At 32.7% G+C, this 72089-nt stretch overlaps 2 protein-coding genes across 2 annotated transcripts; one reads left to right on the top strand and one right to left on the bottom strand.

The window, feature by feature from the left end:
• Nucleotides 1-38601: 38601 nt before the first annotated feature.
• On the bottom strand, nucleotides 38602-49414 carry LOC137398688 (uncharacterized). The gene is made up of 8 exons (XM_068084879.1): nucleotides 49336-49414; nucleotides 48816-48842; nucleotides 48169-48270; nucleotides 46322-46431; nucleotides 44442-44547; nucleotides 42706-42879; nucleotides 40935-41098; nucleotides 38602-38769 (listed from the first exon to the last, which is right to left on the bottom strand). Exons 1-8 carry the CDS (start codon nucleotides 49406-49408, stop codon nucleotides 38671-38673), a joined length of 855 nt encoding a protein of 284 aa, XP_067940980.1. The 5' UTR covers nucleotides 49409-49414; the 3' UTR covers nucleotides 38602-38670.
• Nucleotides 49415-55114: 5700 nt separating this feature from the next.
• LOC137398735 (uncharacterized) lies at nucleotides 55115-59501 on the top strand. Its single transcript, XM_068084926.1, has 4 exons — nucleotides 55115-55162; nucleotides 57535-57634; nucleotides 58401-58564; nucleotides 59403-59501. Exons 1-4 carry the CDS (start codon nucleotides 55115-55117, stop codon nucleotides 59499-59501), a joined length of 411 nt encoding a protein of 136 aa, XP_067941027.1.
• The last annotated feature ends 12588 nt before the right edge of the window (nucleotides 59502-72089 follow it).

Here is a 72089-nt window from a genome sequence, read left to right as displayed (position 1 = left end):
CGGCAGCATGAGATAGATTTGAAGATAGCACGCTACACTAGTATGACACTACACAGACTTTAAATTTAGCTTGAAGAACTTAACTTACTAAACATACACATAAAATATGTTTTAATCTTTTAATGTTTTAATAATGTTTTATGTTACACTAACCTTAATTCTAATTTTGCTTTCATTTTTAGTTCTTTTTGCTCTTTATGCGTTTTTTTGGCTCGCTTCACTTTTAGCCAGCTCTCTTGAAACTATTTAAAACTGAGAAGATGTGATAGATCCAACGATGCTGTTTTCAAAAGTAGCCTTTCACATACTCAAACACCTAATGACCACATTGACACCATCTCTTATGCTTGTATCTCGAATTTGTCTCATATTTCACGACAAAAAACTTGCTCGAAACCTTCCCCATACCTCAATACACCTCGTATCTTGACACTCATATATGACTGTACTTACAATATCTAAATAGTTTAAATATAAATAAATATTATATAAACAAGTAATAAACAAGATTAACTTAATACAAGTATTATTTGTCTAGGTGCAAGAAACAGACCAAGTGAAGCATTATCTCTCCCAGAGAACTGCACGGTGACTCTACCGCCCATCTTGCTTGAACATTCATTTACTCTAAGTCTACAGTTCAAAGTTGATACTGAAACCGAATTATCTCTCCTGAGCGACTTGGTGACTCTGTCTAACTCCGCTGTCACCATCAGGTACCTTGCTGATAGGCCTAATGACTAATATTATAGGTCAATTAACTGACCAATTGGACAATCTCTATTTTTAGAGCATATTATCTACCGCATATGTTGCAAAACATTATGATGCTTTCAAGTTGAAAATCATTATTTTAATTAAAGAAATTTATTATATAAAGTTGCTAAAATATAGTGTGCATCAAGAAGTAAATAGCTGAATCGTGTGGTCAACAAAGGTTATTCAATATCACCTCATATCTATGGTACTTACTGATAGAACTAAAGCTATAAACCAACCAAAGAAGTCGTTTTAAATTCATAAACTTATGTAGTTAGTCAATGTATAAATTTAATAAATGAATATAGGCAAAATGCTCTGTAAGTAAAAAGCACTCAACACCGGAAAAACAACAAACTTGAATGCTGCTAAAAGTTATTGTGGTACTTTGAAATAAAGCTGCCATACTATTAATTGGCAAAAAGCATTTTTTTAAAATTATGTTATTATTATTTTACAAATACACTTTAAGATTTGTGTATTATTGTTTGCAGACTGTTTCTAATTGCTAAATAAAAAACTTTACATTTGAAATTAAAATATGTAGAGGTTAAACCATAATTAAAGTAAATAATCTAACCAAACTGAAATAGAAAGTCTATTTTATTTTTGTGAAAAATAAAAAGTTGGTTTATGTTAAAATCACCTATTAGAAGATACTAGTAATACGGTAGTCTAGCATGCCATGCAAGATTGTTAATAAGCATCTGCACAGTCATTTCAGGCTGTTGCAAGATGATTGGGCAACACAGCTATTAAGGCCCATGCACACTATCGCTCAAATCGACGATTGGCTGTGCGATTGACCGCAACGATGTGCTGCTATGACGTCATTTTGCAATGAGCAGCCAACGTAATCGTTGCTAGCAATGATGTGATGAACTTTAAATACATGTATGATGAACTTTGACACCGATGATTGCAACTGTTACCATCTTGATTGGCTGTTTGTTGACACGCCGGATTCAATTTCAACATTTGCGAAAATTGATGTCAACTCATATTTGCAAGCATAGCAAAGAACTATGTGCGTTATGCATTACATAATCATGTAATTAAAAGATAATAAAATGATCCGCAATAACACCAATGCAATTTCATAATTTTTAAATGGTTGTTGGTTAGCGATCATCTACAGCTAATCGCTCATAGTGTGTACACCTTGTCGTTAGTGATGACGTAATAACAGCTAATCGTTGAGGTGCACCACACGGCTAATTGTTGATTTGAGTGATAGTGTGCATAGATGGGCCTTTAGAGTGCCCGGCTACTAAGCCCAATGTCAAGAGTTCAAATCTTGTACATTGAAATATTTTTTCCAACTTCAACCGTTTTTTCCGACAAACGGATGGACACTACACTTAGCATAAAGGAAATTAAGGTTAAGATATTTTTCCTAATCATTCTATCACATAAGATTAATTCCATTATGAGTAGCTTGTATACTGAGTATATCATAGCAATTTCCTATTTTGAGAAACCGCCCATACAGGAAGTTAGAATATAAGGCTAAGCAAGTAAAACTGTTACCATGCAATATTATGCTGGTGCAAAGAATTTCAATATGTAGGTTACGGTAATTTGGGCATATTTGAAACTGAAATTGTTATTCTGAACAGGTTTTTAACTTCTTTACATATTTTTGTCAATTCAAAAAGCATTATTAATTAAAAATTAAAAATTGATTAAAAATTACGCATTAAAAAATTAAAAATTAAAAAACGCATTAAAAATTGATAACAGAGAAGGTAAAATTCTCTAAAAATTTTGTTTAAACATTGGAGGACAAAATTGAAATTAGATAGAACTGCTGATAATAGCTTTTTGAGTTTAGAATACCTCTACTTGATTTACAAATTGATGAGGTCATGCTTATTGATTCATAAATTTGTTCCATTACAGGTTTACTGATGAAGTACTTGAATTTTTAAATTTAACTGCTGGTTTAGAGAATAGCTTCATCTGGCTTGGAGTTGTCTATGATGCAGAGCTCGGAATGCTTTTCATTTACATTGATGGAATGGTAAGTGCATGCTGTTTTTAGTACCAGATATTTTAAACATTAGCTAATATTTGCTTGAATGATCAAAACATTTAATTACTTTACACAGGTTCTTCGCTTTTCAAGCTGTTGAAAAAATTTCGCATGGCTACAAAACAAAAAAGAAACAATAGTTTCACCAAAAACTGGCAGATTTTAAGCATTGGCTAGTTACCCTTGATGCCAAATGAGTATGTAGTCTTCACTTTTTGTTGATACGCAAAATGTATCTAGCCTTTGTTCTTAGTTGATACCCAAAAAGTATGTAGCCTTGGGTTTTGGTGATACTTGATGATTATGAAGTCTTTACCTTTTTGTTGATACCTGATAAACATGTAGCCTTTGATCTTTGCTGAGTCTGAATGAGCATTATTCCTTGCCGATAACTCTATTAAAATATTCTAAAAGTGAGCATGTGACAGTCAAACTAAAGTTTTTAAAATGCACCCTGTTCAACTGAAGAAGTCAAACTTCATTTAGGTTGCGTATTATATTCGTTTAACTTTGCTGAATATTGCACCTTTCTATCTCTTCAACCAACACCATGTTTCTATTACGTGCATGATGATCATTTGGAGTTATCCGTACATTGAGTTACCGCGGAATTAAGTGTTTCAATGGACACTCCCACGACGGCATTTAACATCAGCGTTTGATAAGACCAGACTATGTCGCTAATTATTGACCCCACAGGCCAATAAATAGAAACGCCATCTTTTCAAGTTTTGCAGCATCCGTACATTAGCGCATTCGAAGCTGCTAATAACGCAATAAAAATTACTGGAGTGTGAACATTTTTAGAATGGATTAGCCTGCACCGATACTTTTATGGCTATCAACCTCAAGTGCCGTTTCCATAATTTGTAAGCATGAAAAAATTGATAAAGATTTCTGAGTAGCAAAACTCGCTTAACTTCCGCAATTTTGCTGTTTCCATGATGCGAATCGCTTGTGGATTGGCTAAAAAGAGAGCATCATTTACGTCATGGAAGCATAGTGTTAGTATGACTGTTTTGTAAGTAAAGTAACTATTTCATCTAATAAAAATATGGTATCTTATTAAGCCCAAGTCTCGTTTGCAGTTTTCTGAAACTATTTTGATTTTTGTCTAAACACTTTTCCCTGTATACTCTGCATATATATGTTTTTCAATGAAATATTGCGTGATCACAGTTTCTATCCTCCAGAGGGCAACCTTAAGGTAGTAATTCTATAGCTGGTTTTGATTGGTTTACCTAGGAAGAAGTTAAAATTTGATCGATAAAGTTGTAAAAGCGTCTACAGTTTATCCCGTTTTAAACATGTATACACCCTGGATTCCGCATTATAAAGCCTTTTTTTGAATTTTTTGCATAAGTTGATAGATAATCAGCTAATCTGCTACCATATTCTGTTTTGTTAGGCATCTGATTGCAGTTATGAAGCCATTTATTAATTTTTAAATTAACAGATGAAAGTTGTGAAGTATGTTGGATACCACCCGTTGCCTGTGCCTGCATATCTTTACATCAATAACTCAGGGACTGAAAGTGCTTTACAGTGTTATCAGCTCTACAGCCGTGCTCTGAATCTTCAAGAGTTTGTCCATACGAGAGACTCGTGTATTCAGTTAGGTATGTATATAGTATGTATGTACGTAAATCTTGCATCCCACCAGCTTGGTAATTGCGTGTTTGATTTTATCACAGCTCAGCAAAATGTATGGCAGTTCTATATACATACATATATATATATTTCTCAAAGTTGGTATGCGTGTTTGTTTGGCTGCAGCTGTTAAAATCTTGCAATAAATAATCTGTATCGCAGAAGATTTGATCTCAGACTCTCCTGTGTGCCAGATTAAGCCACAGAGTTTGACAGATGCATGGATGCATTAGGCGATATATGTTGTTATAATGGTGAAAACGTGGTATGACTCAACGGGGGGGGGGGGGGGGGGAGGGGGTGGGGGTGCTCCTATTAGTAGGCTTACTCAAATTAGCTATTAGCAATGTGCCAGGCTAATGGCAGATAGCAGGCAACTTCATTACCTCTCATTGTTTATAAGCTAAAATCTAAGGTTTCTTTTTAAATAAACCGATAATCTACCTTACTGCGTTTGATGATGGTTAGTTACTGCCTTCCTCTTTAGCAAGGCTAATGATATGAGCGCCATATTCAAGTTTCTTCATCATTCCCAACTTCAAACTGATTTTAATAGCCGTGCAACGCTGGGCATTCCGCTGTATAGTGATAGCTATATAGTGATAATAGTTTGGCCATATCTACAGAAACTATCAATAAGATCAAAATAAGTAAAAAAAGTAAAATCTCTACTAAATACAAATTGAAGATCACTATCAAGCTAATAAAATAGTAGAATTTCTGGACATAATTTTGGACCATATCAGTGGCAAATATAGGTCATTAAATGAACCCAAAAATCCCCACAATATGTTAACAAAAGATTAAATCATTCCCTATCTGTCATCTAAAACATACCTGGAAGCATAAATAAATGATTTTCAGAAAATGACTCTCAGACCAAAAGCCACTTAAAAATATAGTTTTATTAAAGAACTCTCTAAAGAGGAGTGGGTGTGAGTGTAACTTAATGCGCACGCTCATTAATACCACCAACAAGCCCAAAGGAGCCAAAAGTAGAACGTCACGTGGCATAACCCCCTTTTGACTTTACTGTGTCCACTAATATTGGACATGAGTATTTGAAACTAGGGCAACAGTGTTTTCCACCAAACATCCTTTGGGAAAATCTTCAATAAAAACTTAGGTCAAATTAGTTATAAGTTTATATCAATTATAAGATTCATAATAAATGGACAAAATGAAAAAGGCTGAAAGGGAACGACAACAGCCAGAATAAAAGTGCCTGTAGTTATTACGTAAGATAATCTCCCACAATGCATGAGACTGTCAGAGTAATAGTATAGACTAATTGAAAACTTGCATGATTTGGTTCAAGACAACTTGTACAGCATTTCTAATAACCAGATCAGCCTATTACAAGTACATGAGCTCTGTTGGTAGGAACATAAATTACAACCCTGAGTATGAACGGTTCAATGCTTGGCAAGTCCAACCCTTTTTATTGTGTTTTCAATATGTTCCTTTAAAGGTTGACTTGCAACAAAATTCATATTACAGTTATTTGGTATCAAAAGATTCACCATGTCTTACTTTGTTGTGTTGTAAGTGCAAATATGTGGAAATGTGATTACAAGCTCTTAAAAGCTCAAAAACGAACAGTTAATCGCAACCACACGAGACTGCCGTAGTTTGGATTCTTTTTCCAAAACGGCTCAAATGTGACGCAGTTGTAGGAGATGGCTTTTGTTTACACTTTCAAGCAGTCTCCTTCGTCAAAATATTTTGACAAATATACTTCACGCATTCAATAAAACCATGTCTATTGTTCTTACGCATCTATTATATCGTCATTGTAATGATGTCACTTTTAACACTGATATCTTATAACTTACCGTAAAAATTCGCTTAATTTTTTAACCTTAGCTCGAAGGAGTACATATCATTGGCTGATAAACATGACGAGCCTGTTGGGCACCTGTGATAATCAAAAATTGCTGCAAAAATTAATCTTGAAGTATGGGTCACATGATCAGATTACGACTAGACGATTAGACCAGTCAGAAACAAAACTGTAAAATAGCGAGTATCTATATTTGATCCCGGGTCTTCGGTAAAACCCAAAGTGTTTGTCATAAACTATTGCTACAAGAAGTTTTATATTGAGCCTTTTATTGGCCTTTCAATTCATGAGAGAACATCACATGACAAGACAATAACCAACTGTAATATGACTACGTCAGAGAAATAAACGGATTCCAATCTACGGCGGCTTTTCGTTTTTGAGCTTTTAAGAGCTTGTAATCACATTTCCACATATTTGGCACCTACAACACAACAGAGTAAGACATAGTGAATCTTTTGATACCAATAAACTGTAATGTAAATTTTGTTGCGTGTCAATCTTTAAGGTAAGGTAGAGGGCAGTGTAAAAGTATTTTTAGCAAAATTATTCAACAAAAGTATTTATTTTGTAGCCCACTAACTTTCTTTAATTACAGACAAGAACAGTTAAGGAGACTTTTGCATGTCAAAAAATTTTAATCATAAAGTCATATTTTGTCTTTTTAGGTTTGAGCCTAAAGCCTGGCTCCCATATACGTTGCAAAGCACCGGCTACAGCACCGAAGGCTATTATTAGCGGTGAAATGAGAACCTACACGCCGGGTACCGCCGAGGACAGCCGGTAGTTGCCGGCGGCAATGCAATAGTTTAGCGCTGTTCAAATTTCGCAAAAGGCCGCAGGCAAAACTTTCCCAAAATACACTGTACAGGTGAAGGTCACCATTATAGAAACGGCATGGCGAGTGAAGATTTTATTTGATTATGCTATTACGTTTAGCGATGTAGCTTTATATGCAAACAGATGTCGGTGAGCCTAGCGTTGCAAGCGTTTTGCCGCCAGAGTCTCCCAATCGATATAGAAACCAGGCTTAAGGGAAGGTGAATTAGAGGTGCTTGGAGATTTAGATAATCTGATATTCAACAAAACTCGAGCTGTGTTGTTGATAAGAACACCAAAAGTTGTTGTAAATATGTCAGCTCTGTGTAGCTAAGTTATCAACTGTTCAGTAATTTATACATGCTGCTGCAGATGTGTCACTAAGATCGATATGAATGTATGCAGCAAAACTGTCACCCAAAAATTTCTTTGACAGTCAAAACTACTTTTACAGCTCAGCTGCCTGTTTGTGCTAATGTGGTTTCAAAAGAATATTCTATGCTTAAAAGCACGATCTCAAAGATGGATAAAATGTTCTTATCTTGTCACTCACAGGAAGCCATTCATCTCTCCCTTATCCTTGTGCTTTCTGGCCCCTCAACAGCAGATACCATCTTGATGAGATAACAGGAAGATCACCATCTCTAGAAGAGGTCAACAGCAACAAAGTGATATTTAATGAAACTGGACCATTGACCACCCAACATTGTGAGTTACTTGCAAGTTTCTTATTCATCATATATTTTTCAGTAATCTAGATTTGATCTAGCTTCGGAAATTGAAATCGAGACTCTATTTTATACTTTGATCATTGACAAGTGATTATTGATAATTGGTACTCTGATTTTTGTTGATAGATTATCAAAAACTTGAAATAGTGTGTGAATAGTCGGTTATCTATTGATATCAATATTGAAATATTGATTATCGGTCATCATTATTTTGTTTATTTCTAGTTGATAATATACTATATTTGTTAGGTAGAAATATATGTAATATACGCGCTTGAAAATTGATTTTTATTTAACTTCTTCCTTTTATAACTGTTCAGAAGGTTTTTTTTGGAAGCTGTTGCATCGAAAAAGTATTTGAATTAAACTGCTTTTAGAATAGCTTGTTTAAAAAAATATTTTTTGTCGAATCAAGTTTTTGATATCATCTTTGACTTTTGTTATACTTTGACTTTTGTTATTCTTTGACTTTTGTTATATTTTGACTTTTGTTATACTTTGACTTTTGTTATACTTTGACTTTTGTTATACTTTGACTTTTGTTATACTTTGACTTTTGTTATTCTTTGACTTTTGTTATATTTTGACTTTTGTTATACTTTGACTTTTGTTATACTTTGACTTTTGTTATACTTTGACTTTTGTTATACTTTGACTTTTGTTATACTTTGAATTTTGTTATACTTTGACTTTTGTTATACTTTGACTTTTGTTATACTTTGACTTTTGTTATACTTTGACTTTTGTTATACTTTGACTTTTGTTATACTTGACTTTTGTTATATTTTGACTTTTGTTATACTTTGACTTTTGTTATACTTTGACTTTTGTTATACTTTGAGTTTTGTTATATGTTGAGTTTTGTTATACTTTGACTTTTGTTATACTTTGACTTTTGTTATACTTTGACTTTTGTTATACTTTGACTTTTGATGTACTTTGATTTTTGTTATACTTTGACTTTTATTATACTTTGACTTTATCATTTGGTCTTTGGATATATTTTTGGTCTAGATTGATACTTGTAAATGAGCCAAAATCATTTACCAAAGTCTATGAGTAATAGTGACAAACACGAGTGTTAGAAAAAGAAATAAAGTAAAACATGTGTAAAACAAAGTAGAACTTTCACAAAAATCTTTAGAATAGGTATTTTTTTATCATTCGCGATTATTTTTTAAGTTTGAAGTGATCTGATAATCAGGATGTTTTAAAATTAAAATCAATGAAACTTCATCACGATTAAAGCACTCAGATCTATATTATATCAAATCTATACTTGAAAAGCGGGTAACAGAATAGAGATGCATAACACTGCAACTTGAACAAAATAGTTGATATCAAATATCACGGCAATAGCAACTAGTGACACAATTTCGCACATATTTTTCTTCTGAGCATTTGAACCAAATCAAATTGTGTTGATTTCAATCTTAAAACATCCTGGCAGTTAGATTACCTCAAACATTAAAAACAATCGCAAATGATGAAAAAATATCGATACTTTTTGATAAAATCTACAAAACTTTGGTACAAGTTCATTTCTAATGTGTAATTAACATTTTAGATACAGCCTACATTGAAAGTCACAACACCAGTTCTGTGGTATGCACTCCGTCACACAAACAGTTGAATGTTATGTACTCATTCACCATAGCTGTGTGGGTTAAAGCTCTTAACGCATTTGACACAGAGCCAGTCAGCATTCTCAGCTGGGCATCACTTCTCTCAGGTGAGACATTCGATATAATGTATTTGAGTTATTTTTGTACATTATTTGCTATATTGCAATAGTTAGTTTAGTATTATGCTGCCCACGTACTACTAAACAGTTCAATTTAGATACACTGATTACTAATAAACAAACATCAAACTCGCAATGCGATTATAAAGTCTGTTTGCAATTAACTAGCCAGAATGCTAGGCATTTCGTCGGTATTAAAAGTGGCTTAAAACAGTGACAGGTAATGTAGTTGAGTTGTCTGCAATTTTTCATTAAGGTAAAAACACACTAGGCAATATTTAGAGCAAATTGCGCTGTGTGGTGCTAATCTGCACTAGAACTCACTCAGCGTGCTCAAGCAGAGCGATAACGCTAGACTTTCTGTACACAACTTTATTGCTAGCGAGATGCATTTCAATTGGTTGGTCTCAACCAGAATGCAATTTTTATGGCGGGTAATTATCTCTTATCGATGTTCACCAATGTACAGCAGTGACGATTTGCTATCTTGTTACAATTGAAACATCTTCAGAACAAAACACTGAACTGTTCATAAATTTAATAATAGCACTCGTAGTGCTGTACGCCATAACAAGCACAAATAACAAAATATCCAAATTGAAAACCAACATATGGAGTCAATCGTTGAGCGGGTTGACCATCTTGAGAACGGTAAATATTTAATACATTAAATATAAAAAACCACTACAAAATAAAATATGGATAAAAATCGTAAAAATATTATAGTTAAATATACAATAATCACTTTTTCTTATGTCTTGTTGTAGTGTAGGCAGTGTACAATTTGTGAAAGTGAAATAAGTTTAATAACAAATGCGGAAGTTGTTTACGTTGTTGCCAAGATGGCGCCATATTGACTTGCCTAAGTTTATTAACAACTCTGAAGAAACTAATGATACGGAATTTTATTGGCAGTTTGTGAGCGTGCCCATTATATCGTTTGCTAGTGAATTGCTCAAATGTGTTTATGCACACACCAGCGATAGCTCCGCCCTCCTCATGACGCTTGCCGTAAAATCGCCTAGTGTGTTTAGACTATTAGCCTGGCACACTGTCACTGACTGATTTAAGTAAGCTACAATGTAGTATCAGTATTGCTGAACTTACTAATAAGAGCAGTGAGAGCAAGTTTTACTGACACACTGTTTTACTTTGTCAAAGTTTTACTGTAACACAGAATGCTATGTGTATTTTAACCAAAGTAATGACCTCCTTAAGACTTCCTTCCATCTTCTGTAGCTAAATCGGTTAGATTTTTGCCTGGTGAATGAGAAGTTCAAAAATCAAATCCAGCACGAGGCAGATCTTTCATTTTTAGATTTTAACAACAATAGTTGGACATACTAAATGACAAACTTGATAAATATGTGAGAGCAAGTTTTATTGAAACTGTGCAAAACAAAATGATATGTGTATTTTAACCAAAATAATGACTCATATCTCTGTAAGACATCATTCCATCTTGTGTAGCTTAATTGGTTAGATTTCTGCCCGGTGGATGGGAAGTTCAAAGATCAACTCCAGCATGAGGCAGATCTTCCATTCTTAGATTTTAACAGCTGTAATTGGACATACTGAATGACAGACCTTGAGACTTATATATACAGACTAGCTGTGCTACCCGGTCTTGCTCGGATAATAAAAAATTCTTTGGGAAGAAAATTTATTTGTGTTTAACATATAACAACATTTGCCATTCTAACTTTCAAACTACAAATCATGAGGGAAGTGTTTTGTGTAGTTGAAATAAATTAAAAGAGAAAATAAAAACCACTGTAAATTTGAAATTTTATAACTTTCAGTGAAGTATATCTTTTTAATAACATAGAGTGGAACATTGGTTCCTGAACATAATTTGAGTTCCAGAAGGTTTTTTGAGATTTGAAACAGTTTTTTCCATTAGAATGAAAGTAATTAAATTTTAATCCATTCCAAAGCAAGAAAACAACTTCGGTAGAGTATTTTACATTTCACACCATAAACTGTACTGTATACTACAAATAAAAATGGGTGGAAATGAATATTGTTAAATTTTAATAAAATGTTTTCTTTTTATGATAATGGAAAAAGAAAACAAAAGTAAAAACTTTGTATGTTTTGCTCTTAAAAATCATAAACATTACAGGTGGAGATACAATGACCAAAATTGCAGAAATTGATAATGAAACAGCAAAACAAGTAAAATATCAGTTACATAAAAAAATCGTAGGAAAAAGAAAATATAAACAGCAGTGAAACGTTTACTTGACATCTCTGAAGGAGAATCTTCTTCCAAAACAATTTCGGGTAACTCGACTAGAGGGGTTATCACTTGAGCAAATCTCTTCATTAAAGGAGACGTCGTTTTAGATGATTTCTCCCTTTTTGTAAATAATTTATGAAGCGTAAATTGCTTCTTCATTTATTAACGATTGTTTCCATGCTGTTTCTGGAGCTGTTTCAATTTCAAAGCACATGCTCCGGTTTGCTCCGAATTTATGGCCGAGATCCGAGACGAACAAATTTCAAAATATTTGGTTGAAAACCGAGTTGGTCGAGAGCCAAAGTCTCTAAAAGCTGATGTTCCACTGTATGTAATAAGTACACAAATAGACAAATTTTAAGTTTGAGATAAACTATTGTCAATATCATAGGGCCGAATAAATTAGCCCTGAAGAAAAGAAAAACAACGAAGCATCGTGTTGCATATATTTAGGTCTCAAAAATATTTCTGCATTGTAACTCGTGGATGCAAAGCTAACATAATTAGCACGCCCATGGTGCATGCGGTATATAAAAACATCTTTGGTCACTATGCCGTAACAGCTCAGTGGTCGAGCATTCGGATAGGCGACGTGTTAATGGGTCTGTGGTAATTTTTGTGAGTTCAAGTCCATCAGAATGCAAAATTTCATTATCATGGTTTTAAAAACTATAGCTGGAGAGACATATGCACACATACTTTGAGAAATATATATATATATAGATTAGTGCTGTTTAAGATTGCCTAATTCAATTTAAGACCGTTTCAAACTTACTCCTTTGGCCCTTCGAAAAATAAAAACCTGAACTTAATTTTCAATTAAATAACTGTACAGTAACAATAACTGTACAGTAACAATAACTGTACAGTAACAATAACTGTACAGTAACAATGGTATTAATATTTGTATCGACAAGTTTTTTAATTTTGTTTTTATCAATTGCACTCAGTTTATGGTTTGCGCTTACATTCATTTTACAAAATAGAGACTGTACACTTTCATTGCCAAATTTACTTTGATTCTTTTCACTTTTTTTTAGACAGTGAGGTCTATTCTGCAAAGAAAAATTATTGACACCTATATTTTGCCTGAAGTGAAGTAAAATGAAAATAAATTACTACTATACACGGTAAAATCGATATTTGCTCAACCGCGAGTCTATCCGTCTACTGGGTTTGAAATTAGAATAAAAGATACGAGACTAAAACTTGCGACATTCACATTGGTAAACCGACACTTCAACGCCTGCACTAGTAATCATCTCTATTCTGTGTGCTTGGTTGACACACCTGATAATCTCTAATGATGAACTAGTTTTACAAGGTCCTAGTATATATAATAGCAATTCCAATACGTTGTTTTCTCTCTCAAGTGTTGCAAAAGAGAAAGCTACATTTTAATGTTAAAAATTGAACTCTGATTATTGTAATCAAATTGCAAGCTTTGCATGAGCTTGACACTTTGCATTATAAAAAATTGTTTATGCTTTGCATACTAAAAACTTCACAAAAATAATTTAGATTATTTCAAATTTGCGTTAGAAGTAACCAGTAAAAGAGCATTTACTGTACATTGAAAGTTTTGCTTAAAAATTAAAGCTGAAAAAAATGTATTATGCAAACACTAATTTTTTTCTTAGTCTGTTTTATTTACACTTGCCTTTTTCATATTTAGCAACCATTTTTTATAATCTACATATAGATTTTTTCTCTAATACAATTCTTTTAGATGTCAGCGAGCCAAGTCCAGCTGGTATTTCTATCAGCTCTGACGCTGATGGTCTGTACCTTTTACTGAACACAAATCCTGTTAACAATTACCTCAATGAACCAGATCAGAATGACTCTATGATTGAGTTCAGATCAACACATTTACAAACAGAAGAATGGGTGCACATTTCAGTTGCTTATGACTTTCATGGGAAAAATGCTGCTTTCTACCTGAATGGTGTATTCCAAGAAAGCAGAAGGTAGGTAACACATTAATAAATTAACAAGAGAAGATATTTTGGTAATTTTGAAGAAAAAACTCAAGTGCTAAATTTCTTGGAAGTTTTGATTATAAAAATTACTTCAGCTCCTTTATAGCTAAATAACAAATTGAATATTACATACTTTTAACAGATGAAAAATTTATTATTGGTTTATTATGGAAACTTTTTAGAAAAAAAACCTAATATAGCAAGTCTGAGCTGCCTACAGTTTACCTACTTTTTAAAAATCCCTCACGAAGTAGGAGAATTGAGGTAAATGCTTTAACGAGAGTTAATCATAAATCCATTGTATATATTTTACTTCCTCGTAAGTACTACATACGTGTAAGTAATACATGCATGCAACTACTACCTACATTTAAGTACTACATACATGTAACTACTACCTACATGTAAGTACTACATACATATAACTACTACCTACATGTAAGTAATACATGCATGTAAGTACTATATACATTTAAGTCGCCTGCCAAAAGAATCAAATAGGCTAAAGCAACAGATTTGTCTAACTAAACCTGATTCAAGGATTACTTATGCCTGGCTTCAAAATATTTTATCAGAAAGTAATGTACAAATATTTTTTTACCATTTGAAATGCTTTTGTTGTTTTAGTTAATATGACGGTCAAGAGGTTTCTAGACTAAACTTGCCAAAACTAGATTTCCAGCAAAAGCACTCAAAAGATAAATACAGACTCAACTCTTCTCAAAATGATCTCAGTAGTCGTGCATATTGTTAATAATTGATGAATACACAGTCTCAACATCATCAGTTACTCATATTGTTAAACAGCGTATAGAGGCAATCAATGGAGCAAACTCTAAACAACATATCTTTGCATCATTGGAAAGATCTATAGTAAAAAATCTGAAGCTATATTTGAAGTTTCATTTCAACATTCATGAGCAAATACAAAAGAAAATATACTTCAATAGAAACGCTGCAACTTGAACATGTTGGCTGATGTTATAACAGAAGTTACAAACTGGCAATATAACTATTGATGCCATTTTTGAAGAGGTTTTTTGTTTCGCGTGTTTTATCTGCTATCAAGTTTAGTCAATTTTAGTCATGAAACAGCCTGGTGGTGAGATCGCCTAAAAAAAAGTAAGCAAAACTTTAAATGAGACAAAAATATTTATAGTTTCTGATAGTTTTTTAATTTTGATGGAAATGGTCGTTTAAATCAATTTTATTGTTTAGAGTTGAAGTTATTAGCATTTTAGTTAATGCAAATTAAATCATTAGAAAAGTGCATATTAGGCAATTGTGATTACCTGGCTAGGAGATAGTTAAATTGTAATTTTTTCTAACTCATTTAAATTTCTAAATTCGTTTAATAACTGACCACTTTCTAACTGGTCAGTTATTAAACGAATTGATATAATTCTTTGTTTTAACAGCGCATGACATTGACAAAAAAATTTTTAATATGTAGGTTAAATCGACATACAATCTCTACAACCAACTCCGTTTGCATTGGACAAAGTATAACCTCACTAGGGAGACAACTACAGCCACCTGCTGAGAGTGCCAGAGTGGGTATTGCACTCACCTGTCTTCAGTTGTATGATGTTTTATTAACCAAGGAACAGCTTGCAAGAGTCATGAAACTCTGTAAAGAAGAAGGTAGGCAAGTTTAAGCTTTCTATTGGCTGAGTTTTAATACTTTTGTTCTGACTATTATCAACAAATCTCTGTTTATGCTTTAGGTTGAAATCCTTAGTAATTGTTACAAAAGTAAGCAAGTGTATAAATGGAACTGGAGATAGTTTAATAATAAAAACTGTTGTTATTAAAATGCATAAGAATTTGTTTTATAATTTATTTAAGGTAACCTTTTGTTGGATCTATCAAACAAACTAGTATCTGGTTTGGGACGTGGTAATGTTCTAGTATCTGGTTTGGGACATGTGGATGGCGACAATGAATAAGTGTTCTCGTAGGTTGAGATTTGCTTTATTTGTTTAATTGTGTTATGTACTGTATTGTACCAACTCTCACAGTAGTGAGTGTTGGTACAATACATGGCAATGTACTGTACCAAATACTAGTACAACTTGCCCCAGAAGGTGAGATATATTAGCTGTTGTGATAGATAACTAGCTGTTGTGTTAATGCAGATGTTTTTGCTCCCAAGTGATCCTTCCAAACTAGCTAATGAACATTGTTTGACTATAATAGACTGCTTGTATTAGCTGAAATGATAAATAAATCTCACAGATTTTGATGAAAAGCTTGGCTTGTTAGCTTGAGCAGAGATAACACTATTGCTTGTTGTAGCAAACCTGAAACAGTATACGAGTGTAAAAATTATTCTCCACTTTCATATAATATAATATATTAGTAATAAAATACTTTTTGTTTTTTATTTCATTTTAAAGCTGATAGTTACTTTATAGTTTAACAAGTTTAAAAGAAAACAATCGATAAAAATATCAAGTTGCTAATGTAAAACAGATAATTCAAGAGAGCACCAAATTTACAAAAGTAACTTTTGTTATACATATTAAAATAATCATATAGGATATATAAATTAAATTTATAAAACTATATATAATCTATATATATAAATATCAAAGTTTGTCATTTGTTTGTCTAGTTAAGGCAATAAACTTTTAGAAGCAAAAGATGTTTGTCCAACTGGATTTTAAGTCCCGAATACTGCAACTGCAAGCTTGGCATATGAGCGTATATACATTGTAATTACAAGGCTAGGCCCTTCTAATCACATCCATCCATATTATAATTATTTTTTAATATATTATATATTCCGTTTTCCCCTTTGCAGATGCTAAGTTTTTGATTAATGCAGTGCCTCCTTTGATTATGATACCTCTGTTGTAAAAAATCTTTTGTCTTACAATATGGATTTTCTCGAAATTTCTTTGGATTGCAAACAGTTTTTTGTCCTTGCTGTACAAGGGTCAATATTTTTTCGACCTCCTGCAATACGATATCAACAAAAATTTATCTCGCAATAAAAATTTGGCAGTCAGTTTACTGATGGGGTCAAAATAACAAAAATGCTGATATACTCTTTTCTGAAATCTTTCTCACAATTCTTAAAGAAAGATACGGTGTTCACTCTCTATCAGTTTAGCATTATTTAATATTATTATAGTAAGAATGAAACTAAAACCAGATAGATGATAAAGTCTTAGACGATGAAAAAGGTCAAGCTTAATTAAAACAATTCATACTAAAACTCAGTTTTAAGTGTGTGTTTAGTAAGGTAAACTCATTTAAGTTAAATACAGCGTATATGTTATACGTTTGCCTCAAAGGTAAAAACTTCCTACGGTATGTACTGCACATAGTACAGTGTAATGCTACATTTTATAGCACTTCATAACCACAAAATACACTAAATATACTGTATAGTAACTTTTTATGCACCCATTTCTATGCGCTAAATTGTGTTATTACTTCAACAAAATCATGATTTTTATTTGGTTTGGGCAGTTTATATTATTTGTATCAGTACCAAATTATTTTTATTGTGGTCATGGCAAAACAGACTTTATGTAGCCATTACTTGCTAATTATTTCACATTTACATTTAAACATCTTTACAGTTGTCTCATTTTTTCTCTCAATTTATTTCAACTGCAACAAACTTTTTCGTATGATATGAAATGTAATAGTAGCAGTTGTCTGAAAAAGTTTGAAAACTTTTACAGCTGTTTTATTTCTTTTCATAATTTATTTGAACTTTGCAAAACACCTTTCTCATGAGATGAAGTCTAAAAGTTAGAATGGCAACCGTTGTTATATGTTAAATAATAATAAATCTTCCATGCAAATATGCTTATTTTACCTAGGCCATGACAGGCATTTAGCTAGTAATTTAAATAAAATATAATAATATATTGTATATAATACAGTAAGATATAGATCTATATTTAAATATATATAGGGCATATAAATTTGGACAAATTGATTTGTTAATCATGGCAGACATTACACAATAGTCAAAAGCATTTTTTGCTTTGCTCATGTGCTTAAGTGTGCCGGCATTTGCCATGATAGCCATGCTTTAATTGATCCAGCTTTTAGTCATGCCTTGATAGTTGTACTTAGCCTTCTCAGTAACTTTGTCCCGTTTTGTTGACAGTACATGCAGATATTTTGGCCAGCTGACTAATTGTTAGTAAGCTCAGCCGGCTAGTCTGTATGACTTCCACCACATTGAAAACAAATTATAATTATTTGCAGTCACTATCTCGAGAAAATTGTTTCGGACTTTCAGTAAGTCACTTTTCGAACAGCTTTCTGGAATGGACTATGATTAAAATCAGAGATTTAGCCGCATATACAACTAAGTGGATTTAAGGAATTGGACAGTGGTTTTTACAGGACTTCAAATAGTTTAATTATATTTATTACCTAAAACTTACAAACAGTATTTGCATGTGATTTTTTTCAAGATCTAGTAATCTGTTTTTAAAAATCGGCCTGAAAAATTTTCAAACCTTATATCATACTGAGGTCTAAAATGTGTATGTAATTATTAAAGCCAAAAAACTATTCTCTGATTAATGTTGAAATGCTTTATTGACAAATTAAATTAAGTGCATTAGTTTTGGTAGAATAAAAATGGCTTCTTTGTATATTGGTGAATTGTTTCTTATTTTAATTCAAACCAACTCAGACATGTCTGTTGCAAGTCATATGCACAAGCTTTGCGCTGTTTAAACTTTTGGTTTGAATTGGGACAGCAAAGAGGGTAAAAGTTGACAAACCAAACCTTTTACATATTCTAGGTGAGTCATCATGGTATTCCCCTCACGCAGCTGTCAGTCCAGGCTTCACTCTCAAGAAACCAGACAAATCGTTAGCATCCAGGTCTTCCTTAGACTGTGCCAGCAGATGCCACTCAGATGTGGAATGCAAATCATATGGTAAGTAGTCTATTGTATTGTGTTTACCGAATCATTTGTCAACGAAAATTCGAATCTTGCTTGTTCAGCCATTTTTTTACTTGTTAAATAAGAACCATTTGTAAAATGAATTCTGATTGGTTGTATAGGCTTTGTATTAATCCTTTGAACTTTTGCCATCATTGTCATTGTGTGTCAGAAAATGACACAAAGTCATCGACAAACCAGTCATTGATTTAAAAGCGTACTACATTCAAACTTGCCCTTGCCTCCAGTCACAACCACAATTCAAGTCTTGAAAACTTAACTTGGTTAACGTTTGTTTAATCATTCAGTGATTCAGTTTGCACTAATAACATACTGAGGTTGACAATAAGAAATCTATATATTTTATAAAATGTTAACCCTATAAACCCAGGCCATCTTTATCAATGTGTGTCAGTATCCCACGGCAATTTTTCAAACAGCATGGCATGTTAAAATTGTTATTTATTATATCAATATACGTATGTTAATAATTAAATGATATTTAGTGAAATGCTCAAAAATTCCAACAAAACACAGCAAAAGTTCACCAAAATTTGAGCAAAACTCACCAAATAGAAACAAATTTGTTTCACAATTCTTTGGGTTAAAGCTGTAAAACATTTGTGCGATTTAAAAAAATTATTAAAATTGTTGCGGTATCATCATATTCATTGAGCACACAATCATCAGCGTTTTTTGGCTAATGATAGTCAGCAAAGTTATAATTAGTGTCATATTGTACATAATTGTTCATATTCATCGCAATCACCTATCACATACCCACTAACAAGTCAAATCAATTTTTTCACGATACAGTAAATTGTCGACTTACGACCTATACGACATACATTCACTCGACTTTACAACCAGTTTCTTGGGAAAGCCAGCCAGCTCGGTGCGAGGCATAGCAAAACCCGTTTTTTGTTATTTTCGTTAAGCTTTTTTATTATTTTCTTGTTAGGGCAAATCTTTTCTGCCACACGATATCAACAATAATTTCTCTCAAAATTGAAACTAGGCAATTTTTGTACTGGTTATACACATTATTAAGAGATATACGTTGCTTGCCATGTCAAATTCAGGGCTATCTGTCATGGTAAAAACGGATTCACAAACAGACAAAGGATAAAGTCATAGTTCAAAGTTTAAAGTTTACTAAAATACATACTAAAACTTTTTTATATTTTGTGTTTAGTCGGCTAAATTTATTTAAGTTAGACTAGAATCAACAGAATATACAGAATCAACGTATTTCCATTTTGTTTTATGACCAGCTGGCCAGAACCAAACGCGGTCGTAAGTGGACGACGTACTGCATTGTCCTAGTAAAATTGTTATAATAATAAATAAAGTTGATGAAGATATTTAAAAACAGTAAAAATAGTAGTAAAAGTTCAGGTTTAGCGCCCTATACAATAATTAACTTGATTGGTATGCGCTGTTACTTAAAAACTGCATTTTTAAACCAAGCCATGTCGGTGCCGCTATACTGGCAGCCAGGGCTTCTGCTACGCAAGCAGGAATATGGGCAGTAAAGGTTCAAAGGGTTAATTATTTGTACTGAGACATCTGGGTGATAGTTTAGTTTAAGTTTTGCAGAGAAATATTTTAAGAGAAACTATGTTTTGGTATTTTAGATTTTGTAAAAAAAACCATTACAATGAAAAAAATCTAATTTGTAGTTCAAGTTTTTTGCACAAATTGTTAAGAGTCGAGTGGCCAATTAAATTGTGTTTTACTTTAAAAAAATTCCCAAGAAACCAGCAAGTTTTTAGTCTCTTATTCAGCTTTTCAATAATTAAGGTGACTTTGAATTAGTAGAATTGAGGTCTGCACAAAAATTAGGTAATAGTTTTGTTTTCATAATTAAAAATCATGTAAAATCTATTCTTTTTGAGAATTTCTAAACTTTTAAAAGCTTCCTACTTCATCAGAAAACTATAAGACATCGCAATGACTTTTTTTGCAGCTTTCTATGGCTCTACTTGTGAGCTTGGGGAAAAGAGAAAGGAAGAATTAACCGATGAGGAGTTTATACATACTGGTGGTGATTACCTTGAAAAAGACAAACATCCATGGAAGCTGTTTACGTAAAATACCTGCTTACTAAATAATCGGGATCTCTACCAAACAATACAACTAATATCTGTTGGAGTTGTTCCTTTAATTTCAAAATTAGCAATCAAATGATTGGTGACTGTTGCATAAGATGCAACACTCATAAGATTTACAGAATGTAATATGTAATTAAATAGGTTAATCTATGAGCTCATTTTCAAAAGTTAGTAAGATTTTTATATTCACCGATACAGCAAAGTTTTTACTTTGCAACAATTTGCAACAATGCAACAATTTGTTGCAATATGTAGAGATATTTGACATATATTTTAAGTTTTTTTATATTGCTGCTGTGGAAGTTTGCTAAAATATTTGTTAGAGATTAAATCAATGCATCTGTTTTCCTTTCATTCTGTTCATTTAGTTTGTAAGCGTTATATGCCCTTAGTTTTATAGACCATTTCTAACTTGAGGCTTCCGCCAATGAAATTCTTTAGTCCTCCCTTAAACACATGATTTTAACCATAGTGATTGATGTTGATCATAATAATGTAGTAGGAAAAATACAAAAATCAGGCTATGACAGCATCTCATAAGTAAAGAATAGATAGACATGAAGTTACCAACGCAATCTGATAAGAGGCACTGTCAGAATCTTTGTCTTTTCTTGGGAGCATTAGCAGTTTGTTGCATCTTCTGCTGTATAACTTGTAGAGCTAAAGCTTGTAGAACCATTTAGCTGACTGCTGAATAAAGCTTTAAAAAGTTTCAGTTTAATTAAACAAAAACGTGGAATGACTGAAACACACATGAAGAAAAATCAGAGACTTTCTGAAAGGCTGGTATTAGTGTCAATATAGAAGGAAATATTTTTTCTGAACATTTATGCGAGTGAAGCTTTATCATGATAATTGCAATAATCTATATAACTACATGTCAGAATTTTTGACTTTCTTTTGGTAGCATTGGTAGTTTATATTTATCTTTGCCACAAAATTTGCAGAACTTTTGGCTGAATGCTGAACAAAATCTTACAAATTTTTCAGTTTAGTTAATCAAAAACTGTGAAGCAACTGAAACACACTAAAAGCAAAAGAAGAGGATTTCTGCAGCTTGGGTACTAATTTTAATCTAACAAAAATGTTTGCAAAGCAAACAAGAGCATAATATTTGGTTCTAAACATTTTACAAAAGTTAATTATTTTATAATACTTACAACACTAATTTTATTCTTTTTTATTCACAGCTTTTTTAAATTGCATAATATCATTTTAGAGCAGATCAAGTTTTGTTATAAGTTGAAGTCATGTTTTTCTGTAAAAGTTTGATTCTGCAATAAAACATACTTTCCTACAATCAGCAAGCCTATCATGACAAAGCAGTGAGTAAAATATCAAGCATTTTTATACATAAAAACAAACTAGTGCCAGTCAGGTTATCAGTGGCAGCGTCATCGATTTTAAATTTGCTCTCAAATTTATGCAAGATCTATTTTGTGTACTTCAAGCTTATCTTGTTTATTTCTAAATTGCCAACTTTGAATTAGCTCCCAAAAAAACAAAGTTTTTTGTACAGTTACGAGCTATGTGTATTTTTATATTTTCACTAAGCAGTTGTTTTAGCAGATGGTACAAGAAATAAACTTGAACAAGTCAATTGTTCTTTGATTTTTATCAGTATAGGAAAATTTGACTTGAAACAGTAACTTTTGTTTAGTTAAGGCTAAAATAATTTTTGTAATAGCAGTGCAATATGATAAGGACTGTAGTGATAGACCTCCTGGCCACCGCAGTTGTAGTACTGAGCCTCCAAGGTGCTGAGAAAGGCCCGGCCACTGGTAGGAACCCGGACTAATGAGAAGAAGACCAAAAGACCAAAAAGCAGACCATGAAAAAACCGTGTAGAACAAAGAAATAGGAGCAAAGCCAAAACAAAAATATAAATATAAATAAAGGAGGAATCGAGTTTTAAAAGAAAGTCGTACTGCGCACGCACTCTCTGCATGTATGTTCTTGGTTGCCTGTCATGCATGTATCGTTATATATATTTCTTTAGTAAATACATTTACTAGCTGCGTTACTCGGCATTGCCTAGGTATTAAAATCAGCTTACAAGCAATGAGAGATAATGCCTGCCACTTGCTATTAGCCTGGCACAATGCCAATTGATAATTTGAGTAAGCTTACTAAAGCCTGGTTTCCATATGACAGCGCAAGGCGCTCAACAAGGCGCACGACGTCGCGCGTAGGCCAGCTGTGATATGGAAACGTCAACGCACGACGATCGCGCGACGAGCGTACGCTGATCGCAAGGATCCAACAGAATGGATCCTTGCGATGGGTGCGCGCGATGATGTATCCCACAATGCACCGATAGACCTTTTCAGCCTATCCCACAATTCAAACGGAGGGCTGTGTTCCGAAGAAATCGGTCTCCCGTACGAAAGAGTAAGCCTGGTTTTCATATGACAGCGCAATTTCGCGACCGAGGGCTGTTTTTCCAAAAAAATATGTCTCTCCTACAAAAATGTAAGGAAATTACCTACCCTGTCCAATGCAAGCATGACGCCTATGCGCGATATGGAAACATTGCATCGCGGCCCAAGAAATGCATTGCGCACGATTACTGGGCCGCGCACGATCATTGCTCTGTCATATGGAAACCAGGCTTAATAAGAGCTTCTCATGACATTAAGCTATCACCTTACGTCAAGACGAAATTCGGTAGAGTAGTTGCTCCCATATAGTGACGTATATCACCAAATGAATACATCAAGCTTGTGTGACTGAATTAGTAAGGCGTCAGACTGGTGAACTGTAGGGTTCGAGATCAATTCTTCTTTGTTACCGATTTTTTATTCCAAGGTTTTAATAGCTATATCTGGAACTGCATACAGTGTACATACACACCTATTTTAAGAAATGTATATATATATATATTTTGGCTAATTAAACAATGTTTAAATATTTATTTATCTTTATTTTATATTTATACTTTTACATTTTATTTTATTTTTATTTATATTTGAATATTTCCAATTGTTGTAATATATGTATATTATATATAATATATATAATAATATATATATTATATTATATAACATTTATAATAATATATATATGTATATATACATATATATTATTGTTATTATATATATTATATTATATAATACATATACATTATTATATATACAATATATATATATTAATAAGGAATATTTACAATTCATTGCAACATATTTTATTACACAACTGATAGTTACTAAAATCCAGGATTAAGTAAATGATCAGTTGTAAGGTTAACAGAAGTTGATCCTCGGGCTGTCAGTCAGGTAAACATGGAGGGTGTTTACTAGTCCATTATGGCCAAGACAATTTGGAAGCTCTTTTATAACCAACTAAAACAAAACTTAACATTAACCCTTTGAACCCTGGCCGTTCTTGTCTATATGTGTCGGTAATTCTGGGTAACAAGCAACAGGTAGTGCAACTTTTGGTTCTGAAAAAACAGGGTGGATAACTCTTAAAAATAGTGCTAAGGCTGTGGTTTTGGTTATGAAAAATGGCATTGAACCAATAAAACCAAACTTATTAGCAAGCTGAGTTTAAAAAAACTTCTTGCTGATGGAATAGCTTTTTATGTAAGTCAACTAGCCAAATATGTAAACACAATTTTCTTTTGCTGGAACAAACCACATGTAGCTAAAAAATAATACATTGCAAATAAAAAGTTCTTAGGTTTAATGTATAACTAGCTGTGCCACCCGGCGTTGCCCAGGTAATAAAAAGTCTTTGGTCAAAATATTGATTTGTATTTAACATATAACAACATTTGCCATTCTAACTTTCAAACTGCATATCATGAGAGAAGTGTTTTGAGTAGCTGAAATAAACCGGGAGAGAAAACCAAAACAACTGTAAAGATTTTCAAACTTTGTCAAACAGCTGTAACTTTCAAACTTCATATCATGAGGAAATTATTTTGTGCTGGACAGGATCTTTTCATTGGAAGCATTAGAGAATGTGTAACTTCTGAGAATATATGTATTTAGAAGATTAATAAAAATATGACAAAATATGGTAATATTTTGTAGTTGAAATTTTTTAGAACAGTGTTTGCCAAAAATGGTTGAATGAAAAATTAATATTAATAATTAAGATTGGAAACTAACTAAGTAATAATAATAGTGAAAGGAAAATGAATAATGTTTAAACTTCAAATACGATATTCAACTTGTGTTTAAAAAATGCAAATGGAAATAAAAACAATAATGCAACAACTTTAAAAAACCTATACTATAAACTTTGGAAGTTATACGAAGTTTATAAATGTAATAAGAGAATGTAAATTCATCTATCTACAATATATACACATATATATTTATATGTATGTAAATGTATGTAAACATAAGAGAGTGAGGAATAACGGATACTTGTAATCTTACACAATAAATCGTATAATAAATCTTACAGATAATCTAACAGATAATCTTACAGTAATTTCGCAAATTTTTGTTGTAAAATGTGAAATTATTTACAAATTACTAATTGGTCAGGATTAGAAGGAAAGATTTGAAAGCTAATACACAAAGCAAGCACTGATAGGAACATAAAAACAAAAAGGTTTTAATTTGAACTAAATGAAATAACATAAAAAGATTTTTTAAATGAACAAATTCTTTGTTCGTATTTAATAAGTGTTGAACGCAAGGTACTAAATCAGCATCCAAAAAACATAATGTAGCTGGGAAAAAGTCTTCTGAACAGCTGGAATAAATTAGTAATTAAATGTAGATGTAAAATAAATAGCAAGTATGTAAACTAAGAAATTTCGCTGCATTGTATGTATTTCGGTAGCGTATATAATCAGTACAAAAATCACCAAATTTGAAATTTGAGATAAACTCTTGGCTTTAACGAGAGAAGACAAAGAAGTGCATATACTTAAGTACCAAAATATTTCAATGTAATTTTCTGCACAAGAAGAATTAACGTTGACCCCAGATATGAACCTTACAAAAAATAATTCTTAACAGGTGCCCCGTTAAGAATTATGGCCCGTGGCCGCATCAGCCTACGCTATAGCTTTATCTATAGCTGGTTGCACACACCAGCACTTTATATATATACAAATATATATATAGATTATATATATGTATACATATAATCTATATATATATTTGAAATATAGATTATATATATATACATATATATATTATATTATACATATATGTATATGCATATATATGTGTATATGTATATATATATATATATATATATGTATATATATATATATATATATATATATATATATATATATTTGTAAGTGTTGGTGTGTGTAACCAGCTATAGATACAGCTATAGAGCACATTGATTAGTTTACCAATGCCGGCAATGCGGCCACCGGTTTTATATATACATGTATATATGTATATACGTGTACATATGTATACCCATGTATATACATGTATGTATATACATGTATATATGTATACACATGTATACATGTAGGTATATATATATATGTATGCACATGTATATATGTATGCACACGTATATATGTATACACATGTATATATATACATATATATCTATATATATATATTGATATATATATATATATAAATATATATATATATATATTTCTCAAAGTTCGTTGTGTGTCTGTGTGTTCGTCGGAAATCCGGCTATAGATCTTAAAATCTTGGAATAAATATTCCGCACCGAAAAGGACTCGATCTCGGACCAAGTCGTCCACCAGTCTGACGCCTTGACCAAAAGACTGCGGAAGTCAAATTGCTACCCTGCCAATATAATTCATTATATCAGAGCAAAACCTAACTGCTTCGCGTGTGACGCTGGTCATAGCATAACGTCACGAGAAGCTGTTCGCTCACATTACATGTATTAAACTTGCTAATAGCAACTCTCACTACTTCTCATTGTTTATCAGACAAAAACTTTTCTCATGATATGTAGTTTGAAAGTTAGAATGGCAAATGTTGTTATATGTTAAATACAAATCAATTTTCTGTCCAAATACTCTTCTACTACACGGGCAACGCCGGGTGGCATAGCTAGTGTATATATAATTTTGGTACCAGCGTGAGCTGTAGTGGGCTCGAAGCATATGCTGAGCTATCTGTAAAATTGAGAAGGTCTTATAAAATGGTAAAATGATTTTATTACTTGAAATTTTGTGCTATTAGCGTTTAATAAAATATATGTGTATTCACACGTATATTTTATCAAACGCTAACAGCATGAAACTTTAAATAATAAAACCATTTTACTATTTTATAATATTTCTTCAATTATATATATATATAAAGTTGAAAAGATCTTATGAAATAGTAAAATTATTTTATTATATATATCTATATATGATTCATGGTTTCATCATTTATGGTAGAGCTCATAATGTCCAGACTTGCTAAATTGTACACCCAGACACCAGTGATCTGCTGACCTTGCTTTCACATACAAGAAAACATTTAAAAATTGTCTTGTTATACACGTAATCTCTATAAAAGCAGATTTTCTGTTATGGGTTCAGCAAAAAATGTATCACCATCAACTTTTTTACCACATGCAAAACAACGAAGTCATTTAAAACTGTTTGACTGTTTAGGAAAGCTTGATACAATGCATACAGTGTTTTTATAAAAAAAATTTAGTTTACACATTTAAACCCACAATGTGAAATACCTATTTTTATCATTCATTCATTTGTAATCCTAGTTTTGGCTATTGGTTTGTTTCTATACCTCGATGTTAATTTAAAAATGGTCAAACAGACTGCTCTGATTAATAGCTATGATAGTTAACTTTTCACAGCATTTTTAAAATATGGAGAGTTGCTATTAGCTGAGCATTTTAACCATGTTATGTACATTTTATTTTTAAAACTTCCTGGCAGTCAGACTCCCTCAAAGATCAAAGGCAATCACAAATGATAAAAAAATACTATTACTTTTTAAAAAATAAACTAAAATTTTATGTCAGTTCATTCTTAAATTGTGCCCTGTTTTTATAATCAAGACACGCTATGTTACAGATTTAGTCTACAATTTGCTTTTGACTAAAAAAAGTAACAAACTTTTGATTGTTTTTTTTCTATTTAATGTGCATATTTTAATTACTTTCGCTAAGTGTTTTTAATTTAAAGTATATATATTAATGAAATCAAGTGGCTATATCCAACAAAGGAAGAATAAGGTCAAGTTCTGCTGCTATGATGGCGACATAGATCACTGGCCAGCAAAATTATTATTTGAAACGTTCTACCATCAAGCTAATAAAATGCCAAAAGTTTTGATGTCGCCTTCTTCTGACATCAAAACTGTGGTCTAGTTTTGTAGGCTAAAATTTCCATCTTCCTCTTTGCAAAGTTCAAACTAAAATTTTACTGATTTTATTGCAGGCAGAAAATGCTGAATTTGTTAAAATTGAGAAAATAGTTTGCCCGTGAGCTTTAAACAGATTCTGAGATTAAGCTAATCAACTGGACTGAAGCTGTTCAGGTGGCATGCTTTTGGGAACTGACAGATGGTCATTGTTGTGGTCAAATATTATTTATTTATAGCTGGCCTAGAAAAATAACAAAACTTTCACATCAGCCATGACTAATTATTTAATAGTTTTTCTTAAAAGCTGAAATTTCCCTTTTTTTCCAAAAGCCATATAAACATTATTTTAATTCATTTTTTCATTACCCATTCTGATTGCAGTTTAGTTTAAGCTAAGTTTGGAAATTGTCTCCTTTCCCTAAAAAGCTAACTCTCATAAAAAGCTTTATTGTCCTAATTTTCCTTACCCATTGTGTAGAAGCGTTTTCCTTGTAAAAATTTGGTGGTTGATTCAAAATCCTTCTTATCAAATGGCACTCTCAAATAGTTGCTTAAAACTGCATCAATCTGAGTAGCAAGCACATCTCCTAGTCCCGCCTTTTCAAACGTGTCTTTAGTTCTTCCAGTAGTGCATACGGCTTCTGAAAGTATATCACAAACCATATACATGTACTATTATATGTTATATGATGTATATCGTTATCTGTTGTAGTATATAATAGTATATCGTGATATATTATAACATGTTACATTATATTATAACAGTTAATTCAAATCTATACATTACTAGCTGTAAGCCAGTGATTTGTTTGGATTTACAGTAATTAATACTCTGACATGTTACTTTTTCTTACGTAATATTATAATGCAGTTTATTAAACTTTACTTTATTGTATTATTTTATTCTGTTAAAGAATACTTGATAATCTATCGATTATCTTTTTATCTTTTATAGATTAAATGATATTATATTATGTTATATTGTCTTATATTGTAAAACATTCTGTTATATCATATCACATTACATTATGTGGAATTTATTTTATTGCGGCATTTTATTATGTTATGTTGCGCGCTATTATGTTATATTGTGCGAATTGATTCACAGTAATGAATTTAATCAATTTAAATCTATTGAATTGTTTAAATCGAATTGAATTTATTAAATTCAACAACTTGCGAAGTTGATTTTAACGCAATACTATATCATATTGTATCAAACTATGTAATACTTTATTATAGCATATTTTATAAAATATTTTGTGTTTTATAATATTTATGTGGTAGCGCATTGCATTTAATTGTATTATGTGACCAAAAACTATACCAAATTATGTTTTATTCAATTACATTATTTTCATTACACAATATTAAAGTGATTTTAAAGTAATAATATTAACAAATTGCAATGATAGCAATTTTTTTTGCAAGTGTGTACTAAATAATATACTTTATTATTAAAGAAACATATCTCAGTGTTGCATACCAGGATCTATGAAGTAGGCAGTAACTACCCACATATCTGACTCCTCATTGAAGACATGATATTTGGCATTATTAGGTGCTGGATATGTGCTCAGGGTCTTGGGAATCTAACAGTAAAAGGCACCATCTCTGTGACATTGTCTTCACATAGAATATAATCATTTAGCACAATGCTAACTCTATGGATAGTTTTATGTATTAGGTATCAGTTGTTCAAAAGTGTTTTGCCTTCTCATTTTTTGTCAAATAAAAAAACTGCTGGTAGTCACTTCCTTTGACCAGACTATGACAAGAAAAAGACAAGCAGTCGTACAGCCAATAACGTTATTTCCGCATGTATTTTTCTTTTGAATGTTTTAACAATTATTAAGTTATGTTGATTTTATTCTTGAAACAACCTGGTAGTCAGATTTGCTCAAACATCAAAAAAATCACATATGATAGAAATATACTGATACTTTTCGATATAACTTACTAAATAAAACTTTTAATGTCACTTTTGGATTGCAAAAAACGAATTCACCCATTTAGTTTAAATGCTGTTTTTACATTGACAACAAAGCTTTGAACTCTTATCGATAAAAAACATGCTATGCAGCTAAAGTACTTATTCCAGTTTTTATTCTGGCAATGTATTCATTCATGTCATAGAGAAGCATGATAGTCTGATCTCTATTTTTCTTGTACCTGTTTCCTTTAAAGTATGAGCTCAGCATGCTACCATGGAGCAAGAGAGAATAACTTGTAAATCGTAACTGTAAACATTTTCAAACCCTATATATATTCAAACAATATACCTATATATACACACACACACACACACACATATATATATATATATATATATATATATATATATATATATATATATATATATATATATATATATATATATATATATATATATATTCCAATGTAGTGTGTCAAAGCTGTCAGATAGTGCTCAATGAGTGGTCAGAGCTTAAATATAAAATTTATTCATGTAAAACCTTAGATAAAAAACAACTTCATTACTATTAGTTTCATGTCTGTTACGCAGACAATCATCAGATAAAATTGTTTTGGTCCAACTGAGTTATATATGTAAGAGAGGTGTAATTACTATAACGACTGATAGCTATGTAATTGCATTTCGTAGTGTGTATTTAGTAGAATGTCGGCATGTGGAAGCTAGCTCGTTACGCTTGTTGAGTGAGCTCATTTCTGGTTTTGTGAGGATGATGTACTTTTCTGATATGCACAGGTTACAACGCTTAGTGGCTGGGTCGTATGGCCTTGCGTGTTGAACGATTTTCCATTTAATTGTATACGGTGTGTTCAGGCCTTTTAGCTGCCAGATGTAGTTACTAAGCTCTGTGGCAGATTGCTTGTCCTGGTGCCTAAAAGATGATATGTGGCCGCTGAGTCGTGTCTTAAAGGTATTTTCTGTTAGGCCAATATAACTTTCTGTAGGTTTGCTACCGTCGTCTGCGGTGACTACAGCTTGGTAAATGAGCGACTTGCTAAGACAGTTTCCTTCGAAAGGGCATTCATTTGGTGCGCGACAGTTGCATGTTTTGATGTTTGCTGGGTGCGTCGAGGCGTTGTTCAAGAGCTTCTTATTGTGATTGTTGATGGTTTGTTTGATATTAGGCATGCAGCTGTAGCCAATCTTTGTGTTGTTTCTATTAAATAGCTTTCTTAGAGGGTGATTGCTCGGAAAAAATTTATTTAATATTTTGATGAATGTCTGGCCGATGTTATTTGCCACGTTTCTGCTATATGGTGGGTTGAACCATGTGATTTTTCTTTGTCGCCTGTGTTGTTTAGTTGGTGTAGTCGTCTCATGGGGTGCGAATTTCAGCTGGTGTGCATATCCGCTTGCTGTCAATGCCTGCTGGTACGGTGGTGCTGCTCGGTTGAACTCATTAGCATCGGATGAGATTGCTGATAGTCGGTGGTTGATTGCTTGAGGTAGCTGCTTTATAATGCAGGGTGGGTGGTTGGATTGAGTGTGGATGTATGACGGGATGTTATTGGGTTTGTTGTACGGTGAGTATTTCCCAGTTGTTAGGTCGAAGGTGACGTCTAGGAAGTGTGTCACTTTTTTGTTGGTTTCGGCTGTAATGTTTAGTTCGTGCTTCTTGAATATAAGGCAGAGGTCTTTTTTTATTTTTTCGGCTTGGCGGGGTGTAGATCCTGTTACTGCTAAACCGTCATCTCTATACAGTCCTAGGTTGATGCTGTGCTTCTTACTGATCTCGTGTAGTAAGAATGAGCCAATTAATTCGCACGTTTCTGCTCCGTCGTAACTCCCCATTGTCACGTCAAAATGGGAGTTTTCTCCCCTTTTGCCCCACGTATTTCCGTTGAATAATACTGATTGTTTGGTGTGCATGATGATGTCTGTGTCCTCAGGTGTAATGTTATCATAGTTTGATGCAAATTTCAATGCTGATTGGAGGAGTTCGGCTGAGATAGAGGGGTAGAAATTGACTACGTCAAACTCTATAAAGATAGCTCTATCTCTGTTCTGGATATTCTTGAACCAGGTAATGACCTCTGCGGTGTTTTTCCACTGGTTGATGTTTAGACTCTTGCTGATGTTACAGTTTATGCGGTTGAGAATTGCTTTGCTTATGCATCCGATGTTTGATTTATCAGGGTTTATTAATCTACATGCGGGGTTCTCTATGAAGTTGGTTTTGTGGTCTTTCAATGTGATAAACGCGTCTCGTTGGGTCATGCTATTAATTCTGTCGTCAATTGGACCAAAACAATTTTATCTGATGATTGTCTGCGTAACAGACATAAAACTAATAGTAATGAAGTTGTTTTTTATCTAAGGTTTTACATGAATAAATTTTATATATATATACATGTATATATATATATATATATATATATATATATATATATATATATATATACATGTATATATATATATGAATATATTTATTTATATATAAACATTTATATATATAGTAGCTAAAACCAGGGTCAAAAGCATATAAAAAGAGAACTTTACACTAAAAACCTAAAATATAATTAGTGAAGTATGAAATAATAGAAAAAAATATTGAGAAGAAGTAAATGTTTAGTAAAAGCGCTACAAGTTTGTTTCGTGCGATGCTTTCTTCAGGCTCGGGTTGGCTAAATGAAAAGCTGTACCGAAATGCTAAAAATGGGCTCGATGTTTAATCATGTATATGTGATATAAACATTGAGAACATATGATTAAAACAATATATAATATATATACATGTAAATGTATATACGTATATATATATATATATATATATATATATATATATATATATATATATATATATATATATATATATATATATATATATGTTTCAATCATTTATATACATATATAAATATATATATATATACATGTATATAAATATATATATATATGTATATATATATATATATTACATTTATATGTATAAATATATCTCTCTCTCAAAGTTTGTTTGTGTGTTTTTCTGTGTGTAATTTGGTATGTGCAATTATAGCTAATAAGATCTTGGAATTAAAAGTGCCCATTCTGCTTAAATTTATCTCACCAAGATTGCATGCAACCACAAATGTTGAACCGTGCATTTAGCCACTAAGCTACATTGTTCTTACAGTAAAGGGTATACCTTTTTCGTGATTACACGCGTTAAATAAAGTATTGATTTAAACTCTCTAAACTTTATCCCACGACCAAACATGAGCGAAGCGATTGGTTTGGGAGATTTATGATAAATGCACATGTGTACACAACTCCCGAAAAGTTATCTGTTAACGGCCGTCACCAAACCCTTGTAACGAAATCTTATTTACAAATTTAACTATTTTTCTGTAAAGTCATTTAAGTATAATAATTATACAAAACGCATATACATGTAAACCTATTTAAATATGTTACCAAGCCTTTGAAAGGTTACCGCAAATTCCTTAAACTAACCCATTTGATCAGATTATACATAAATAGACAGATTTATTTGGTCAAAAATCTTTATTAAAACTTGCTAAGCCTCACTTTTATCAAAGTCAAGATCAGAAATTAAAACGCCGAGCGACAGAGAATAGAACGATTAAGTCGTGCGCATTTCACGAAAAAAATAACGTGCACATTTCACCAGTCTGTAGCATTGCCAAAGGTTTCTGTAATTAACGTAGGAGTACTGAAATCTTTTAATTTTTGCTGATTTCAAAGTAACTGACATTTTAGACACATTTGAGTACTTTGGTATTCTAACTGATGTCCACGCAGTGTAAGTGAAGAAAATGACGATGATATTTTTTCTAACGGTTCTTATGAGATTATTACAATGATTAATTATAAGTTTGGATGACTACAGAACAATGACTACGTAGTACAGATTTTCTAAAAATCTATATAAATATCACAACTTCGTGATATTGTTAGCTATGATGTTTTGAAATGTAAACAAAATTGTGTGTTGGTTTTATATTATTACTATATTAATAATATTGGTTATTCTAATAATATCAGTGCATTTTACTTCTAATATTGGCCAATATTGCATTTCTCCTATTGCAGGGGAGAGATATAAACATATAATCTTTTCCTTTCATTATTGCTATTTGTTGTACATAATAACACCCACACCCAGTAAATTACAGCGACCATTGCAGTTATGCTATTGCACTGCAGTGCCATTTGACTGATAATATTGCATTTCTCAACCATCAGTACCCTTTCTTTTTTTCCAATATCACTTTGGTCGTGGGCTGTATGACAGTGGAATTTTTAGTTAAGTCGATGTAACAGGATGCTTTTTTGGTCTTCGCCTTATTAGGAATATTTTGTTTCCCGCAAAATGATATCAACGAATATTTCTCTCAAAATTAAAATTTGGCGATTGTATCTCATTTCAGCATCATCTGTTATGGTAAAAATAAGTTCGCAAACAAGTATGTGATAAAATTCTAGTTAAATGTATACCAAAATGCATGCTAAAACTTGCTCAAGTGTGTTTTCACTAAGCTAAATTCATATAACTTAGATTCAGGGTTTATAAGCTGCGTATAAGTGAGTATATAAGCTACTTACTGCCATCTCTAAACCAGTCACTATATATATATATATATATATATATATATATATATACATATATATATATATTTCTCAAAGTGTGTGCATGCATGTGTGTGCATGCGGGTGCGTGTGTGCATGTGCGTGTGTGCGCGCATGTGTGCGTGCATGTGTGCGTGCGGCGTGCATGAGTGTGTGTGGGTATGGGTGTGCTTGCGTGCGTGCGTGTGGGTGAGTGTGTGCATGCATGTGTGTGCGTGCGTGTGTGTGGGTGTGTGTGTGGGGGTGCGTGTGGGTGTGTGTGGGTGTGTGTGTGAGTGCGTGCTTGCACGTGTGCATGATGTGTGTTCAGCTATAGCTATAAATATTTTGGTCTCCAAATTTCGCATTGTGATAAATTTGAACTCACGGAGATCGCAAGCGCAAGTTTTGAAATCACGCGCTCTACCACTAAAGTATACAAGGCACGTTAAACAAAGACATTACTCTATACCGTATAGTGTAAGCACACGCTAAATGATGCATTATTTTAGCCTTGCACCCATGCGTTACAATGCTTCCGCTTACAAAATATTTTTCGCCGAACTCTAGGAAACACAATGCTTTTTCGCCGTTCTTTCGTTAAAGCCAATTTTTTTCTGCCATATGATATCAACAATTATTTCTCTTGAAATTACAATTTGACAATGTGTGTACTGATTTTATATGTTATTAAGAGATATATGTTGCTCGCCGTGGCGAGTTCAGTTGTATCCGTGATGGTAAAAATGTATGCGCAAATGGATAAATGATAAAATTTTAGTTAGAAGTTTCAAGTTTACTAAAATACATACTAAAACTTTTTCAAGTGTGTGTTTAGTAAACTAAAAGTTAGGGTCAGCGTTAATATTATACGTTTGTCTTGAAGGTAAGAACTCTCCACGTAGTATGTTGTAATGCTATATTATCTTGCAGATCATAACCACAACATACACTAATGTCATTGTAGGTATCTATAGTTACTAAGGTTAACATATTATTTTGTTGCTATTTTTAATGATGATGATTTTGATGATTTCATCAGAAAGTGAATGTATTAGATAATTACCATGGGTTGTTTTACCGCTCTATGTACGTCTATAGCTTACGATATTTTTGTACGTCAACACTGGCATGCACAAATTAACATGCCAATTTTCACACACCAATCACTCTCTCTCTCTCCCTCTCTACCCCCCTCTCTTTCCCTCTCTCTCTCTCTCTTTCACTCTCACTCTCTCTCTCTATCTCTCTCTCTCACTCTCTCTTTCTCTCACTTTCTCACTCTCTCACTCCCTCTCACTATCTTTTTATCTCTCACTCTTTCACTCTCTCACTATTTCACTCCCTTACTCTTTCACTCTCTCACTCTTTCACTCTCTTACTCTTGCTCTCTCTCTCACACACACTCTATCTTTCACTCTTTCACTCACTCTCTCTCTCTCTTTTTCCTGTCTCCTTGTGTCCTCCTTCTCCCCTTTTTATTTTGTTTCTTTTCCCTTACTTTCTCCCTCTAATCCTTTTTCCATTCTTTTTTATATTATCTTCCCATCTTCCTTTCTTATCGGTAATATTTTCCCTTTTCCTCTCTCTTTTGTTTACTTTTATTCTCTTTCTCTTTAAGACGTTTTACATTCTAACTCTCTGTCACACTCTCCATCTTTATCTCTCACTTATTTTTGTTACCATATTTTTATTTTTCTCATTTTTTCTTTTCTCTCTTTCTCTATTTTTGTACTTTAGTTGAATATGATTGAAAAAATTATAGTAGATGAAAAGGTCTTAGTTGGCACACCTCTTCAGAAGCAAGTTAGCTAAATCGTCAGGTTATAACATTTCATGGTAATGCAACAATATTTGAGCAAGTAGTCAAACGAAAGTTTGAGTGGTAATCTGCTCTAAAGGCCTTCTGTAGCCGTGAAACAGTGAAGCATCTCTGTAGAGACTCACTTTGGCATAGAATCAAGAACATGCCACTAAACAAGGTGTTGGGTTTGCAGCATACAAACACCACATTTCACCACAATTTGTATTATTAACCTTTTGAGCCCTGACTGCCGGTATTCTGGCATTCACATGGTTTTTTTTTGCAACAGTTGTACTGGGGTGATATCTCGAAAAATATTGATACGACTCATATGTTCGTGCATTATAGATTATTGTGATACCAACAAAGAACTATGTGATACTAATTATAACTTTGCTGATTACTTAAAGTCAGAAAACGATGATGAACATGTTGTCGATAGATATGATGCTGAAGAAAATTTGTTAAAATTATTCGAATTTTTATGAGTTTATCTCAAAAACTGTGCAACAGTTTTTTTTCATATATTTTTTGACATTTGCTGTGTATTTTTGAAAAGTTTGTACAGCGTTTTGCCAAACATCATTGGATTATAAGTAAATTTAGATACATGTATATTTATTAAAAGTTTCAAAACTTCATGATGTTTGACAAATTGCTAGGGATACTGACACATATGGGCAAGGACAGTCAGGGTTCAAAGGGTTAGCATTTCTTCCTTGTAAAACTGATTCAATTCTCTTTTAGTTTTACTATTGGATATTAAAGCATTAGGAATGAGTTCTGGTGCTACGGAACCTTTTGGAACACTCTTAACCTGTTGTAAATTTTATGGATCTGTTACATGACTTAATTTTTAATGACTGTACAATGATTATCACTAGCTTTATTATTGACCTTTCTAGTTTTACAGCGTAAATTTGTTTTCTTAAAATCTCAAGAAATTCCTTTAATATATGTCTGTTTATACAAAGCGTTGAAGCTGCACAGCGGTCTTTGATGGCCGGTCAGCTGACATAGCAGAGATTAATAGCTACTTTTAGCAACCCTCAGTTTCAACTCATAGTTTGTGCTGAAAACAAAGGCGCCACTACCCGGAGCTATCTTTGCAACATCTCGCTTAAAAAGTACCAAATAAGTTCCCAGTTAAAATTGTTTGAAGGCCGGCTATTTTTAAAAGTTTAAAAGTTTACTTTTAAAGGTTTAAAAGTTCAACAATATACGGCAAAGGTTAACAAATGGAAAAAAATTTAGTTCACAGCTCTTTGGACTAAACCCGTAAAAAATTTGTATGATTTTAAAAACTTCTAAAAATCTTTACAGTAGCATCATATTCATTGGGCACATGCTCATCATCATTTCATGGCTTTAAATAAACTGCAAAATTATAGTTACTATCATAGAATTTTTCATTTGCATCACAATTATTCATGACCTACCAACAAATGAGTCGCACCAATTTTTTGCATTATTATCCCAGTAAAATAGTTAGTATAACGAAGGAAGTGGATAAAGATACTTGAAGTTTGTTAAAAATTAAAGTGAAAACTTTGTTCTAACATCCATGCAAGAATCAATTTGATGGGCTGATGCTGTTACTTGAAAAAAAATTTTGTAAACAAAGCCAAATACCAGCCATTACGGTTCAGAGGGCCAAGGCCTATTCTCCCATTATTGAATTTTAGCGAAAATCAATAAAAAGTTTTCAGCCTTTCTTATTCTCATTTTGTAAAGTGCGCAGAAAGCTGAAACCCGCCACAAGGATCTTTATTCGCAACTCTTCAACCAAAATCTATCGTATATTTTGCTTCAACAAACGTTCATAGACCGCCAAAACTTCATGCAGGCAAAATGTTTGCCTTAAAGTTTGTCTTGGCCTAAAATTTCTTGGTACAAAGTAATGTAAGTTTGAAAAATTTTGATTTACGTGATTTGAATTTATATTAATAACTCATGATTATCTAAGACTAGCCCATTGTAAGCTCTGCCACTAACTTGTGTCAAGTTTTTTTGTATATCACTTCACAGCTAAACGATAAATGTTTTTATCATCTAACCGTGTATTTCTATGCATTTTTTAATGGAAGACATTTCAATGATTGTAATTAATTGTCACAGAGTAAAAATGAAACATCTTTATTACAGGATGCATGGTGATAAATATCCAGAATAAGTCAATGATTGTAGGGTTAACAGAAGTTGGTCCTCGGGCTGTCAGTAAGATAGACATGAAGGGTGCTGACTGGTCCATCCTTGCCAAGGCACGTTGGAGGATCTTTCATAAACATCTGAAACAAAACTCAACATTAAGTCAACTTGAAAAGCAGTCTGTGATAATCAGTGAGCAATTTTCAAATTACTGACATTACTGGAATTAATTCAACCGTGAGAGTGTTCCTAGCCACATTTCATAATAACTAAAACAGACATCACTTTTGAGTTAATATTATGCACCTGAAGAGTCACTATAACCTCCGATCAACTGGTGGTTTTAAGCATTGTTTACATAATTTGGTGACCGCAATGTTTTCTTAGGGAAACGATCTATGAAAGGTTGCAGATGAAAATATATAAAAAGCTATTTAGGTAAACGTTAAATAACTCAGAATTTTTGCACTATCATTACCCAGTTAAGTAAACCAAAAATCAAAATTAGATTGACATAAAATGTCATAAACTGCATTTAAATCGGCACGTTAAGTCATTCAATGTTCGTATCGCATCTTTTACACACAATTTTTCATGTGAACGCCGAATGATTTTGCAACAGCAATAAACCTTAATTCCAGGACATCATTTTTGTGACAGCAGCAAAAGATGGACAAAAATAAAACTAAAAATATGATAGAAGATGAAAAATGTTCAAATGATGTTTTACCATTTGAAGCGCAAGTTCTGATATCCTCAGCCAATCAGATTGTTGCGCTAGAAAGTCGTTGTCATTTATTTACAATATTTTACTATGTATTAGAAAATAAATAACTATTGCATAAGCTAATACGGGCACTAATTTGTTAACTTTATGCAACATATTGACATTTGTGGCTCGAAAGCTGCTTTCCATACGCCAGTAATTAACAAGCATGGCAGAGAGTGTCAACCACACAGGAGACAGCATCAAACAGTCTTTCAAGTGCCAAGTTAAAAAGAAAGTTCTAGAACAAAAAGAAATTAACCAATCCAATCGTCCAATTTTCTGTTTATTATTATTAATAGTGGCACTCAAAATATTGGTAAGCTGATAGTAGAACAAGTTTTACTATAGTGCTGATGTGGTTGTTACAGCAGTTGGAGATTGTGATTAACAAGCCAGAAATCTCAACAATAAAGCGATGACAAGGAATAGTGTAACAAAATAAAACAGTGCATAGAATTGTAAAATCTGGTTTTACAAAACAATAATCACATATTCGAATAGCCGTTATTGCATTATTGCTATAGTGCTTATAGGAATAATGTTGTTGATCGAAATAAGATAACTTCTAAAAGAACCATTGTGTGTTTTACTGGTTATCACTATTTGGTTGCCATTTTATAAAGTCGGCATTATAAATATCGTTTCTCAAAAAATCATGACTACTCATTCTAATAGCCCTTATTGCTAAGGAGCTATGTATAAAAATTTACAAAAGTATTGGTAATGAAAATAATACAATTCCAGAACAAAAAACTGCTTGGTTTTACCGGTTATCACGAGAATGCTGCCTTTGCATGAAGTCAGCTTCAATTGTTTAATGTGTGATTAGATATTCACGCATAAATTTTCTTCAACTATGCTGATTTGGTTAAAATTAAAATATCAAGCATGATAGATTGAGACAGCAAATGACAATGAGTTTTTGGTCTATTTCAAAGTTTTCAGAGTTGTTCTCACTTACATGTAGAATGATTTTGGAATACTACACAAACCAACAGGCAGTGCTCCAATAATCTAGGTAAAAAGAAAAATTGCAATTTACTTACAACAAGACCAAACCTAGAAATATTATAGAGATAGATTGATAAAGTTGAAAAAGTTTAAATTAAAAATTGAAATTAAAAAATAAATTGAAAAATTATATATGAATATATAATTGGTGCCCTTCTTTAGTGCTAAAGCGATCAAGACCTTCTCTTGAAAAGGAATTCCTAAAGGGGAGCACATAACTCCTGTGGATAATGGAACAAGCCTATGTTTAATCATGTTATTCTGATTATTATAACTACTAATTTAATTAGTTTTTTATTAGTGATGTTTATTATAATAATTTTTGTGATTTTTATTTTATTGTCATCACCATTTTCTATTTAAATATTTTATTTTTCATTTATTTTATTTCATTATTATTTTTATTATTAGTATTATTATTACTTTTCATTTTTATTATATGGTTTTATCATTATTAACGGTATCATACTTATCATTAAAAATATTGTTACTAGTCATATTATCAGTATGGTTGTTTTTACATACTGGATACTGGCTTTTTGTTGGGTGCTCCCACTTGTCACTGTTCTTGTAGTCAGGGTTGAAGGCCCAGCCAAATCCATTCAGCCTTTTCTTATTGTAGAGAAGGAATACAGGAAAAGTCTCGGTACAAGGAAGATCAGCAGAAATGTTGTACCAGTAGTGCATACCTGCGGATAGTAAAACAGACCATGCTGCACGGTCGACAAATTTAAGTGTACAAAACTTTGTGTGCATGCCAACTGTAGAGCAGATGACTCCGCATGCATTCAAAAATAAATCAGTCAAATCTAGTTTGGCTGCCTTTCAATATTAGCAAGGGAAAAATTATTTGCTTTAGATCACAGTGAGCAGCCTTGCTTATCTACAGGAAACAAGACATTAAACTCCTTTGTTCTGCAAATGTAGAGCAGATAACTCTTAAAATGCAGCGGCAAAGCTCTAGTTTAAGCAATGAAAAATGTTTTTAGGCTTATAAAAATAGATTTATTTTGTTAAAAATCAAGAAAATGGCTCACTTTTGAATCAGATTTGGATTAAATCGACAAGCTATATGCTAGAAAATAATATGTACATGTATATATATTTATATATACAAAAAAATATATTTTCTGTACAAAAGAAAGAAATTATTAGAAGGTTTATCAGGTTTATGGAGTTTGAAAATAAATTTGGATGATGCCCATGATTTTTAAGCTTTCTTAAATACAGACATCAGCGACGTACTGACCTTATTTTCAAATTTAAGCAGTTCCCTGTATTGTTATGAATGTAATTAAAAATTTCTGAGTTGAACATATTTTTAAAGTTATAAATTCAATTAAAATATTTCTAAATTGAAGATTTCTGTATTGTCATAATTTTAATTAAAAATTAGCTAACTCGTATCTTTTAGTTACCAGTCAAGATAGATGAGCATTAAAATCTTAAAAGCTGTCTTTTCGTTGATTAACTTACGGAATTGTTGATCATGTTGCATTTCAGCGTTCTAGTCAGGATCCGCCTTCTTATAGAACTATCAGTTATACTTAACTTTTGCCTATAGAATAGCTTTAAATATTTTAATGGTTCATTTTATTAAACGTGTGCAAATTTCTAGCTGCTATAGCTTTCTTTTGAATTTAAAGTACATGTTAATAAAATCTAGCTACTGTTAAACCCAAAAAGAAAAACAAGATCAAACTTTGGTGCCATGCTTGTGACATGTTAGTGAAAAACTAGCATATCATTGCAGACATTTTGCCATTGAGCTAATGTGAAGATTATTGATGCAGCTACTTTCCAACAGTCCCTACTCTGATCTGATCTAGCAAGTTGAAATCTCCTCCCTCTAGTACACAAAAAATAAGCCTTTTGTGCACAAGACTTTGCCAGGGTCATTGCGCACAAAACTTCCCAATTTGTTTAAAGTTGTATCAATATTTGCTTTAAACAAACTCTGAGGTTAGACTAGTAAACTGAATTGAAGTTGTACAGGTGGCACACTTTTGGGAACTAACAGGTGGTCATTGTTACTCTGCGGTCAATTATTATTTATTTAAAGCTCACCTTAAAAAAGATAACAGAATTATTACACCAAAAACAAGTTATTTTGTAGTTCACAATTTTGTTTGAATGTAATTTTTTTCCATTTTCAAAAAAATCAGTTTAAAAGCTTTGCAATTACTTTTTCATGATCTATTCCATTTGCATTTTCATTTGAGTTAAATTTGGAAATTGTCTCCTTTCCATAAAAAACTAATCTTCTAAAATGGTTTATCGTTTATGCTTTCATTACCCATTGTATAGAAGCATTTTCCTTGTACAAATTTGGTAGTTGGTTCAACATCCTTCTCATCATGTGGTACTTGCAAAAGGTTGCTAGAAGTTGTACCAGTCTGGAAAGCAAGCATATTTCCTAGTCCCTCCTTTTCAAACTGGCCTTTAGTTCTTCCAGTAGTGCATATGCTGGCTAAAATTATGAAGATTCAAATTCATACATTATAATGTAGTATAATTTTACCTTTTACCTTTTTTATATGATATTATATAATGTTATATTATGATACATTATAGCATAAAATATAAAACTTTGTTTTTTTACATTTGTTTCATTTTATTAGTTTATATCATACTAAATATGTTATATTATCTGCTACTGTGTTATGTAAAATTGTATTACATGTTTTATTCCATAATATCATACTTTACAATACTTTACACTATAAAGTGTTTTATGGTGTTTCTAATATAGTGTGTTACATTTAACTATTTTATGTGACAAGAAATTAAATCATAGCTGAAACTATAAAAATTGAAATATGTACACTGTATTATTATAGTGCCTCCTTTTCAAACTGGTCTTTAGTTCTTCCAGTAGTGCATATGCTTGCTAAAATTACGAAAATTTTCATGTTTTCAGCCAGAAGCCTGTAGTTTTTTTTTTCAACACAAATTACTATGCTGCATTTATGAAAGCAATTCATAAACGCACTCATTGAGGGCAGCTGTCTTTAATACAAACAAAAGTGTCTCGGTGAGTTTTTAATCAGATAGATCATGGCTCACATGTATATCGGGACAAACTATTCAAACGCCTGGCATTGCACGGGTAAAGGTGCAAACACATTTGGCAATGGTGCTAATCTGCGCTAGAACTCAAAGTGTTTCTAAATAAAGAACTAGAGTAAGTCAAATATTTGAAAGGTCGAGGCAGAGCTAAAACAGTATTTTAAAAGATATTTCTTACTTGTTTTGCAACACATTCACTCAAGGTTAAAAACAGCATATAAACAGTGGCAAGTAGTGTAGTTGCCATTGGCTAAGTTTCTTTAACCAACAATTTTGAGTAACTTAAAATAGTGTTTTTATCTTTACTAAAATAAGAGCCGTGCCTGTCCAAAGTTAGCAAACAGATGGCACCTCACAGGATTTGAACACACTCATGGATGGATGTGAAGCCACACTCACTAAACTTGCCGTGCTTTGGAATAATTGTGCATATAGTCATAACGTATGATCTCTCACAATTATGACGTAAGAAATCATGATGCGATTACCTTTTGCAATCTTTTTCTACTGGATTGCAAGAGTATGTATTTTAACCAATTATAACTGGACATACAAACGACAGCAGACAGACAAACGCTTAGTTTCATATATATAAAACTCTATTATAAAATATTTGGTAACGGATTATACTGCATATTTTATAATAAATACAAAGGTGAATTGTATTATATTACTAAAAGATTATATTATATTGTGTTTTATCACATTATATTATCATTTAATATGGTATATTATGCTGTATTATGTGTTTTATAATATTGATCTTGCACTATGTACATTTAATTATAATACATCACATAAAACTATACAAGATTATGTTGTATAAAATTAAAGTTTATTATATTGTTTTAAAAAATAGTAAGATATAAGGTTAAAAAAGTGTACCGGTCACAGTTTTCCCTACATTTATATATTTTATAATAATATCCTATTATTATTAAAGCATAGCTCGGTGTTACATACCAGGATCTGTGAAGTAGGCAGTAACGACCCACATATCTGACTCCTCATTGAAGACATGATATTTGGCATTGTTCGGTGCTGGGTATGTGCTCAGGGTCTTGGGAATCTAACAATAAAAGACACCATCACTGTGACATTGCATTATTAAAGAAAATAATTACTTAGCACAGTGCTAACTCTATGGATAGTTTTATGGTTTAGTTATCAGCGGTCTAAAAGCCCTTATGCTTTACCATTTTTGAACAGAACAATTTTATTTAAAAAACTGCTGGTAGTCGTTTCCTGTTAGCGTATTATGAAAACACAATCAGAAATAATTCTAAAAAATTTTCAAAATTCCCAATACTCATCTTTCATGATTTTATTTTGAAAAAAAATTTTTGAAAGTATACCGACTATCAAACCTCTTTCTAAAATTTATCAAAAACATTAACTAGCGCGGATTCAATTTACAGTTTTTCAGTTGTTTTGAATTAAGTATTTTTAAAATTTGCAAAAAAAATCTGAATTTATTTCGCTTTACATGTAGTAATGTATTACCGGTACCACTTTTCAAAGGTTTTATTTTTGTATCAAACTCAAAAATGAAAAATTTATAGGAATATTTTTTGCTTGTCTCAGATATTGATTCTGAATTAAAATATATTTAAACATTTGATTTTTTTTATTTTGAATATTTATAAAAGTATTGCTACTGTAAGCTTACAAGAAGTACTATAATGTATGCATAGATATGTAAATGTGATGTTTTAATATATTCTTAGCATTTTGTTCTGGTACTTTTCACACTTTGTCAATATTTTGAGCTTAACAGAGACATTTTGGTGATAGTGATAGATTGATATTAACTTTATTTATATTAATTACTACCACCTAGAGAAAATTAAACCATGAAACAAAAACAAAAATGGAATAGTTAAGTAAATCATGTTTATTGAAAGAAAAAGCTCTTTTTGCATAACCCTGTTTTATAGTGCAAATTGGCACGATGTCAGTGTTTAGTACAAAGTTTTGTGTTTTTTTGGGTACGTAGCTTTGTATTGGTTAGTCAGGTAGATTGGAGATCATATTTGAATATTCTAAACAGCAAATATTTAAAAAAATATTTAGCCCATCAGGATTACAAAATTTACCATCCATATCATGTAACAGAAACATAAAACATAATTTTTGAAATAATTCTAATTTTTCTTTATCCGTTTGCGATACAAAGAGATACCGGGTTGAATCAGCATAGTACCAAATGTACAATATACAGTTCTCATAAAAGAGTGTTAGGCCTTGTTGTTCTACAGCTATTTTTCTTAGCTGAATTGGAGCATGAGTTGATGTTCTAGTCTTTGAAATAATAAAGTCAACAGAAGTTGAAAACCGTAAATGATTGTCTATTTGTAGGCCAAGAAGCTTGACGCTGTCAATATTTTCTGCGTTCACTCTGCTTATGGTTATAGAAGTGTCGCTTATAGTTTTATTCTAAGTCGACTGATAGCATGTGCTAGTCAGTAGTTATAATAGCTAGTCATTTGTATAAAATATATCATAGCATGCCCAGCAACTGCAACCATTATTTCAAGTTTGTAAATAACAAAGATCACATGACTGCAAAGATGTTATTAATGATAAATTATTTAATTCAAAGCTACAATTTAATCAGCACTTTGTATGAACTCTGTAGCTGCCAGTTCTGATCAATTTTACTTTAGTTCAAATACCTATTTTAATCATGCTATCTTTCAACAAAATTTTTAGTATTTCAAAATATATTTTAATAAAATTTTAATATTTCAAAATATTTTCAATAAAATATTAATATTTTGAAGTATCAACTAAGTTTTGAGTTTTCAATGATAAAAACCATGCTATGCAGCTAAAGTACTCACACCAGCTTGGATCCCAGCGATGTATCCATTCTTGTCATAAAGAAGCATTATAGCCTGATCTCCATTCTTTCTGTATCTGTTTCCTTTAAAGTATGAGCTTGGCATGCTACCTAGGAGCAAGAGAGAATAACTCTTAAACCAACTAATTTAGACATGTCTGCCACAAAAAATACCTCATGTTATAGTAGTACAAAATTGTGGTTACAGATTGACAAATAAATGTATGCAAGAATAAGCAGGAGAACTAGGATGATGATGTACGATGTTTACTGCACACTGTAGAAATAGGATACGTACTCTCAAATTGCTATGTGCTACTTTTTCAGTTAGTAATTAATATCTGTCACACCAAGTTTCCTACCTTTTTTGTTTGGTTAATGAACGATTATCTTTTTCGTTTTATTAGAACATATTTTATTATGACTAGGAAAATACCACAATTATTGCTGATGATCACTGTTTCCATGAACCGCATGATTTGCGTAATTGCATTTGAGGCTGTGTGCAAGGCCTGTATTCCCTGGAGCGGCTGGGCGGCTGAGCCGCCCTAACTTCTTAGTGATTTTTGGTGGCTGAGTACTAACAATTGCGGTCTAAGCTCATTCACTTGGAATTTCTAACTGCCAATTACTAGCGCTCTAGCGCAACTACATTAGAGCGCAATCCACAATCCGCAATCTACGTAACTCTAGTTGCAATCTAGCACAACTGGCGATGAAGTGGAGAGGCTCACTAATCTAGTATTGGTTTTGCCTGCCATCAATGCAGTGAGTGATCCTTTACTATATTGAAGCAAATCAAAACATCGACGAGGAGCACTATCATGAGACAGGCTCGTCTAAATAATCTTCTAATGTAATATTACACATACAAAGATTTTGAAATAGATACAGAATCAGTTGCGAATGATTTCTGCCAAGGAGCAATATGGGCTGTTGCAATAATTCCTTTGCAGAAATGTCTTGTGTCATGCATTTTATATCGTTTGTTGAATAAAGAAAAGGTTTTTGCCTACTATACACCATAAGCAGTATATTTATGTTGATTTTGATGCTTACAATTGATTGCATTTATGCATTTTGCATTTTACTTTGAGGGTTGATGCTTAACAGGTCCAGTTGCTTAAAAATCTCATTGGGAGGCTTATACCGCCTCCCCCAAACCCTCAGGTGTTAACAACTAGTCGCCTAAGATTTGCAGGCCCAGCTTGCAACCAGGGAATACAGGGCTGCTGTGCCCACTTCGGTTACTTTGCAATCGAGCATTTCAGTGAACGCCTGCACGATGCATGCGCATTTAACTTAACGCCAGCGCTTGACCTCATAGGTCAATTATTAACCTAACTAATGACTCTATAAATAGCTACACAGTCTTGTCATGCTAACCTTAGCAGCAACCGTTTAGAACATTGGTGCAGTGAGACTGCTCAAATCAAAATAAAAAACGACTGAAGCGGAAAATGTTTAGAATTGAATAGAATAGCCAGTGATATTTTAATGCGCATCATTCGCAAGTGCCATTTCCAATTTCCATGATTCGCAAGCATAAAGAATTTGATAAAGTTTTGCGAATCTCAAAACTAGCTTAGCTTGTGGATTTATGCCATTTCTATGACGCGGATAACTTGCGGATTGGCTCAAATTTGCTAATTATGCACATCATGGAAACACAGTGTATTACTGATTATTGATTAAATCTAAACTAAATACACTTAATTGAATTTTATTTGAATCTACCGAAAGTTACATAGGCAGCATAAAAATTTGCAGCAGCAAGTCTAAGAGAAGAAACAGGCATCGAGACAGTCTAAGGAGTCACTCAAAGGGGTGAACACTGTCTGCACTTACAGCTTCCAACTGTTGCATCAAGAGTCCAGCCATCTTTAATAGCATCAGAAGCAGTTGTTGGCAGGCCATAGAATGAAGTAAAAGGGTTGATGCCAAAACCAGCTACAAGTTTAAACACTAACATGTTTGCTTGTTTATATTAGTGACAAAACAACTGCTAATAAAGTGCAGTAACTAGTATCATGCTGATTAAAGACAAAAAATTCATATTTGTGTATTACTGAAGTATGAAAAGTAGTGGTTTTTGCTACTTTATGGGCTTACTGAACAAAACTATTAATGCGACGAAACAAAATGCTAATGTAAATGTACACCACTGACCAGCTACAACAACCGCAAAATTTTCTAAAAACTGTACAACCATTCTCTGAATAAGAAATATTGATACTTTTTTAATCATTTACCACTAATAGTAATTAAACCTAAAATAATTATTATAATTTAAAAACTGTTTTTATATTACTCACAAAAGCAAAGTCGCAAATGCTGATGGTCAATGTTTTGGAAACTGAAATGCCACTCATTGTAATTTTACAACAAACTAGAGCAAAACACAGCAAAAGTAATCCTATCATAATGAAGGTAGCCCTTAATTAAAATTTTATTATTTAAATGATTGAGGAATCCTAAAACAACTTTATGCTTACCTCTCAATCCATTCCATTCAGCAGAGCCTGAAACAAAAATAACATCATAAGCATAACCAATGAAACTTTCTTTTTGTGAGTGTAAGGTAAGTTTTGGTTTCAGTAGTAATAAATTATATTTAATTGAAACAAAAGTGAAAAAATCGCATTTCTTGTCACAAAATAATAAAAGTTTATTTTTTACCTTTGCTTTTCATTCATATTTTACCTTTTTTGGCTTCTTTCTTTTATTAGTTTCTAATTTTTAGTTTCTATTTATATTTTCTACTGGCTGTTTTTTTATTTCTGTGTTCTATTTGAGGTTTTTATTGTATTGCTTGTTTTCTATTTTTTCACTGTCATAGAGTTCTGAGCAATTTCTAGAATTTACTGACCAATGACAAATTGCCAACAAACAAGTTATCCAACAAAAAGTGCTTAAAAATACACAACTTCCCACCAGTGAGCAAACAGACACATAAAGTTATATTTTCGCACATATTATATAAAAATTCACCAAGTATTAAAGCCATTTACTTACTTCCACCTCCAAACCAGTCACCGAGAAATGCTTGGCTGCCAGCCACAAGAGCGAAGAGGAGAAGGTACTTCATGGCTAGGTAGAGAGAGAATGATAACTTGCCATGGCCAAGGTGATATATGTATGTTTTTCCTCGCGGCCACACAACTTGAGAGCTAACACGTGTTGACACATTGGCCTCTGCTAGCAGATAATAACAATATGATATGCAGAGCATTGCTTTAGGTTTGATGTCAAAGGCTACCATACAAAGAAATACAACTCAACTTATGCAACTTGGCAGCATATCAATTGACACTTGTTGACATATGTTGACACATGTTGACACAATGATTATAATTTGAAAGATAGGCCGGCCTACATTGTAGCTTCAATGGCATTTGGCCAATGGGAGCTAGAAATTTTAGGTTCACTAATTAATCTTTTGCTGTAAATTAAGTAAACTTAATCTAATGTGTTATAAAGTCGTAAGCCTAGAAAACAAAGAAAAACTTTTAAAATTAAAATCAGTTTTTATTTTATCAATAATCTGGTTTTACAAAAACTCCCACAGTAATTAGTAATGCTGTGTTTCCTTTTGTAAAATCTTTCTATCCCAAAGACAGGTCTTGAAACATCCCAACAGTCAGATCACCACAAACATTAACATAAATCGTAGGTGATAGAAAAGTGCTGATATTTTCTAAATAAATCTACTAAAACTTTGTGCAAATTTCTTTTTAATTATGTCAAACTGATTACCTAAAATATTACAAAAAAAGAAGTAAACTATCCAACTGCTTTTTATCAAATAATGAAGAATAAATACATGACTTAATAGTGAAAACTATTACCGACCAAGCTTTTATGGTAAACACTGTCAGGCACTGAGATAGTTGTGGATAGGAAGAGGCAATATGAGTTGTCATCAGAATCCATTATCTAAGGTCTATAAATACTGATTATACCTCTAGGCAGTTAATCTAGCACATGGCTCATTAAAAGTGAGTTCAGTAAAACTCTTTTCTTGTACTACTTCTTTGGTCGCCTGTGAAGTAATTACACTTTTTTTGTACCATTTTTCAAAAGTAACAATAGAAGTGTCTTATGCCGGGGCAAGCAGTAAGCGGGCAATGAGTAAGAGTTCAGTCACTTTTAGCCCGCAGGTCAATTCTTAGGAGGCTGGTTATCCGGAACCAGATAGTTTGGTGACCAAATATTTTTTAGCAATTTGACAAATGGCGCAGAGCACAAGTTTGTAAAGTTTGGTTAAAATAAGCCAAAAAATTTAAAAATTCATGAAGTTTTTATAGGCCACATACACACATACGCATATACGCACATACGCACACACACGCATGCACACGCACACGCACGCACGCACGCATACACGTTTACCACACACACACACGTGTACCACACACATGCATACACACACAGGCATGAATGTGGCACACACACACACGCACGCACGCACGCACGCACACACACACACGTGCACACACACTCGGACACGCACACATGCACAAACAGGCACTACACACGCACTCACACCCGCACACACACCCGCACACACACGCACACACACGCACGCCATGCACGCTCGCAAACACGCACACACACGCTTATAAATTCCAATAAAAAAACTCTGCTTGCTTGTTCATAATAAACATCAGCAATGCTATTGTTATTTGTTGGCTGCAATAAGGCATTTGCTGAGGCTTACCATTTTTGAAAGTTTTTAATAGTTGTGACAATCTTTTGAAAAATTTATTTTTTGCTGCAAAATTTACAATATTTATGACAGCGAGCAGGCTTTTCATAGGTGCGGTCAAGGAAAATAGTTGTGTACTGCTATAACATGACATAGCTTAAGTGTCTGATGAGCTTGCAGTTTACACCTTGACAAGTGAATTGTATAACTTTAGGGGCATTAGATAAATGTGATAGTAGTAGAATAGTCTAACAGTATTCAGAATTGAGGTGTAAGCAAATTTTACTTTAAAAATTTGTAAAGTTTTTATGAATGATAGCGGTAGAGCCCTACATTATGCTCCCTGACCACATCAACTAGTCAGGCTTGACAGCTGGCTAACTATAGCTCAGCTTATGCTAAATTTGAAAACTTGTGAGGCTAATAAATACACACCTGCTAGCACCTGTTGCTTCCCGTCAAGGCTAAGACAGTTTAACTACTCACACATATTGACTGGCACAGAATGAAGGCGCTCATCTTGATTGGAATACTTGCTTCTAGTCAAGCTTTTCTTCTTGACTGGTTCACAGGGAGTGGTGAGTTGTCATATGATGCAAATTGACAACTAACCATAAAATTCAGTTTTTAAAATTTTCTAATCTCGCTGCAAATAAGCTAAACTTTTACTGTTAGTCCTTGTTTGAAAACAAACTTACAAAAGGTTTCAGTAGATTTTATCAGAATTTTTTGATATTTTTCTATCATGTGAGATGGTTTTTGATGCTTGAAGTGATTTTACTGTAAGGATGTTTCAAGAATAAAATCAACAAAACTTGGTCACAATTAAAATGCTCAGAAGAAAGCACGTGGAAAATGATGTCACTAGCTGCAACAGTTGATACCGGGCTATAATTTTGTTCAAGTTGGAGCAATACGAGTCTATATTATGTTGAGCTCTTTACAAGTATAGACATCATAATTGCACTTTTTTTTGTTCTGAGGATGTTAACTAGGATCAAGATTTGTTGACCTTAATCTCTAAATATCCTGGCAATTAGATCACCTCAAACATCAAAAACAATCGCAAACAATAGACAAATGCCGATACTTTCTGATAAAACATACTACAATTTTGTGCAAGTTCATTCCAAAAAGTTTGAGTCTTCTGCTGGAATGTGGTGAAAGTTCTGAAATATGCAGCAAAACTAGGTTCAAATGTTCAAGTGTTTGCAAAAACAATACACACTTGGGTAGCCTAATAGGTCACGAGCAATTTTCAGGTGTAATTGATAGACATACAATGATTTTGGACCCCCAGAAAGTGGTTTTTTGGTACATTTGTTGGAGTGTCGGTTGAAGATGCCAAAAGTTGGGCATTTGAATCTCATGTGAGACAATATTTTTGTCTAACCTCTGACCTTAGGTTTGGACATTGAGCCTTATTGTTGTAAAAATTAGTTCAATGTTTGCCAATTTGAAGATTAAGTTTTGGCTTATTTAGTATCAAATGATAAACATTTATATCAGTATTTTAACAGCCGTTTGACATATTGTATCTTTTGTATTTTTAGGTGCAGAATGGAATGGATTAAGAGGTATGTGGTTGCCATAGCAACAAAATTTTAACAAAAATTATTTGATACCTTCAGTTATTATGTTTACTAGTCCGCCTGCTAGTCCTGAGCACTATGAGAGATCATCATGACAAATCACTATATGGAGAATTATTACTGGTAACACCAAGGTGTTTGGGTGGTGTAGTGGTAGTGAACTTGTGGATGAGTCTGGGGCTGCAGGTTTGAATCTCAAAGGAGGCAATTGTGTTTTCAGCGTGGCTTTTGACAGGTAGAACACGTTTTTTATTATAGAAAAGATTTCAAGAACTATTCTACAAATAAATTTTATTTTGTATTTACCGAAGTTTGTCTGTTTACTATTACAGCTGGCTTTGGAATCAATCCATTCAATTCATTCTACGGTTTACCAATGACATCCGCTGATGCCATTAAAGATGGGTGGAAAATGGATTTTTCTGCTGGGAGTTGTAAGTCCTTACCTTTCTGTGCGTAAAATTGCATCAAGGAGTGCCCTATCATTGGCATGCTATCAACCAACCATGCCAATACAGAAAGTAGATTGTGGTCGATCTTTAGAATTTTCATTTTTTAATATAATGGTAATACCTAGTCAGTTTTTAAGTTTCTGACAGTGATACCAGCTACCTCAACCTCATTTTCTTGATATTGCACTGCTCGAGTTTGCATTTTTCTACACACTTATACTTTATTGCTGTTAAGCATGACATATTCAATAAACTAGATTTTTTTTATTACATTTTCAAATCTCAATTTAATTATTTTCCTTATTTAAACTAACAGTTAAAATGAAGGCAATTAAGTTTTTCATACAGATTAACTACAGTAGACATTTTTATAACGTAAATTCCAGATAACGTAAAAAAATTATTCGAAGTTTTTGCTCTGCGCAACATAAAAAATTCCATATAACTTAAAGTGCAAATTTGTGAAAATTCTCAAATTCAGTTTTAGTAAGGATAATTTTCTTAGTTGGCCTTAAAATATCAGTTTTTATTATCAATAAAAATATTATTTGTATTATTACTATTATTGATAATATCATAATGATAGTAGTAATTTTAATTATTCATCTCTGTTGGATGTATGAGACTTTATTCTAAACCAGATTTTTCTGGATCGAAAAATGTTGTGACCATCTGTGCTTGAGATTTGGCAAAGGAGTAATTGTGGCTGAATGCCCTTCCTAACACCAGAAACGGTTCTTTTGTAATTTGAACTGCTGATCAACTGATTATGTGGCAGTGCACTAACCACTGAACCACCATTCCTCCTTGAGTTGCATTATCTAGATTATATTATATAGACTAGCACCCTGGTAGTCTAGTCTGCCATGAGAGATCATCAGGTTTATCGAGAAAGAGCAAAGAATAAAACGCCGCTCAACTATTTAGAATTACTTAAAGTCGGTCGAGTTGTGCAGGTGTAACAGTGTTGACATATTAAGCTGAAATTCAGAAGTTGTATTCTCATCAAACAGTATTTTTATTTTAGCCGCAAACCCTGGTGATGGATAGATAGGCGTACAGACACTGTACTTATGATTGCAAAAATATTGTTTGGTTTTGCTTTATTTTAGATATATAAAGTATTTTGAGCATTTTTCCTTTAAAAATTAGAAATTGCTTTTTAAAAGAGTAATGGTGAAATATTGATGTAAAGTGGCAGAGAAAGTGTACGCTCTCCTTACCTTATTGCAACTTTACCTAACCCGTCAACCATAAACCGAGTGGAAGTGATAAAAAATAATAAAATTTATCGATACAAACTAATAATACTACAGCTACTGCTCAGCCATTAAATTAACGAGTTAAATATATTATTTTCCTTTTTAAAAAGCCAAAGGGGTGAGATTGGGAAAATCATAAAATATATTAGGCAATTTAAACTATTTTTATTAGTCGTATAACGTAAGATGCCTATAACATAAATGCAGCCATCAAATTCTTTGCATGGTTGAGGTGATCTGATGGCCGGAATGTTTCACAATCAAAATCAACAAAACTTGATTGCAGTTAAAATGCTCAGAACAAGTGAAAGTGTGATTATGACTGATCTGTGACTGCAAAAAACTGACAGAATTGAGACTATAACATAATGCTTCAGACACAAATCATTTACATTGTCTACACTACCTACTTCACAATTAAAGCAAAGGAACTATTTTTGGTGGAGATTGAAACCTAATTTAATACTAGCTATCTGGCTGATAAAAATCAGAATCATATGGGCTGATGCTACAGCATCTACTTAACAATTAACCATTGTACAAGATAAATTGTACAAAATAATTATCACAGGTGAACTCTGTTGAGTTATGGCTATCATACTTTATTTACTTTCGACAACAGCTGGTTTGGTTAAAATACTACAAACATTATGAAAGATTCCACCAAGTTCTCTCTGTCAAAATACGAACAATATTTTAAAAATTTTGATTATTTCAGGTAGCTCAGCTGGCTCATATTTCAATGGCAATAGATATATCAAAGATGGAGATCAGGCTATAATGCTTCTCTATGACAAGAATGGATACATCGCTGGAATACAAGCTGGTGTAAGTTGTCTTTCTTTTTTAAAAAGTTGATAAGACAAATCCACAAAGTAGCATTTTAAGGAAAACACTAAACAGAGTTTGACTGAAGTCCATGAACCTGCATGCATTTTGCTATTTTAATAACATGTTTTTTATCTTTCCTTTTAAATATAAAAAATTATATTAAGCTTTAAAGACATTTTGCATAGTTTTATGGAATTTTGCTTCGAGAAATAAATTTAAACTTAAAGAAAGCTTTTAGCTATTTATGATTAAAACTAATTTTATACATGATAGAACTAAGATTTAGTTTTGCTAGTTTTAGATATTTTAATTTTAATTTTTAATTTGCAATTTTAATTTTGCTAAACTTGGTTTAGCTTTAAACACACTGCAAGTTTATGTAGGCATATTAAGTTATCCTTCTTGGCTTTAATTGAAGTCTACTTTTTTGAGAGAAGGTAAAAGGAAATCAACAGTATTATGTCCTAAATAATTTCAGTGATGTATTTTTATAGATGAGCTACAATGTGAAAAACTTATGGAGAGTGCATTGTGCTAGAATGCAAATTAAATAACTATAAAAAAGTTATCCCTACTGAACATGGTTAACAGAGAAACAAGTTAGTGTGCAACTTGACGGTTCAATCTGAAACTTTCTTTGATCTGGCATGAGTCAATGATCTTTTAACTGACCAATATGATAATAATTCAGATAGTACTGATTTAAGTGTTGAATAACTTAAAAACAGTGAGAAAAGTGATGTAGTCGCTCGGACAATAGTAGATGAAATTGCATAACAGTGTGGTGTAAGGAATGTGGCGTTAATTTATGTTCAGGAGAAAGTTTCAAAGCATACTGCATATGGAAAGTTGTTGGAATACACATGTGATTCAATGTTTATACAATAATTATACAATATAGAAAACAATTTGCTAACACAAATAAATAAGATTTTAAGCTAAGAATGCTAAAAGAATATTAATTTTCTCAAATATTACACAAAATGTTACACAGGTTTTGGTTGTTTTTGGAAAATTTTGACTTGGCAAAAGATATAAATAAACTTTTACGTGGAAACTAAAATTACCCGATTCGATTTATTTTATATGACACCAGAATTGCTGGCACCATTTCATCTATGGTCTACGTTTTCAAAAACATTTTCATTTTCATAAAAACTTATATTGAGATATAAACTATAAACTAAATATGGAGTAAGTTTGAGATTTTAAAATTTGAAAATATCTCAAACTAAATTTTAAAATTTAGGTTTTTTTCAGAATACAAAAGTAACATAAATATCAACTTGTGGCTTTTTGGGTTTTTTCAAAAACGCTTTTTTTGAAACAATTTTTGAATGTTGAGCATAGGCAAGTTTGAAAGGTTCTTTGAATTATTCTAGGTTGTATTTTTATAATTAAGTGAAAAGAAGTGACTACTAGCAGATTTTTGAACAAATTTTTTTACTGTAAAGATGAAAAAGCATAAGATCATTAGACCGCTGATAACTAAACCATAAAATTATCCATAGAGTTAGCAGTGTGATCAGTGATTTTTGTATACTTTCAAAAAATATGTTTTCTAAAGCAAATCATGAATGTTGGGTAATGGGAAGCTTGAAAGAAAATTGAAACTGTTTTTGATTGCATTTTCATAACCAGCTGAAGGGAATCAAGTACCATCAGTTTGTTAAACAAGATGATTTTGTTTAAAAATGAGAAAGCATAAGACCATTAGACAGCTGATAACTAAAACATAAAACTATCCATAGGGTAGTGATGTGCTAAGTGATTATACATGTACTCTATATTGAGGCAATATCACAGAGATGGTACTTTTTATTATTAGATTCCAAAGACCCTGAGCACATACCCAGCACCTAACAATGCCAAATATCATGTCTTCAATGAGGAGTCAGATATGTGGGTTGTTACTGCCTACTTTACAGATCCTGGTACGTAACACCGAGCTATAGTTCTATAATAGTAAAATATTAAAATAAAATACATAATTCTACAAAAAGTTGTTATTGTTAAGTTTTTTGATACTATTAATCTACAATTTTTTTAGTTTAATCCACATATACCACGTTATAGTATAAAATGTTATAATGTGGGAAAAAAAATAATTTTTTGTAATGCAGTTTGCTAGGTCTTCACCTTTCTGTCCTGCTTAATATTCCGATAAGTTTAAGGCGGGCTATATATCTTATCTTTTAGTTAAAAAAATTGCTCCGACAAAATACTTTTAAAAATTCCGATGTGTTTGGCTCAAGAGAATACTTTTTTCTATGTGATTATCTATTTGAATTCTAGCCAAAATTTGTTCAACTGGAAGAACTGATGAAGCATTTAAGGTGGAGGGCACCGGTTCTATGCTAGCATTCCAGACTGGACCAACACCCGCTGACCTCATGACTATTCCTATGGATGAAGAGATGGTCATACCACAAACTAATTTTGTTCAAGGAAAATGTTTCTACATGATGGGTCAGTAGAAAAAAGTATTATTTCATGATTTAAGAATAAACTCTTCTTGTGGTGTAAAGTTTAAAACAAGTCAAAACCCTGGTCCATTAGGTGGCTGGTAGGTTTGAATGTTTTATCAAAATGGCGTATGGGTAATGCTTAAGTTGAAAATAACACTCTACTTACAACAAGAGCTGCTATATATAGCCTCATAGCAAACAAGCTTCAAAAGAGCTTTCCACCAATATTTAAAGCAGTGACGGAAGTTTAAACAATTAGACCAAAAGTCGTTTGTGTGGTAGCTTTTTAACTTTTTTGCATGTTTGTAGAATAATGTGTTTATTCTTCTATGCAAAATGATTTTATGTAGCTAAATTAAAAAAGGAAGTCGCTATAAAGCAAAACCAAATTGCATTCTGATTTCCTAATTTGATAAAGTTTTAAAATCATCTATCGATGAGTTAGCAATAAGCATTTGTTTACTCCTACACGTATTCATGAACTTGAAGTTACCCTCTTTATGTTGGTTTATATGATATGCGACTAGCAGGGTGAGTACTCTATCAAATGGGTAGGAAAAAATCCACAGGAACATCTTAAGACATTTTTAAACAAGCGCTTGGCTGCTTTAGCCCAAATAGTAAACTAAAAGGTATTTCTTAAGACCTCAGGCCAGAAGTTCTGCAGATGCATGCTCTTACCTGCTTTTGATGAACCTCAACTACCACCACCTTTTGTGTACAGTGTATGTACATATATTAGATGTACGTATGCTTTATGCTTTTAGGCATGCATTACTGGTATGACATAGCTCCTAAACTTGACTGCAAAGACATCTTCCCTGTTTTTCTCCTCTACAACAAAAAGAGACTCAATGGATTTGGTTGGGCTTTCAACCCCAACTATAACAACAGTGCGAAATGGGAGCATCCGACCAGAGACAAGTTTTCTGTGAGTATTCAATAGTGTAGCTAATATTGCACTTTGCTACTATATAAAATTTGATACTACGATATATCCATTTTTTTCTATTAGGTTACAGTGTATATGCTGTTACAGTTTAGGCTATTTTGCTCTATGCTTTACTATGAAGCACAGTTAATATACTACAAATAGTAATTTTTTGCTGTGTGTCATGTTGTTCACAAATTACCTGTGTAATTTAAAGAGAAGGTGCATCATATAACCTGTAACTACATATCATAAAGTATTTAATTAACTAGGAACCTTAAAAATAGTTATCTGTATAAGTATTTATAATAATTATATAATAGTTATAATAACTATGTAGTAATTATAATAATTGTATAATAACTATATGTTATATTATTTTAATTATAACAATTATATAATATATAATTATTATCATTATATATTATTATAATTGTAATATATAAAATGTACTATATATTATATATATGATAATATATAATTATATAGTATTATATAGTTTATATATCATATATTATATACTATAATGTATGATAATATCATAATGTATAGTAATATTATAATACATATTATAATATAATACAATATTATAATATGTAGTTTCAGCTTATTTTTATTGTTGAATTGCTTTGTAATGCTACTCTTGATGAGATTTTTATTAATACCAATTTAATCATTACCAACACCCATATAATTAATATTATACTAATTATTATTTTCAAAACTATAATTATTATTGCTATAATCCTTCAGAACTTTAATAAGCTTTTATTATTATTATTTTGATACGGTAGTTTCATTTTTAAGCTCCGTTTCAGCGTATTTATTGGTTTTACAGATGTTCATGAAACCTGTGCCCCCTTGTCTGGGTGTAGATGGACCTACCACCACTCTCCACATTTACATGACAGACAGCCCAAGACTAAACCTGTGCTAGATAAACTATTCAAATTATTTGTAAAAATGGTGAGCAAGTGAAATAAACCAGAATATGCAGTTGGTTCTGTATCAACTATGGTCGGTGGTAAGATGAGATAATTGAACTAAAACATGAACTACTTCATGTTAAATTTTTATGGTTCGAAACCTTTTTCTGACAATGGGCCATCAAAATTGATTGCAGTTTTGATGCAGGGCAGTTAAACCATTAATTTTGTGTCTCAAGAGACTGCAATATTTTGTTTGTTTGTTTTATTTACATTAAATCATAATGTAACAAGATGATAGAAAAAGTACAGTGCAATGAGGGCCCATTTGCGCAGTAGCATAGCTATTCAAGGCGAAAAGCCCAATTTAACAGATGAGATTGTTGATGAAAATAACATGGCTGTATAGGCAAAAAAATCAGAACAAATCTATTCTAGCGATTCCAGCAAGTACCGCTTCAAAGCAACGCTAAAACCACAATAACTATCAATTTTCCTTAGCCAAATTGGCAAGGAATTCCATGCTGATGACACACAATAGGCAACCCGTCTATGGCCACCAGGAGAGGAGGAGGATGGAAGAGGTAATGAAAATAAGGAATGAGAGTGTTGTAATGTGTTGACAAGTTAGTTTGAGATTTAAATTGTGTGAAGGTTAAAAGACATATTCTTAGTTGGTATAGTTGTTGCATAAGCAGTTGTTCTTTAGATTTGGTTGCTGAAGGCTCGTTCACACTATATCGCCATATCTCGGCATTGATGCCACAATACTTCAGTGATCACCAATGATAACAAACACACTATCACAAACCCATCTGCAGTTGCATCAGTGACATATGTTCTCATTTTGATTTTCAACTTATCGCGAAAAAACTGTTTTGTTTTCGCAAAACCTACCACCACTCTCCACATTTACATGACAGACAGCCCAAGACTAAACCTGTGCTAGATAAACTATTTAAATTATTTGTAAAAATAGTGAGCAAGTGAAATAAACCAGAATATGCAGGAGCGGCGAGTAAAGCAAGAGTATCGTTTAAAACAAGTCTATGCGTTGTAGTGTAGGACATAGGGTAAAATTTTCGCAGTGTGTATCACTTTTGAAAAGGAACATTAAAAGCTTTGAAACTATAATTTGAATATGAACATCATGTATGACCAGTTTATTTATGCATGATGCAAATAAGGTCATTGGAATTATGATAAAATGATAATGATGACTGCTGCCAATGAACGAAAAAATAAAATAATGATTTGCTCATCAGAGTAGTGTGTCAGCGCGTATCAAATGTGTCACTAAATCTTTTAGGGTTGCACCTAAAAACAAACAATTAGATGGATTATTAGCAAGACAGCTTTAAGATTAAGCTTGGAGACTTTGGCTTCATAATAAATACAAAGCTACTGCCTCAAAGCTCTGCCTGCTACTATACCTCGTCAAATTCTTCATTGCAGAAAACCTTGTGGGGGAGTAAACCCAGCCAAACAGTTGAAGATTTTTAGCTCAACCAATAAAGCAAAACAATCGGACAGCAAGTAAATCAAGGCATATAAGTCAAAAGGCACAACTGGGACAATCTAAGCGGATGCAACAAACTCTACCAAAAAGTGATGATGTCATTATTTGGAGCTGCAGCAGGACGAATCCTGGACAGAAAAAGTTCTAAGCATAAAGAAACTAGAATGGCTTGCCCGTCCTTAGCTAGAAGAATTGTATTGCATTACGCTGAAACCAGGTAACTGATTGACTTGTGTGCCAATTCACTATAACTTGGTAATATAATCTACTGTAAGCTATAGATTGACAAAAACTGTTGTATTGACCAAGTTACATGGTTGATTGAGATTAAACATTTTGCAAAGCTTTCTCTGGCCATTAAAAATGTGCGTACACATAATTTTAGTACATTTTATCCGAAATTATTGGTTTTTTCTATCACTCGCAATTGTTTTGATGCTTGAGGGGATCTGACTAACAGAATGTTTAAAGTTTAAAATCAACAACACTTGATGGCGGTTAAAATGCCTTAAAGAAAATTTTTTCATCGTGATGAAGTCACAAGTTTCGCGGCTGCCTGTATTTTTCATTACTGATATTGGCTAATTTGTCAAGTTGCAGCGTTACTATTCTATTGGTCGTTTTGCCGAAGTGAAACTATAGATGTCATGATTGTAATCTTGCTAGAATCTGAGGGTTTCAACTGTGATGAAATATTTTTCTGGCAGCTAAATTGCAGATGATAAAAAATCATCAATATTTATTAATAAACGCATTTAAAATTTTGTGCGCATTCATCTTTAATGAACTAAAAAGTTCAAATTATTTAGAAATTGAATAAAAGAAATGTGTTCAGCAACTTTTGATTAAATTAAACTTCATTACTTATGAGTAATAGTTCATTCGACCTGCAAGCTGTCAGGTTGGCAGCGTTAATCTGCTGGCTTGTATTTTTAAAGATTTCACATTTTAAGCGTCATCTTATGTTAAAGCATTTGCTGTTTCCTGTTCGGATTTTACTTACAGACGCTCTTCTAAGATTTTAACATAGATTTTTATGCCAACTGAGCTTTGCAAGTACACAGTATCTTTAGATTGTCATAGGTTTTGTACCAGCAATTTTCGATGTTCACCAAAATTGTTGTTGTTAAAAGCTATACAATTTTAAAGTTGGTTTAAAAAATAGTTTTTGTCTCGAATTTCGTTTAACAAACTAGCATAGACTTTTATTTCCTAAATAACTTATATATTGATATTAGCTGAGTGCCCGGGTAATAAAAAGGTTTTGCGTAAAAAATCTATTTTGAATTGGCTGTTTTTATCCAAAGAATTTGAGTAACTTAAGCTAGTAACTTAAGCTAGTCTAAATCTTTACTATAGTAAGAACCATGTTTGTCCCTTTAAAGCCAGTGTTAGGAAAGTATATTGCATCATGATATCTGGAGGAATCATGATTTTAAAACATTCTACAAGTGGCAAGTTGGCAAGTTTAATGAGGTACAAAATCTAACACAAGAACATTAAGATGGCCTTGTGGCAGATTTTGCGGGTAAAAATTCTAAAAATTATTTCAAAGTTAGTCTATAGGGTTGCTTGTTTTGGTTAAAAAGAAATTCAGCATTTAAAAATAAAGCATCATAAAGTTGCTGTTCAACCTGGTGTCTCCGCCAGCTTGCTAAAGATTTATGTAAAAACAACCTTGCCGGTTCAGTTACTTCTTTCAACTTGCTCTAAAACAAACCTGGCAAAACCCTATACATTAAAAAACTTAAATGTATAAGGCCACTTAGTAATGCAATGACCTTCTCACTAACTGCCTAAGTAGGTCAAAATTGCTGTTGCATAATGTGTTAAATGCAGCTAAAAGCATTACCCGCTTCAATTCGGTTATGCCCGACAAGTTAGCTTCCGATTTATTTAACACACAAACATGAGTTTTTTTTATAAATCTTTACGTCTGGTTCTCAACTAGACTCTAACTTCGTCAACCAAAAGGGTTTATTTTGAGATATAAATCCAGTATTGACACAGCAATAAGCAGGTTTAAAAAGTGTTGAAACTTATGAAACTATGGCATTCGGTTGAAAGGATAAACTGGCAGTTGAGTAATATATACAGGTATTACTCAATGGTATTCTATTGAGTAACTATATTACACCCATATATAAAAAAGAAATAACATATATTCTGCTCTCTGTAACGAAATCAGCTAATATGATGATCCCCTTGTAAAATAAAGGTGCAAATAGTGTTACTCGTAGCTTTAAATGCATTTCCTTTTGTCCGTCCTGTAATGTTGCCTTTGAAATCCATCACCAACAATTGAGATTAGTTGGCTTTTTTTAAACTTCAGCCCCAGTATCAAACATGAACTCAATTTGCTTCTTATTTACTTTTAAACACTGCACATGGTGTGCACAACTCTCCAGCACGGTCCTTGGTCCTTGCAATGCTTTATATATAATATACTATTATAACACTAATATAACACTTCTGTTTCTGCTACTATCTCAACTAACATTACTGTTCCTAAAATATATTTAATTTTATATCTATAGTCGTTCTACCTCTTTTCACGTCTGCTCGTGTTTTGCTTCTTATACCAACTGCATTTCTTCTTACCAGGACATTTTCTATTATGCCTATCTATATTGTGGTCTCGAAATTTGCCCAATTCTTCTCTCACCTCTTTATAACTATTAATGAATGCCCTTGTATCTTTCTATACAATTGCCTTGTGTAATTGGTTACTTCTCATAACTGCTATTGGACTTTCAACTGCTGCGGTTTTTCTGTCCTCTTACAAACATACACTTTTTTCTATTATAATACTATATATTAAAATAGAATAATATATATAAATTATAATATATTATTTATTATAAATATTATGTTAATATATAGTATTAATATTATTATATATTATAATATTATAGTAATATATAATATTAATACTATTATATATTATAATAATTTTATAATATATAATATTAATATTGTTATATATCATAGTATTTTTATAATATATAATATTATTATAGATTATAATACTTTTGTAACACATAATATTAAAATTATTTTATCTTACATTTATATAATATTAATATTATTGTATATTATAACATTTTTATAATATATAATATTATTGTATATTCTAACATTTTTATAATGAATAATATTAATAATATTATGTATTATATATTATAACATTTTTATAAGGTATAATATTAATAATATTATATATTATAATATTATTATAATATACAATAATATTATAATACTTTTGCAAAACCTTGATTGCACGCTTATAAATGAAATTTGTTTCATCTAGATCAAATTCTGCACCTTTGAACACTTCTTCGTCATTGTGTCCAATCGTCTTCAATAGCGGCAGTAACTAAGTTCAAGTTATCATGATAGGTTCTCTATTGGCACTTTCACTTTCAACAGCGGCAGTAGCTAAGTTCAAGTTATCATGATAGGTTCTCTATTGGCACATTCACTTTCAACAGCGGCAGTAGCTAAGTTCAAGTTATCATGATAGGTTCTCTATTGGCACTTTCACCTTCAACAGCGGCAGTAGCTAAGTTCAAGTTATCATGATAGGTTCTCTATTGGCACATTCACTTTCAACAGCGGCAGTAGCTAAGTTCAAGTTATCATGATAGGTTCTCTATTGGCACATTCACTTTCAACAGCGGCAGTAGCTAAGTTCAAGTTATCATGATAGGTTCTCTATTGGCACATTCACTTTCAACAGCGGCAGTAGCTAAGTTCAAGTTATCATGATAGGTTCTCTATTGGCACATTCACTTTCAACAGCGGCAGTAGCTAAGTTCAAGTTATCATGATAGGTTCTCTATTGGCACATTCACTTTCAACAGCGGCAGTAGCTAAGTTCAAGTTATCATGATAGGTTCTCTATTGGCACATTCACTTTCAACAGCGGCAGTAGCTAAGTTCAAGTTATCATGATAGGTTCTCTATTGGCACATTCACTTTCAACAGCGGCAGTAGCTAAGTTCAAGTTATCATGATAGGTTCTCTATTGGCACATTCACTTTCAACAGCGGCAGTAGCTAAGTTCAAGTTATCATGATAGGTTCTCTATTGGCACATTCACTTTCAACAGTGGCAGTAGTTAAGTTCAAGTTATCATGATAGGTTCTCTATTGGCACAGTCACTTTCAACAGCGACAGTAGTTAAGTTCAAGTTATCATGATAGGTTCTCTATTGGCACATTCACTTTCAACAGCGGCAGTAGCTAAGTTCAAGTTATCATGATAGGTTCTCTATTGGCACATTCACTTTCAACAGCGGCAGTAGCTAAGTTCAAGTTATCATGATAGGTTCTCTATTGGCACATTCACTTTCAACAGCGGCAGTAGCTAAGTTCAAGTTATCATGATAGGTTCTCTATTGGCACATTCACTTTCAACAGTGGCAGTAGTTAAGTTCAAGTTATCATGATAGGTTCTCTATTGGCACATTCACTTTCAACAGCGGCAGTAGTTAAGTTCAAGTTATCATGATAGGTTCTCTATTGGCACATTCACTTTCAACAGCGGCAGTAGCTAAGTTCAAGTTATCATGATAGGTTCTCTATTGGCATATTCACTTTCAACAGTGGCAGTAGTTAAGTTCAAGTTATCATGATAGGTTCTCTATTGGCACATTCACCTTCAAAACTTTTTTTCTCCTGACAAACTTATCTCTTCAACAGAAATTTTCCACGAACCACCAGCATGCTAGCTAGAAGCAAGCTTAGGTTAATTGACCTTGCTTGCCACTAACTACAATAAGTCCCTTTACCTCACAACTGCACCTTTTCCTTTTCATTTGTTAATTCATTCTTTCTCTTACCTTTCCAGCAATAATACATTTAAATGTTTCACTTATTTCTCAACAAATCTTTTAACTGAGACTGCGTCTACATTTCAAATAACCTGTATTGGCACCTACACTTCAAGTCGCTTCACCTGCATGTGAGCCTTTCATGAACACGTCTTATGTGTAATTGACTCTAATAGCCACAGTCTAAGCTTAACAATTACACCAAAAGAATTTAAAATATTAGTAACTGAAGCATATTGTATACAGTATTACAAGTTCACTATATACTGTTTATATAACAGAAAATAGTCATATCTTTCCTTCTATCTACATACTACAGAATGCCAATCAGTCACGCAGCTTCTCATAACAGCCAAAACCTCAAATATCAATATGATTGAGACCCAAACAATCTGGATCCATACTACAACAAAAGGGCTTTTACGCAGCAAACACTTGAATCTGCTAAAAATATTTTGCGAAGTTATGAAAAATGCATTGATTTCTGCAAAACTGCGGTGAAGATTAAAATATCGCCATTTATTTTTTGCTAACGTTAAAATTTATTTTCAAAAGTTTAAATAGGTAGTCAAATCAGTTTATTTCCGAATACTTTTTATCGTTTAGCTAAAATTGAAAGTTATTGAAATACTTCATTAAACATTTTCAAAGTTTGAAAATTTAAAAGTTTAAAATTTGAATTTAGCGCAATAATGTCAATGATAGAGTACAGACAGGCAGCAGATGAGTTTGTCTGGCATATTACAAATTGTTATTGATTCACTTCATGTTGTCTACCTAATCTTTCAATTTCAGGCATACTGGTAACTCCAGAGTTCCTGAGTCGCCGTTCGTTCGACGAATCACCCGCTCTATCTTTGAGTTCCGTAAGTTGTCTTGAACAATTTAAAGAAATATATAGTTGCTATAGAATCTATCTAATCAAAAACTAAGTTTTAGAATGAAAAATATGAATATACATGTATATATGTATCTATTTTACGCATATATCCGAAGTTCATCTCAAATGTGTTTGTAAAGAACCAGTGTTGAGATCTTTTAAGAAAAACGTGTGACTTACTTAACTTACACTGTGTAGTGTTTTGATCAAAAAAATTTAAAGCCAGAAGAAGGCAATGCAAACGAAAGTTATCAAATTATAAAATACTGCCTGTTAATTGAGTCATCTGCTAAAAAGTCTTTCGTGCAGTAAAGGTCAGAAATGAAGAAATCTAAACTAGTGCATGGCCAACATATTTTTGCTAATGGAACCATTCTACATATATTTCTCAAAGTATGTATGTTTTATGTTGTATTTCTGCATTCCATAGCTATAGCTTTTAATATTTTGAAATAAAAATCCGTACTGAAGAGGTTTTGGTTTCGGAGTCTGCAGTTCGCCAGCACAATGCCTTACCCAGTATGCCACAGAGATTGAGTTGTTAGCTTGCCAATATAAGTCGCTATATCGGAGCACATACCCAATGGCTTTGCATACCGCAGAGTGATTGTGTTAATAAGTGATTGTCATTAGTTAGCTTACTAAAATTTTTCCTTGGCAAACTGCCAGGCTGATAGCAAATGGCAGGCAACTCTCATTACTTCTCATTGTTTACAAGCTGATTTTTAACACTCGGGCAACGCCGGGTAGCACAGCTAGTATTTCCATATTTTTGTTGCAGCAACTTATTACATTCACGTGCTTATTTTAATTTGTATAAACAATAAGAAATTTTCAATACTTTGGAGTGCTAGGTCTAGCAAACCGCAACACTTAACAATCAAAATTTCACACTTTCATGAGGTTGCATTAATATCAGACTTTCTGCACACAGTCTTTGATTTTTGCTGAAACAATCAATCGGCTGGTTTAGATCTAAATGTATATATACATATATACTGTAAGACCTCTAATTGAACACCACCTCTATTTGAACGTCACCTCCAATTGACCGCTACCCTGAGAGAAGGATTAAAAATTTTAGCACTGCATCAGTGCTAAATGCAGCTCGTGAAAGTTTTGCTCTGTCGAAAAAAACTTTTGGACGCTAATATCGACTGGTTCAGCAGTACAGAAAAAGAAATGAAGTCAGCAGATATTGTGGAATGTATTGGACAACTACAAAATGTTTGTTCCATCAAAAGCAACAATCAGAATGCAGCTATCCAAGCATTTGATGGAAATCTATATAAAAATGTAGATATAAAATAAAAATGTCTTTAACTTTAAAATGAAATAAAATTAAAATGCAAACATATTGCAAAAAAGGCGCAGGTTATAATATTATTGCTGATCAATTGCAAGCAATAGATATCAACTAGTAAAGATATTTTGCGGTTTCTTGATGCATATCTATTAAGAGAGCTTTGTCAAGTTAGAGTTAAGTTAGCACATTTATTGCATTCAAAATGTTTAATATCGGTTCACCGGAAAAAGAGGGCAGAATATAGGCAACATTCACTTTGCCCTTAATAGGGCTAAAATTGTTTTACGAAAATTCTGACGAGCTATTAGAAAAATAGACCGCCAGGCTCTATTTGAACACCGCCTCCAATTGACCACCACCATGATAGAGGAAAGGTTGAAAAATAGAGCGCCATGGCATTCAGTTAGAGGCTTTACGGTATATATATACTATCTGCGCTACCCAGCGTTACCCCTGGTATTAAAAATCAGCTTAAAAACAATGAAAGGTAATTAGAGTTGTCTGCTACTTGCTATTAGAATGGCACGTTGCCTATTGATAATTTGAATAGGCTTACTAGTAGGAGATATCCTCGCCGTGATGTCACGCCATAACTTTGCGACGTGACCGAAAATGTTAGCGAATTTGCTCCCATTTAGCGACATATATCGCTTAGCAAATCTATCAAGCTTGTGTGGCTTAATTGATAAAGCGTTGGACTGGTGAACAAGAATGTCTGAGATCAAATCTTGTGCGGTATGAATTCTTTATTCCAAAATTTTAATAGCTATAGCTGGACATATACATCGACGATAAACTTGGAGAAATATATATACATGTATATGGTTTTTTGCATTAACACACCTCGGAACATACCAGATTATCTGAAAGATACTAGTAAATGTCACAAATAGTAGAGCAAAATATTATCTACTAAAACCAATGTTATGGAGGAAAAACCCAAAGGCTGTAAAAATTAAAAGGGTAAAAACTGTACCTCAATTTATGCAAAAACAATGAATAAAATCCTCAAGTATTTCAGCATTTTGTCTTTTAGAAGTACACAATCATGGATGCCACGCAGTTTCAAGTAAACGTATTTGAAGTAACTAACCAGATGTTCCACACAATCGTTTAGACCAAAAGTTAGTTCACATTATATTGGCGTATTTTTGCGCTGATAACAATGTTCACACTATCATAAACCCATCCGCATTGCATTGTTGCAACTCTCTGTGACGTAGTGTTCTCATTTTTGCTTTTGATCTTTTTAGAGACCAATATTTGTTTGCTGCGTGCTCGAGTCTAATTTTTTACCCACATCAGCTATTATGCTTGAAAAATTAATAGATCACGCTATTTACGGCAGTGAATCATCATCGCAGATATAATGCACACCGTTGTTGATGTTTGGCAAACTATCAGAAAAGCTTCACGTCCGCCAACTGTTCCAATGTATTCGTATTGCTTTGCCAATGCTATTGGTTTACAGTGCAGATAGTTGATGATAAACCTTGTAAAAACATGGCCGACATACGGCAGTATAGATGGAGCCAGTTCTCAACCGAAAATTTGAAACATCTTTTATTTATTCACAGGAAGGAGTGTAATAGTAAGAAGTAATCTATACAGAAAAGTCATCGGTGAGCTTCAAGCATTAGGTATATCAAGAATGCAGCAGGGGCAAGCCAAGGAGGAATTCCGGCTCATGAGCAATGCTTTTCTTTTTGGACAGACATTGAACTGGAGACGGATTTTTACCGTAAGAATTAATAGTAGAAACAACAATAGTGTTACCAATAATATTAACAACTACATGTAGCTGTGCCACCCGGCGTTGCCCGTGTAATAGAAGAGTATTTGGACAGAAATTGATTTGTATTTAACATATAACAACATTTACCATTCTAACTTTGAAACTATATATCATGAAAAAAGTTGTTTGTATTATAAACAATGAGAAGTAGTGAGAGTCTTGCTATTAGCAAGTTTAATAATGTGAGCGAACAGCTTCTCATGACGTTATGCTATGACCCGCGTCACACGCAAAGCAGTTAGGTTTCGCTTTGATATAATGAATTTTATTGACAGGCTAGCAATTCGACTTCCGTAGTTTTGTGGTCAAGGTGTCAGACTGGTGAACCGCTTGGTCCGAGATCGAGTCCGCTTCGGTACGGAATCAGTATGTTTCCATGATGCGCAGTGCTTCGGAGTTGCGCTATCTCCGAATCATGGAAACGGCGTCTTCGCACTGAAATCACTGCGCACTGATCAGTGCGAAGCCAGTGCAAATTCGCAGCAAGGAAACAGCGACTGCGCAGTGGCTGCGCATAGCTCTCATGCCGTGGAGACGGATTCTTCGAGGGCCATAAACTAGTACAAAGGTTGTCCTGCTAATCTTGTTTGTTTACTATTCTTCCGATCTTCTTTCACCTAAATTTAATTATGGTCTGCATTCACGAGGATGATGAGGTGATTACTTTCCTGGACTTTGTTATCGATGTCAACACTTTTCGAAAAATAGGTGGCAAGTCCTAAATTAACGTTTAAGTAATATATTACTTAAAATACTTATTAAAAATATAATACTATGTAAAAAGTGTGTTAAGATTTGTAAAACCTTGTGAATGTGTATTGTAAAAAAAGTATAATGACGACAGAATCATAAAAAGACCGTTTATGACGTTCGGTATCCGTGATCATTTCTATTTCTCCATCAGGCGATTCGATTTATACAATTTCTCTTCTCTGGCTAACTCGCGGTATTTGCTGAAAACCACTGCGCAGCATGGAAACGTACAGTCCCCTCGACTTCGGAGGTGGCTGCTTCGCAGTACTGCGCACCATGGCAAACATAGTGATTATTTATGCCAAGATTTTAAGAACTATAGCAGGATTTCTGATGAACACACGGACACGCGAGGGGCTTTGAGAAATATATATATATATTGACAAACCAGACAAAACATTTTACATAGTCATTATTATAATACTAGCAGAATGCCCGGCGTTGTATGGGTATTATAAATCAGCTTACAACCAATGAGATTTAATGTAGTCGCCTGCCACTTGCCATTAGCCTGGCACATTGCTAATGACTAATTTTAGTAAGATTACTCATAAGAGGTAATTACTTGCTCTCACAGAAGAGCAAGCATAACATTACGTTGCGCCACCATTTCATCCACGTGCGGACATACATCGCCCAATGAATCCATCACTTTTGTGTAGGTAAATCGGTAAAGTATTTGCCTGGAAAGTAGGAGGTTTCGCGATCAGTCTTCGGCAATACGGATTCGTCATTCCAATATTTTAATGGCTAAAACTGGACAAACTAAACTAGAAACACAGACTTTGAGATATATATATAGATAGAATAACAGGGTCTGGTTTACTAATATCGGTTAGGTAAATGGCAGCTTTCCACAAAACACATTCATGGCATTCAGATTGGCATGACGATCAGCTACCTTCAATGTTTAGAATAATTTTGCAGTAACCTAATTTCTGTGTTTTATCAGCAGGCCTGATGATCTCTCTCACAACACTTTAGACTGCCAGAGTTAGATATTTAACTAAGATATAAAAATTAAACATAAAATGGATTATTATTTAGTTAAAAAATGTTATTTTACTTTTTTTTAAATGTTTTCTTGGCTTACCTTTTGTCAGATATAAATTATTGTATTACTTCATTTTTGTGTACTAGTATTTTTAACAAGAAACATTATCTTTTTAAGTTTAAAAATAACTTCTTAGCGGCATAATCAACGAACCATAAGTATGAAGTCTAAAAAAGCCTCAAATAAAGGGGTGGTTTTTTTCTGAGACTGCGCATTTTAGTTTAAACATTTTTTTTTTCAAAAATTCACTACATTTCAAAGGCTCACTACCAATTAGCCAGCTGCCTAAGCCATCACAAGATGTCTGCACTCATGGTAAGCCAAGTGAGAAACAGCAAAATTTAGATTAAAAACAAATCTAAAATTGGCATAGCAAAAGCCAGCATATTACGGCTAAAGCCGGTATGGCTAAACCAGGTTATCACATATACGTATTCAGCTGAGCTTAAATAAAGGCG

Source organism: Watersipora subatra, chromosome 6 (assembly GCF_963576615.1).
Source record: "Watersipora subatra chromosome 6, tzWatSuba1.1, whole genome shotgun sequence".
Lineage (NCBI taxonomy): Eukaryota > Metazoa > Bryozoa > Gymnolaemata > Cheilostomatida > Watersiporidae > Watersipora > Watersipora subatra.
The sequence above is the reverse complement of the archived record's forward strand: the minus strand, read 5'-3'. Positions and strand labels throughout refer to the sequence as shown.

What these genes read in the sequence shown, in the direction of transcription:
- LOC137398688 (XM_068084879.1), bottom strand. Translation starts at nt 49,408, where the DNA reads ATGAAGTACCTTCTCCTCTTCGCTCTTGTGGCTGGCAGCCAAGCATTT. An exon ending in TCGCTGGGATCCAAGCTGGT is followed by an intron (nt 44,548 to 46,321) that starts GTGAGTACTTTA and finishes TTTTATTGTTAG; the next exon opens with ATTCCCAAGACCCTGAGCAC. An exon ending in AAAATGCTTCTATACAATGG is followed by an intron (nt 41,099 to 42,705) that starts GTAATGAAAGCA and finishes TACTATCCGCAG; the next exon opens with GTATGCACTACTGGTACAAC.
- LOC137398735 (XM_068084926.1), top strand. Translation starts at nt 55,115, where the DNA reads ATGCTTCTCTATGACAAGAATGGATACATCGCTGGAATACAAGCTGGT. An exon ending in TCGCTGGAATACAAGCTGGT is followed by an intron (nt 55,163 to 57,534) that starts GTAAGTTGTCTT and finishes CTAGCATTCCAG; the next exon opens with ACTGGACCAACACCCGCTGA. An exon ending in AAAATGTTTCTACATGATGG is followed by an intron (nt 57,635 to 58,400) that starts GTCAGTAGAAAA and finishes TTATGCTTTTAG; the next exon opens with GCATGCATTACTGGTATGAC.